Source organism: Miscanthus floridulus, chromosome 2 (genome assembly GCF_019320115.1).
Source record: "Miscanthus floridulus cultivar M001 chromosome 2, ASM1932011v1, whole genome shotgun sequence".
In the NCBI taxonomy this organism is placed as follows: Eukaryota; Viridiplantae; Streptophyta; class Magnoliopsida; order Poales; family Poaceae; genus Miscanthus; species Miscanthus floridulus.
In genome coordinates, this window is record NC_089581.1 from 51,741,592 (window position 1) to 51,813,680 (window position 72,089).

The following is a 72,089-nucleotide window of genomic DNA, read 5'->3' on the forward strand; positions in this document are numbered from 1 at the left end:
AGAAGCTCAAGGAAGAGAAAAATAATGATGCTATCAAGGAATAGAACAAGAAGCTTAAGTAGGAGAAAGAGCATCTTAAGATTGGATTGAGCAAGTTCATAAGAGGCAAGCATCTTCAAAGTGAGCTACTAATGAACATCATTATGAAGATGGATAGAAGTGGCATTGAGTACATGGCAAACAAAGAGAAGAAGGCTCAAGCTCAACAACAACAAAAGCCAAAGCCAAAGAAGTGTTTTGAGTGTGGACAAGAAGGCCACTTTGCCCATGAGTGCCAAACTCCACCACCACAACCCTTGCTGAAGCATGCTAGACCTTTTGCTTTCAATGCTCATTATATGCTTAGAAATGATTCTAGTGGAAAGATGAAAGTCATATTCTTAGGACCTCCCAACAAGAATAGGCCTAAGAAAATTTGGGTAGCAAAGTCACTTATTGAGAAGGTGAAGGGCCCTCAATAAGTTTAGGTTCCTAAAGCTTGATCTCTTATGTGTAGGTGAACTATAAGACCGGTGGAAGTCATTGGGTTATTGATAGTGGTTGCACACAACATATGACCGGCGATCCTTGTATGTTCACCTCACTAGATGAAGAAGTAAATGGACAAGAAAGAATCACATTCGGAGATAATTCAAAGGGCAAGGTTAAAGGATTGGATAAAGTGGTAATATCAAATGATCATTCTATCTCAAATGTGCTATATGTTGCTTCATTGAGCTTCAACTTGCTATCCGTTGGACAATTGTGTGATCTTGGCTTCCAATGCTAGTTTACCGAGAAGGAAGTTGTTGTATCTAAGAAGGATGATGATCAAGTGATATTCAAAGGATTTAGATACAACAACCTATATCTAGCGGACTTCACCTCCAAAGATGCTAACTTGAAGATATGTGTATTCACCAAAACAACACTTGGGTGGCTATGGCATAGAAGACTTGCTCATGTTGGGATGAGCTCACTCAAGAAGCTAATGAAGAAATATTTGGTGAGAGGGTTAAAGGATGTGAAGTTTGAGGACAAGCTTTGTAGTGCATATCAAGCCAGCAAGCAAGTTGCAAATACTTATCCAACCAAAGCTTTCATGTCAACCACAAGAGTGCTAGAACTCCTTTACATGGACTTATTTGAACCAACAACATATAAGAGTTTGGAAGGAAATCTTTATTGTCTTATGATTATTGATGACTATTCAAGATACACATGGGTATTCTTCCTTCATGACAAATCCGAAGTTGCATCTTGCTTCAAAAAGTTTGCCAAGAGAGAACAAAATGAGTTTGAAGTAAAGCTCAAGAAGATTAGAAGTGACAACGGTAAAGAATTTGACAACACAAACATAGAAGCCTATTGTGATGAAGTTGGGATCAAACATGAGGTCTCCGCAGCATATACTCCTCAACAAAATGGTGTAGTTGAGAGAAAGAACTGGACATTGATCACTCTTGCAAGAACAATGCTAGATGAGTACAACACCCCTAAAGCTCTATGGGCAGAAGCTATCAACACCGCATGCTATGCATCCAACTGTCTATTCCTTCAAAAGTTCCTTGGCAAGACACCTTATGAGTTGCTCAATGGGAAGAAGCTGAACGTCTCCTTCTTTAGGGTGTTTGGTTGCAAATGCTACATCTACAAGAAGCGGCAACACCTAGGAAAGTTTCAAAGACGTTGTGATATTAGTTTTCTTGTTGGTTACTCATCAAAGTCAAAAGCATATAGAGTATTTAATCATGCCATCGGCTTGGTTGAAGAAACATATGATGTGTAATTTGATGAATCTAACGGCTCCCAAGGAGCACATGAGAATCTTGATGATGTAAGTGATGAACCATTGAGGGAGGCTATGAAGAATATTCTGGTTAGAGACATCAAGCCTCAAGATGATGTACAAGTAATCAATCCGCCTTCTTCATCAAATGTGCCATAAGATGGTGAAAAAGATGGGAGAGTAGAAAATGAAGATACCCATGTCTCCCATGATCAAATGGTGGTACAAGCATAAGATGTTGATGCTCCACAACCTCCTCCTCAAGTGGTCAATAGAAGAAATACACCTCTACTATAAGATCATCCACAAGATCTCATCATAGGGAGTCCATCAAGGAGTGTAATGACTCGCTCACAAAAACTTGCTTCATTTATTGCACATTACTCTTTTGTCTCTTGCTTTGAGCCTACTAAGGTAGAAGAAGCTTTTAAGATCCGGATTAGATAAATGTCATGCATAAAGAGTTGAACAACTTCACCCGTAATAAAGTTTGGACTCTTGAAGAGCGACTAAAAGGTGCAAGAGTCATTGGAACAAAGTGGGTGTTCCGCAACAAGCAAGATGATCAAGGCATAGTTGTGAGGAACAAGGTAAGACTAGTTGCAAAAGGGTTCTCTCAAGTTGAAGGTTTGGATTTTGGAGAGACCTTTGCACCGGTTGCAAGACTAGAAGCCATTCGTATCCTCCTTGCATATGCATCACATCATGAAATAAAACTATATCAAATGGATATGAAAAATGCATTTTTAAATGGCTTTATTAATGAACTAGTCTATGTTGATTAACCTCCCAGGTTTAAAGACCCTAGATATCCTAATTATGTTTATAGGTTATCCAAGGCGTTATATGGGTTTAAGCAAGCCCCAAGAGCTTGGTATGAGCGTCTTCGGGACTTCCTAATTGAGAAGGGCTTCATCATTGGGAAGGTTGACACCACACTATTCACCAAGAAGCTTGATGGACATATCTTCATTTGTCAAGTGTATGTTGATGATATCATCTTTGGATCATCAAATGAAGATTCTTGCAAAGAGTTTGGTGAATTGATGTCGAAGGAGTTTGAGATGTCAATGATTGGAGAGCTTACATTCTTTCTTGGTTTCCAAATCAAGCAAATGAGAGAAGGGATTTTTATCTCTCAAGAGAAATATACAAATGATCTTCTCAAGAGATTCAAGATGGATGAATGTAAGCCAATCAAGACACCAATGCCAACTAATGGACATCTAAACCTAGATGAGGAAGGTAACATGGTTGATCAAACTCTCTACCACTCTATGATTGGTAGCTTGTTATATTTGACCGCATCTAGGCCCAACATCATGTTTAGTGTGTGTATGTGTGCTAGATTTCAAGCTAATCCTAAGGAAACTCATTTGATTGCTGTTAAAAGAATCCTTAGGTATCTTAAGCACACACTAAGCATTGGCCTTTGGTATTTCAAAGGAGCTATATTTGAATTAGTTGGCTATTCCAATTTGGACTATGCCAGTTGCAAAGTTGATAGAAAAAACACATCCGGAGGGTGCCATTTGCTTGGTAGATCACTTATGTCTTGGTCCTCCAAGAAACAAAATAGTGTGGCTTTGTCCACCGTTGAAGCAGAATACATTGCCGCGGGTGCTTGTTGTGCACATATTCTTTATATGAAACAAACTTTGCTAGACTATGGTGTAGTTCTAGAAAAAGTACCTCTTTTGTGCGACAATGAAAGTGCGGTAAAACTTGCAAATAATCCAGTTCAACACTCTCACACCAAGCACATAGATATCCATCATCACTTTTTTAGAGATCATGTTGCAAAGAATGATATATCATTAGAAGGTGTAAGGACTGAGGATCAATTGGCGGATATCTTCACTAAACCGCTAGATGAGGTGACTTTTTGTCAATTGCGGAATGAGCTCAATGTTCTTGATTTTAGCAACTTCTCTAGAAAATGAGCTTGTGTTGTCCCTTGCATTGTATTGTAATATACAACATGTATACTTTATGGTAATGCACTTAGGGCTTGTCTAACATGGTTAAGATAACCGTCGTAAAGCTTGTGAAGAAGCTTAACCTTGGATCAAACTTAACAAGCAACTAGATTTACTTTCAAGTATTGCATTGCATATGCATGAATGTTGCTTTATCATTTATCTTCAATTGCCCTCTTATTGCCTATTTACTTAAAAAGAACTATAGCCTAAGGCAAAATATTTTGAAAAATTTGAGGGTTTGAGAGAGGTCACTCACATCAGTCCCAATTGGTGTTTATTTGGATCTTATTGAAGTTAGAACTTGATTGGGAACAGGCAGCACGAAGGACTCTGAAGATTTGCTAGAAAAAGAGTGACCGGACGCTGCATCAGACTCTGAAGTCCAGCGTCCGATCAGTTCACAGGAGGTGAACCTTGCTGCGAAGGAGTGACTGGACTCTACTGTTCAGCGTCCAGTCAGAAAGCGTTCCTGTGTCCGGTCGATCGAAGATGAAGGACACAAGTTGGACCAGACTCTAGCTGCATCAGGTCAATGGTGATCGGACACGTCTGGTCGTGATTCTAGGGGTTTTGGATCTCTCTGGAATCGATCGAACTCTAGGTGGCAGCGTCCGGTCGTTGCCATCAGAGCATCCGATCAGTAGAAATCATGCGGGGTTCCAACTCTTATCTTGTTTCCTTTTCTATCATGGTTGAGGCCACCATATATTCGAGTCACCTGTTGACCTAAAGCCCCAACCACCATGTCAACATCACCGAGCCCATGCCCTAGCCATGCATCTCGCCGACGCCGCCCTGCTCCAGCGCTCGTATGTCGCCGCCGTACAGCCGCGCCTTCCCATGCTAGCACCGCCGTGCGTTGCCGCACGCCACCACATCCGTGCCACCGTAGCTCGCCCGTGCCATGCCCTAGCACCGCTCATAGCACATCAGAGCCGCCGTGCCACCTCCCTACGCCATCACCTCATGCCAGCTCCTCCCCTACTACATTGCTCCACCCAATAGTGCCACATTCACCGCATAGTGCCAACCCTAACCCTAGCTGACCCGATGGTTCTTCATGATCCGTTCCTTGTTCTTCGGTTCACCGGTTCATCAGGTAGCAAGCCCTCGTTTCTGATTTCGTATCTATTGCTTGCTTCTTAGGGTTTCATATCTCTAGATATGTTAGAATTATTTATAAATCCGATCTATTCTAACATGTAGCGAGTTGGTGTTTCTGAGGTCTCATTGATAGTTGTCAGTCAACTCGGGGCTAAGCTCGTGAGTACGGATCGGGGCCAAGCCTTGGAAGTAACAGTTAGCAGTTGATCTTTGTTAGTGGCAGTTGTTCTTTTTAGCTCCATCAGATGGCTCATGTTAAGAATGTCATAGGAGGTCCCAGTGATGAGGATCCAAGGCCCCGCCTCGCTAGCCTACAGATGCAAAATGCAAGGCGACGAAGAAGCTAGCGATGAAGAAGCGCAAGTACCCTAATGCAGATACAGCGAGAGCAGCCATGTTGTAGAGGCCGCAGAGCACGCAAAAGAGAGGAGGTACTCGAAGTGGTGTTGTTATTGCAGATCAGCTTTCTCCATCTACGAGAGCTGCACTTGAGCAGGTTGAGTGTCGTCATGGTGGTCTAGCTAGGACTATCATGGTTGGAGGACGGCGTGTGGCTATTGATGAGAGTCAGCCTCAGGGGAAGTCACAATAGTAGCCATAGTCAGCAGAGCAGACTTAGGAGGGAGAGCAGGCCGAGGAGATAGAGCAGGCACCTCAGCCATAGCTTCACCACTCTGATCGTACCCATGCTCCAATCACACTGAGGTCAGAGACACAGCGGAGGGGTACTCGTCCATGGCCAAGAAGGCGCAGCAGCTCAGATTTGTGGACTTTGGGCAGTGGTTCTCACTGAGGAGAGATGACCGAGCTTTAGAGGGTTTCTACACACCACTGTAGGAAGATTTTTTATAATGCATATCTTAACAGTGGGGCAGTATTCAGATCTCAGAGGGTGTGCAATATTGAGTCCATTGTAGCAGCAGCTGGGGAGCATATTCACCCTTACCTAGCTTACCTACCAGGGCTGACATATTTACTTGGACGGACAGGCTTATATGTTCCATCTTAGGTCTGTCAGTTCTATGCTACACTCTGGATTGACCCATAGCATAGATTTATTACTTTGCTTTTAGAGGTAGAGATTACAGGCTGATGAGCTCTAGGGTCAGAGAGATTCTCAGGCTTTAGGAGCAGCCAGTCTGACTTCCTGAGATTTGCTATGGATAGACAACGCCTCCTAGATGCCCTCATGGCGGTATGGTGCCCCCTATAGATCTAGTCTGCCATTGCTTCACAGAGCCTTTCGGCAAGGGGTCGAGCAGGACACCCAGTGATCTCACACCTACTACTAGAGTATTTGATGCTATTATGAGGAGGACACTTCTTCCGAGGATAGGGTATCACGAGGGCTTGACTCGCATACAACTATGGCTACTAAACTCTTTGATGCAGCAGACTGTGTTTGATATTTGGGATCTCCTTCTATCAAAGATGGAGGATACTATTGCAGAGGGGTTCAAGGATCACAGGCAGCTACCATATGTTCACTAGATTACATTCTTGATCCACAGGGCAGTTACTGTGAGGCCACCTGAGATGCTGGCAGAGTATAGTGGTGCTACTATAGAGTTTCCTATATACAACATGACTCAGATGATTCGTCATAGTGCAGTGAGGACACCCAGCCAGTCGCACCGTCGTCCAGAGGTGCCAAAGACTATAGCCCAGCAGGATAAGACCATCAGGGGTATAGCAGATACAGAGGAGGAGGAGCTTGATGCTCAGCAGGAGGGGATGGTTGAGAGCGACCCTAGTGATAGCTCAGATGATGACTACCAGGATATTCCTTAGATGCCTTCTCGACAACATGACCATGAGGCTGGTAGCTTCAGTTCAGCTCCACCTACATCGTAGACAGACCTCGCTCTACTTGCCATACTTGAGTGGATGAGGCAGGATTAGGCTCGCCAGGCTCAGGAGACCGCTGCTACATTTGCACAGTTTTAGACTCGGTAGGATGAGTTCCAGCAATAGCAGTAGGCGATCCAGCAGCAGCAGCAGGCCATGCATCAGCAGTAGCTTCTCATGCAATAGCAGCTACTTGGGTTTATGCAACATATAGTGATAGCTATTGTGGCTCCACCGCCACAGCCTTCACCCTAGCTTGGTTAGCCTGCCACCACTTCTATGACTCCAGTTGTATAGCCTAGTGGGCTTTAGAGTCAGAGACTACCAGCACCACAGTTCCCTTCACCTATAGAGTAGGTGTCCCAATGGTTTGCTTTGCCAGTGCCAGCCTCATAGTTCACTCCTCTTCATACAGGCTTTACTCTGCCTCAGAGTTTGTCAGTGCTCACCCCAGTTTCTAGGAGCCTTGGTGCTTCATTCAGTGAGTTGACATGGCAGCCTACTTTGCTAGAGCTACATGTCCCAGGTCCTTCCACAGTTGCACCTATTACCGGGACTACAGAGACGCTCCCTTCATCAGTTGCATCATCAGAGCAGGCAGCGCCAATTATAGATCCGACCCAGACCGCTTCCGCATCGCTTCCAGCTATAGAGGGCTAGACTGCTTAGAGCTTAGGATCATATGATGATGGCACATAGTTCTAGCTTGCTCCTCGCACCTCAGCGCCCGACTTGTCCGCTGCAGCCCCACCAACCGACCCTTAGGTTTTGGTGTTTAATGCCCAAGGGGGAGAGGGATCGAGTATGTTAGTCTTAGGGAGAGCGATACACTTAGGGGGAGCTTAGTTTATCTATTATATTTGGTTTTTATGTGTGATACACTATTATGCATTCGTGTGTTTACTTTTATGCAACAAACTATATTTATGCGATAGTGATATCTTGACATGTGACATGTGTGCTCTCTACTTTGAATCTTTTATATGTCATATCACTTGTGTTATGCTCATTTGCTTTGCTTCAGCATTTTACTCCGATGCAAATGAGCTTTATTACTTGTACTCATGCTTATTTCATATCTTTGGAGTATATTATGTTGGCTTGGGTCATATAAGCTTGCCTAACTCTTTTGTTCTTATTGTCAAAAGCTTATATGAACCAAGCATGTTAAAAACCTCGTCTCTTTCACATACTCGAGGTGGTATTATCATCAATCACCAAAAAAGGGGAGATTGAAAGCATCTAGGCTCCTAGTTGGGTTTCGGTGATTAATGACAATACGTGATTACTGTGACTAACGTGTGTTTTGCAGAGGCAATTAAGTTAGGTCACGGTAATGGAGATCGATTGGGCTATCATGGTGGTCATGCCCCTACAATGGAAATCATTTCGGTTTTTAAAGGATAGACGACAAGGTTAAGGATGGACTAGTTCTAAGTGTCGTTTGGTGTTGAGGAGATACTTAGAGTAGTTTAGGACTTTGTTTTTCCTTTGGCCGTACTATTAAGGGGGGTATGGATGGGTAGCTTGACCTAGGTGAGTCTAGTGGGTTAGGTGTGGTGCACACTTGCTAAATCTAGCACTAGGTAGCTCCTAAAAAGCCCTTAGATCTATTGGAGCAAACTTTATTCACGTATGATCGAGAGTTGGAAGTGAATGGAGGGTCAAATGCTGACCGAATACTGGTTCTAGAGTGACCGGACGCTGGCGCAGAGTCTGGCCAGTTCATTTCATCAAGGTGAAATCGTCTGAACGCGACCGGATGCTGAGAGGTGAGTGACCGGACGCTGGGTGCCAGTGTCCGGTCGACTCCAGTAAGGTTTCAGAGAGGAAAAATCATGACCGGACGCATCCGGTCAGTGCTGACCGGATGCTATCCAGCGTCCGGTCACAACTTAAACATTGGAGTTTGGGAAGAACTAACCGGAGCGTCCGGTCACCCCACAGACACATAACGGTTCGTTTTTCAATCAAGGTTATAAATACTTCCTCCATTCATGTGAGGGGGTACTTTTGCTCATTCCAACAGCTGAGAAACACCTTTGAGAGTGTCAAGAAGAGCAAGGTCCCAGTGAGGTGATTGAGATTTGAGAATCCCAAAGAGAGCCCTCATTAGTGAAAGCAAGAGTAGCAAAGTGTGCATCCACCCTTCTTATTAGGCTTGTCGTGGTTAAGTGAGAATTCGTGCTTGTTACTCTTGGTGATCGCCATCACCTAGACGACTTGGTGGTGATTGAGAGCTTGGTAATCATCTGGCGGAGCTTGTGGATGACCCAACTTAAGTTGTGAGCGGTTGTGGGTGATTCACCGCGACGGAGTGTCAAAGAATCAATCCGTATAGAGCACTTGATCCTTGCGCGGATCAAGGGGAAGCTACACCCTTACGGGGGTGCTCCAACGAGGACTAGTGGAGAGTGTCGACTCTCCAATACCTTGGCAAAACATCGTCGCGTTTCTTCTTCTCTGTTTACTTTGAGCATTTACTTTGACCAATTCAATTCTTGTCATTTACATTCATATAATTGCCATGCTAGAGTAGGATTGGAACATAGGTTGCTAAACTTTTATGCGGTAGATCATTAGAAACACTTTCTAGGCATAAGGGGTTAATTGGGCTAACCGTAGGACTTAATTATTGCAAAGAAATTTAGAATTAGCCCAATTCACCTCTCATCTTGGGCATCTTGATTATTTCAATAAGCCCTAATTTTTTCTTCGCTTATGCATAAGAGAGCTCTTCTACTTTTCAATCTACCTCCTCATCTGAATGTTTATTTATTTTTAGATTTCCTTATAAAATTATGGTGCATAAGTTACACCGATTATTAGTGTGGACATTCCAGAGGCCGCTGCCATTGGCCTGGCTAAATGTGATGACTCCGATTAATAATTTCATCCAGAAAAATAGATGGGCAATTAGGACCACGTGAAAGACCAAAGTACCTTTATCTAAAAGAAAGAAAGAGATAAGGGTACTTTATTTTTTTTCTTGTGGTCCTAAGCCAGTTGGAGGTTTTATGTCCCATTTTTTAAGACTCCCACAATGGCGGAGGACAAAAAAGATTTAAGGTATGGCGAAATCATTTAACATAGACAGTAAAAATTCCTCACTAAATTGGTTTATACACATATAACATATATCATGATCTTCACCTACTATATATCTAAATAAAAACATGCCTTTATAGTAAAATTACAATATGTGCCTATTATTTTGTCATTGCTATTGTCTCTGACGATCAACAGCAGGTTGGCTGCAGTCCGCAGGCCAAAGGGCCCATACGGCCATATAAAGTAGCAGGCTAGTAGCCAGCGCCAGGAGCCCGTCAACATTTCGTGTTGCTGTTCTTCCTCCTCTGGCCGCCGGCTGTGAGTTTCTTATGGTAAAACTTCAATTTCTTTGATGTGTTTCAGGTAAAGAGTGATTTAAGGGTGAGAATCGCTGGAAATTTAAGGTATGGCAAGCGCCATACCTTGCCGTAAGAGAGTTCCGCCCCTAGACTCCCATGTGTCAGAAACAGTATAGACATGTTTCATGTTCGTAAAATTGTTAGCTTATTTAATATCCATAAACTTTTACGAAACTCTCACTGGGGCGACTTAATTCGTATGAGCAAACTTATCTTTTTTTCTAGAAGTTAACACTAGAGCCATACTCTTTCTTTAGTTTGAAAACATAAGTGCAAATTTTAAAAAAAGTAAAAATAAATGTAAAACAACCATTTTCCATAAAAAACGAGGACATAAACGTCTATAGAAAAAATAGCTTCAGCTGCCCGTTACCCGTGCGTACATGACGGTTACAACCTGACAATTAAATAATCCGGACAAATAGTTCAGGTGGGGCCCGCCTGACCCAGCAGCCACCCAAAAGGCCAAAACGGAGAAGCAAGGTCGGCCTTCGAGATTTCAGATTTCTGCTCGCAACGTTGTTCAGCGGGTTTGGTTGCATTTCCCGGCGGGGAGGGGAGAACCGGAGTAGGGGCTGGCGGAGGATCGCAGCGCAGCCACGGCTAGGTCCTAGGGGTACCGCCGGTAAATCCCGCTTTCCTTATCCTTTAACCTCTGTTATTGAGCTGTTGATACTTGTGTGCGAGCCATAAATTTATGCATCTAGGATCCGTCAAATGCGTGAGTTTTCCTCTTTCCTCTAGGATATTCCTCTCTCCCCCTTTGCATCTGGCGAGTAGCAGAACGCAGTCTGCGCGCGTCGTAGTGTGGTTAGGGAGTTCCTCGTGCAGGAACTTGTCGCTGTAATCGGGGTCTCCAGGAGACCAAGGTGGCTGGAATGTCGCAAAGCATGATCTATGACTTAATGGGAGTAGGATTTGACTACTTCGCTCTCCCGGCCGTGGAGGCCCGTGGTGGCATCTTGGTGGCGTGGCGTCGCTCTGACTGGGTAGGGACTGACTCGTCTTGCTCGGAGTTCTCTGTCACTCTGAAACTGTCGTCTCGTAGTGCCCAGGATCAGTGGTGGTGGGTGGCTAACAGTGGTTTATGGCACCTCTGTTGAGGCCGGCAAGCAGGCGTTCTTGGACGAAATCCACGAACTCCATTCCTTGCTCTCTGGACCTTGCGTAATTTGTGGTGATTTTAACATGATCTACAAGGCGGAGGATAAAAACAATTCACGTCTCAACCTGCGAGTGATGTGTTGTTTCTGCCGCCTTCTCGACGACACTGCCTTAACCGAGCTTCACCTCCAGGGCAAGTTCACATGGAGCAAAGAACGTTTGCATCCGACATTGGAGTGTATTGATCGTGCTTTCGCCTCCGTCGAGTGGCTGGAATACTTCTCCACCCATCACCTATGCTGCTTGTGCGTCGGATTGCTCCGACCATGCGCCGCTCCTCTTGTCACTGTCCACCGTGCAATGACCAAATTTATAGTTAAGAACATTAATATTTAGGACACCGAACAGGTAGAATTTGAAAATATATTTCATGATAACTCAAATAATACTTTTTTGGTGTCATAAACATTAGTACTTTTTTGTATAAATTTGGTCAAACTTGAAATAGTTTGACTTACGACAAACCTAAAACATAACTTATTTTAGGATGGAGGGAGTATTATCAATGCAAATTTAGGTGGGATACTCCCACTGCTTGCGGTGACCACTAAAAAAAAGAGTAACACAAAATATAACTTGCTTTTTTATCAGTGGAATCATTTCTTCACAAGTTCTGCTCCTTAATTAATAAGGAAAAATTCATATCTGAACACTTTTCACATGCATACAGTTTCATATATGTCGCCACTAGTTTCAGAACATATGTTTACCTCTTTTGGAAGTTTAATTTTTCAACTGATAGAGAGTAAAGAGTAACAAACACAATAGGGAATGCAGTGATAACAACCGCTACTACGCCCATCCTGTCCTGATGAAATCCAAAATAGTCATTCAAGAAAACATCAACAGTTTTTGTTTCTCCAAAGGCTTTGATCTCCTTGTCTACGTTTCCATACTGGGAGGTCAACATGGAATTGAGTACCCAAGATGTAGGGACAAGGTAATACATCCACATCCACCACTTTGGAATTTGCTGAAAAGAAAAGTTGAACTGAATATGAATTCCTTCCTTCAAATAAAACGTAGAGCAGGAAACACTTGGTTCAGCAAAATCCTATTTTCCTTTACAAATAAAGTGATCATATATTTTCTAATGCATGATATTTAGGGCTAGTTTTATTCACCGTCTGAAATGGTTGACACTCAAAATAGCTTGAAACAGGGATTTTGTTCTCATCGGATAATCCGGTGTAAAGAGGAAATTGATCTGGTGGCCAAAGAAGATGTATCCAATGATTTTAGAGAAGAACAAGAAAAGAAAAATCAAGCTTCAGTGGATGATCTGACACTTGATAAATGTGTCTGTTGCAATCAAATCATAAGTGATGGTGGTTCTAGAGGTGTCCAAGCTGCATTTATAGGGTTACAAATCTAGTGCATAAAGTGGTGAGAGCTGTCTCACTGAGTCACCAGGTGCAGTGGTGAGAGCTGTCTCACTGAGTCACCAGGTCACGGGTTCGAAGCAGCCTCTCCGCAGATTTTGCGGGGGGAAGGCTTGCCTCGGTTTTTCCCTTCCCCAGACCCCACTCATGTGGGAGCCTCTGGCACTGGGTCTGCCCCTTTAAATCTAGTGCATAAAGTTTTAGACCATCGGATCAATTGTCTGGTCATTGACGCTATGCATTGCGAGCTACATGCCCATGGTGTTTCTTGCACTATTTGCATGTAGATTGTGCATTGGTCTACCATACACTAAGGTGTGGTCCATGATAGATCATACCTCGTGGACCAAGGGTCCATACTCCATAGGCCAAGCCAGGTGAACCAGAATCCAACACATGTCCAGTCTAGGCTGGTCTGGATTCGAGTCCAAGCTTTGGTCCCATCTAGATCAGACCACCTTGAACCTGTTAACTATTGACTCTTGACAAGTGGGGCCTCACCTATCAGTGACCTTGGCTCCCTATGGCGTCATTCTGATGTCAGCATGCCTATAGGCTGCCACATGTCACCCATATGATTCTACAGACTAAACTTAGTTAAATGATTTTATGGAAATATGATTTAATCTTCAGAAATTCATACCTAATTCATTTTTAACTAAAAAATGAAACTTGTACCAAAAGTCTCCTAAAAATGACCCCTACACAATGAATCTATGTTTGTGTGATTTTGGATCTTGTGATTTTCTTGATAATTGATTCTTTGTGTACTCTTTGCTGCAACTTATAGCTACTTTTACCGAGTTTCATACCAATAGCACCAGAGGAGTTCTCAGAGGAGGACGCTGCTGATTTGGAGTAAACAGAGGACCCGAGTGATGATCTTTTTGACAATAGAGGTGTCATATCCCACCCACCTATACAACCGATTTAGGCATGCTACTAGATATGCTAGCGCTTCACTGTATATTGTTTCTACTAGTATGATTGTTTTGATTGAGCCTCGCCTTGTTATCACTTATTACCCTGGTTAACCTGTTGTTAGGGATAGGCTCTAGGCTTTAATTATTGCATTTTTTGACACTACTCTAACTTATCATGAACCTATTGTGGATGTGTGGAATGGTTGATTAGTATGGAATCACTTGGGAGATGATATTAGGAGTGTCGGGTGAGTGGTGAGTGGTGACTATGACTTGGCAGATAGTTGGCAAAGTTTGAAGGACTCTATTGTGTTGGGAAGGTGTGACCTATGCACCCTTTAAGGGTACTTGTGGTGGGTATAACTTAAGGTTCCACTATAATGTGGCCGCGTGTGGACCAATTTTATACAGGATTGGAGGTGTGAGTGGTAATGGAAGATGGATTTCCATTTCGAGGAGAGGTCTTTCATTGGTCGTTAAGGACTGAGTTGGGGTAACTATGTCCACAGGACTATCTCATACACGCCACATGCCCTGTTATGGGTGGGGCTCGATTCAAGATTAGTGAGCAGATAGAACCACCACTGTTGGAGTTAGGAGATGACATTGGAGGACCAAAGTAGAGGCTTTGGTTGCCCCTAGACCTGTAGGTGCTCCATTGGGGCCAGGAAAACAGAGGATGCAGTTCAAAACCTCGAGAGTGCTAGTTGTGTCTGAGCCTTTGAGGTTATCTAAGATCGAGGATGTGGTTCTATGTAGGCTAGTTTCCAACTATTGTTCAGCCTAGGTTGTGGCCTCTGTTGACGATAGCAATCATGTGGGTACATGTGTATAACCTCTGCATTAGTTTGTAAACCATTACATAAGGACATGTCTGCAATCATGGACAGCCCTTGTGTTATTTCTATGCTAGCTAGGAGAATAGCTGTTTTTCTTCCTTTGGTCAATTAAAGTCTGGTATGAGGCCGTTGTGATGACGAAGGGGGGCATCTATCCTCATTGACTAGAGAATGCAGAGAGAATGAGTTATCGATTCGGAATTGGATGGAATTAAAGGCTATGGACTCGATGGGTTAGACTCGTGCTAGGTTTCAGTGGGTGGAATACTTGGGAACTATATATATATTTATATTTTAATTTTACCTTACCCACTACTTAGGATACAAGCTCTAGAGCCAAAATTAGGATTATACCTTGTATACCACTTTAAAACAAAGCTATAGCACAATGGGGTGGGATTTTTGCTAGTACAATCATATTGAAAGATTTGGTTTCAAGAGAGGAGTACTGAAAACCATTGACTTTTGTTTTGTACATAATCACTATATTTAATCCAACTCTTATTATTCTAATATATCCATAAATGCAATTGAATTACAATATTCTGAATGTACATTTCTAGAAATGTATGCATAAGATTAGACGTGTTCAGAATGGGGGTAGTAGGATAGGAGAATTTGCACTAATTATCCTGCCCTAACAAGATGACTAGAGGGAGTAATTTCTCTACAACAGTAGAAGACCATGCAAGTTAGAGATAGTGTTCTGTGTTCATATGTCTTAGACATTCCCCCTAAATAGAATCGTTAGCATCATAATAAACTTTATGTGAGAACATAGTTGCCAAACTTGCCCTTCTTTCAACATATTTCCCTAAACGACTAATTGAAAATATAAGATATATTATAACATTTGTAATACGAACAAGAGATCCAAACTTACAGTTGCGGGTAAAATAAATCCTGAGAATAGTGCCTGCATTGTATTGAAAAATGTTCCCAGTATGGTCGCAACTTGAACATTTGGGGTTATTGAAACAAGCAGCAATCCAACATAAATATAAGAAAGAACTGAGCAGAAGGTGGTGTAGAAGAACCGTATGAGTTTGTATGCTGTCCAATAATAGCCAATTGTTGGGTAGATGATGAATGTATAGAGTAGCACTTGGATAAATACATAAGGGATCTCTATGGCAGCCTATAGAAGGTGTAGAAATTCTAATTAGCTATTTAAATTAGAATTTTTATGTTGCAAACTTGAGATCAGAGTCTGACCTGTGCAAATGAGTATGACCAGGAAGAGTACATTCCGGCAAATTTCTCACGGTACATTATAATGCGCTCTGTTGTACTGAATGATATAATTGACATATCACTGTAAACACCAAGTTGTATGACCCCCATATACATTGAACCAAGAACATTGAATAGATCCTGCTCATTGTTTCTTGGAAGGAACAAGAAAAACATAGCGATTAGCCTATTGAATCTGCTACATATATACCTGTACTGATTTATTATGATCTAGTAAATCATTCTCAACTTCTGTATAGTGTTGTACATGAGGAAACTGTGGAGGTCACCAGTAGTAAGTGAAAAACAGAAGTGGTGAGTTAACTTACAACAGCTTTGCATGTCTCCAGTACAATACTCCCAAGATCAACGCTATCAGTATTGTGATCACCATACGGTTCAAATTGTATTGAGGGCTTCTCCAGTAAATTATGTTCTGTTTCCATAAGCAAGCTTTGAATTGTCCCCATCCATTTTGCCGAAAACAATTGGACAAACACAAGTTTTCTGAATTTGGTAGTGGAGTACTTAGTTGCTTAACAAGCTCTTGCCTCTCCCTACAAAAACAAAATAAACTTATTTATAACTTTGTAAGTTCAATGGAAATACTTTGTTGATATACTTTTTTCAGTATATGAATCTCGCTTATTTAAGGCATATATGTTTTTCCCTGTGGATCATCAAATACTGAATAGAATGACCATATGTCCATATGTACCTATGCAATAATGATTCTTGGTAGGTACTTGCGAAGTCCATATTGGATTGAGCCTCCATGGATGTTGATGTTACCTCCATCATCCAAGTAGCAGGGTTGCTATTTCTCTCTATTTTTGGGACTCCAGAAATTTTCTGTCGAGACAAAGAGGCAATAATGCACCCTATTAGTTCCTTGTTGGACCAGGAACCGAGCCTTGCTCAGTTGGTGGATCCACAGTGCATACCCCACCACCCAGTTTAATGCCTCTTGAACTTGAATTTGGAAGCGTATTTTTGTAATAATACGATTTTACCAAATTCCTCATAATATTATGATGTACTATATCTGGATTGTTGCAGTGAGGACACAAACGCAGATATGACGTCTAGTCATCCTACGGTTTCCCCCAAAACACTAGGACAGTACCACATTCTACATATACATTTGCCATGGAAAATATCAGTGCTATTTTTGTTACTACATATAAATGCTGGACAGATATATACCATTTACTCATCAATTTTTAAATGCAAAATGCAAGGCTGAAAGCAGGATATACATATGTTGTTCACGTGAGCTGTGAACCATGTTACATAACAGGTAAAAACATCTTCAAACACAATGTTACTTGAGTATATAGGACTACCAACTGTGTGAAAAGAAAATCCACTGGAAACTGGCATTGTCTGATTACTAGCTGCTGTCCTCATAACCACTTATAAAAATCATTTTCTTGGAGTCAGATATCATCAAGAATTTAAGTCCCACAAGAAAGTTTTAATATGATTTGAATTCAAAAGAAAAGGATAAAACAAAGAACATAAAAATAGATACACTACACCATCAAGATTGAAGAATACTGACCTCAAAATACTCAATCACTTTGCAAGATTGCTCTCCTATGGGTCCATTGTAGATTATATTTCCGCCATTTTTCATTAATATAAGCTGCACGAAATAATACTCGATTCAATGAAGACAAATTTCTTGTAGCTGTCATGTTACCCAAATTTTTTTTCCAGTAGTACTAGAAGGATCTATTTCCTTTTTGGTTACTTGAAAGAAGAAATTGAAAATAAGTTATTCTAAGCATTTTTCTTTACATGCATATGAAACAAAGCAAGGAGACTAACAAGTTGAAAAACTATTTTATATATACCAGTTACATTTTCTCTACGTGGGAGGAAAACAGAAATCGTGTCAGTATAAACAGAAAATTAATAGTTTTTTTGGCTGATAGGAAAAGATGCTTGTTGACCACTTTAGCTTGAGTGCTGCCTCTCTGCTCAGGCTACATACAAAAGCACTGCCTCTTAAGCATTTTCAGTGCTTTAGCGAGTTGGTTAGGCAGATAACCAGATGCCTAATAGCATATGCAGCCAATTAACTATTCCAGGACCTTATATATGTAAGAGCATCTCCAAGAGTATCCTATTTTTTCCTCCCAAAAACATGTAGTTTTGCAACTCCTAAAAAGGTATTGGGAGGAAAAAAGAAGGTCATCTCCAATAATCCACTCCTATAATATAGAAGACAATTTTACATCAGGAATCATATACTATTTCTAAATTATCGTAACCACTTTTATATATTCTTTCTCTCTCATACATTTGCATCAGGAACCCTTTCCTACTCTTTATTCTTTCTCACACCCTTCCACCTTTAGATTGACCGATCGATACGCACGGGAAAACACAAAGTTACGCGCAACGGGGGAGAATTTCCCGAGTGCATAAATTTTAGAAGCATGGATTAGGAGTTGTTGGAGAGGGTTTTTTTTCTCATCTTGTTAAAAGCTAAGGATTGGGAAGTGAAATAGGGTACTCTTGGAGATGCTCTAAACAAAAACTATTCCAGGACTCAACTGCCTATTTTCCAGCACTTTAGACACGTCCATCACATACTGTACCGAACACCTTTCACAATGGCAGGTTGAGTTTATGAAAAATTAGTATAGCAAGATAAGCACATAATGATGGTTTAAATAAATAACGATATGATTACAAGCAATAAATATACTAGGAACAAGTACAACAAAATCCCAAATAACTCCAAATCTAGCGGTATGTATATACTCCCTCCATCCCGAAAAACATTTTTTGTACTTGTATATATTGTTTCATATGTTTCTAATTCAAAATGAATTATTTACAAAAAAATAGAGTGTAAACCAGTTTTGTATTATTTTCAAAAAATACAAAAACACCTTGCTAGATGGCCAAATTTGACTAGTATTTTTAATTGGGTGGTACAAGATTTATGCTTTTGAGTTCATGTTCCAAAACAAACTCGTGCAATGGTTGGATGGCCAAAAATGGACTTCTCCCTATTTGGTATTCATAATATAAGATAACATTAGGGGACCTTCATACCGTGCTTACCATATTTGGAAACATTGGTTTGAAAAAATAGACACTTGTCTTAAAGACTCATGATTTCTTTTTCACAAACTAATTTCTTTGTACTGGATTGATGTAAATTATTGAAATTTTTGCAATATATTGCAGAAACTTAAATACCTCATCAAAAGCCTCAAAAATTTCAGTGCTAGGCTGATGAATTGTACATACTACTGTCCTTCCTGTTTCGGAAATATTTTTTACTGCACGTATAACAATTGCAGCTGATCTAGCATCTAGTCCTGTAGTTGGTTCATCCATTAGTATGACAGAAGGGTTTGAAACAAGCTCAACTGCAACTGTTAGCCTTTTTCGCTGCTCCAAGGACAATCCATCCATTCCTGGCCTCCCAACTAAAGTATCTTTTATTTCATCTAACTCAACAGTTTTTAGGACTTCATCCACAAATTCCTGTGTGTGAACAAGAAAAATATCCATTCAGTGATATGATTACCAAATTTCATTATTTATTAAAAAAAGATTAATATGTCATGTGAGGTTCCAGAGGACTTACAAATCTAGTTTTTTCATTAACCTTCGAAGGCAGACGGAGCCAAGCTGAATAAGTTACTGACTCTTCAACTGTAAGCTGTGGAGAATGTATGTCAACTTGCTCGCAATAACCCAAGATTCTGACAAATGTTTCTTGCACCTTGGGATATCCACCTATTCTTATGTCTCCTTCAATATATCCTCCGGTTTTCCTTCCTGCCAATACATCTAGTAGAGTTGTCTTTCCAGCTCCGCTGACACCCATCAATGCAGAAAGAACACCAGGACGAAATGCACCAGTTACATTATTAAGTAGTTGAAGTCTTCTTGTTGTGCAACCTTGTTTTAGCATTTCCTGCAACATGGGTACAATTCTTAGGTAGCCACACTTCAAAGAAAAGCAGGCAAGCACTACGAAAGCATTAAAAAAATTCGAAATGGGGCTTTTCAAATTACCGGTGGTGTATCAACATAGTAGTTCAGATTGCAGAACGTAAGTGCAAGTTGCATAGTTGGCATAGCCATCTTTGCTGCAAGAAGATAAATATGTAGGACATTGCATATTTGCATGGATTCTGCTTTTGAAAGATAACTATACTACCTTCATCTATCTATTATATTAGGAAGCTTATGTAGATTTTATATGTTGTTTTATGGTACCTTAAAAATATCAACATAATCATTTTACTAGGGTATACCCTACTATATCATCGCGAAGTGAGGACAGGTAGGAGGTTGTGGTTGATGGGCCGGGATTACCTTTTTGAGGCACATTTGCATGATCATCAGATTCTTTTTTGATATTGGTATCTTCTTCCTGTCCATTAGTGGAACACTTTCTAGGCATGTTGCCATGATATGCTTGAAATTGTATAGCTGAAACGATAGCAGCATGGTTTGTTTCTAAAGTAAATAATAATTTATGGCATGCTATGCATTTTTATTAGTGAACTTACGTTTTCTGTAAGCTAATGCTAGTCCAAAAGCTATGTAAAAGAAAATGGTGTATCCAAGCAGGACTCCAACAGATATCCAGTAAAAATCTCGGCTATAGTCGAGGCCATGGTTAGTCAAGATTTGGTTCCCTATCGTCTTGTTTTGCATAGTTTCCTGAAAAAATTACAAGTGCTGGTGAGAAAGTTGAATGTTTGATAAGTCAATTATTGGTCACAAAATTTCACCTTTTGCCATCTTGGTGCAAGGAATTCATTGATCGCTATGCTGATTTGTGCATAGGACAATGGAGAAACCCAAAATCCCCAGCTTAACCATCCTGGCATAGAGGCTGGAACATAACAGTAGCATATAACAAGTTTTAATGGGTGTATATGTTCTAAATGTGCTTTCTATTATGATAGTTGTCTTACGTTTGGGAAGAATGTAAGCCTCCAAACAATTGTAAGAGTGCTACGGACATGAAATGGTAGAGAAAAGACAAAATATGTGTTTGAGCATGAGAAGCAATAAATCGGTATAATGATGTTACTGATTGATGGAGAAGACAAAGTATCAGAAATTGGTAGAATAACCTGGTAGTCATTTGAAAGAAAGACTCCCCTGATTAGTCAGACTCATATAATTGGTTCTCAACAATGTATAAATTTGAGAGTTTTTTACAACATTTACCTGGAAGCTGTCCATGTGTAACCAATACCATAATAAGTGATGCATATCCATACAAGTGAGTCTGATAGGGAGAAAGGAACCTTTAGGATTGAAGCGGGTATTGCATATGCCCATGAAGGATAGAAATAATATCTTCTTTGTTTATAGAAACTTGGTAGTCTCGCAAGTTGCATGCTTATCTCTGGTATGCCATTTAGCATAATGATTAAAATGGAATAAAACAATGCTCCCATGTAGTAATTTGCATGAGTCAAATCTGTTGTCATATGAGTCCGGTAGAATACAGACATTGTAATGACTGCAACAATGGAAAGCTGAATAAAGGAGTAAATATTAGATTCAATATGAATGTATTAGTACAAAAAATAGTGATTATCATATTTTGTAAGAATTAAGTTCAATGGCTATACAACCTGCATAGTTTTGAAGGCATAAAAAGGTAAATTCCTTTTAATCAAAAGTGTTTCCCTTGCTCCACAAGCTTTGAATAGTTCCAGTGTTGATAGTGAATAGTTATTGAAAGATAAAGATTCCTTTCCCAACTTGATTTTCTGAGCTACAGAAGGATTTTCTAATTTTGTCAGTTTCTGATATTTCTTAAACATGCTTGACAACTGATGAGGAGAAACATATCTGTAAGACTCATCTGTACCGGACCAGTACTTCCTTTGGTCCTTTTTGTGCAATACCTAGTGATCCAAGTCAGAAAAAGTAGATCATTGAACTTGTGAAGTATATTTTTTTTTTTCTTTTGCAACTGTTTTAGCAGTATACAGCTAATTACCTCTTGCAGAAAGTCAGCCATCCCTTTTCTCTCTGGACATCTGAAACCTGATTCCTCAAAAAAAATGTGAGCTTCGTTTCGAGGGCCATGGTAGATAATCTTTCCTTCTGCCATTAGGATCAGGTCATCAAATAGATCAAATATCTCAGATGTTGGTTGAAGAAGTGAAATAAGCATGGTGCATTCATTGATGTTGGCCAATTGTTGAAAGCACTTAATTATTCGGAAAGTAGTAGAGCTATCCAAACCATTGGATATTTCATCCATGAAAAATGCTTTTGCTGGTCCAATAATCATCTCCGCTGTTGCATGTTGGTGAAAGAATATTTAGTGATCATTATAATATATGTTTGCTAACCATATTTTCATTTCTCTCTTTTTTTTTTTGGAAAAGGCCAACCATATTGCTCTAATATACCTGTTGTTAGTCTTCTCTTCTCACCCCCTGATATGCCTCTTCTCATTGCATCCCCAACCATGGTGTCTGCACATATGTCTAGCCCCATGATCTACCAAAAAAATTGCTTTGTGGTAAGCCTATAATTTCCTTTGTCTAGGATTGCTTTCTTTCAGGTACTGTGTATACCTTCAAAATATTGTCTGTATGTAGCCTTTTCTCTGAAGCTCCAATTGATGTTGCCTACATAAGGCACTTTACCTTTTATTTTTCATATAGATATTTAATTTACAGAGCTGAAGTATCAATTAGGGCTCGTTTTAATCATAATTAAATAGGTAAGAACAAGAAACTATTCTTTTGATCCACATTGCAGTGTTTCATTCTTTCAAGACATGACTATGCATTATTGGTAAAACAAATAAACTAATGTCAACCTGTTTATAAAATGGGATTAAAATTTTACCTTCATGTGTTGATCTATATCATTGCCAGGTATTATCCCGGTCATCTTCTCCCTTTTGTTGACTTCATCAAGTATTTCTTTGGACAAATAAAAACACAATATTGTTATTACATTGGAATGAACTAACTTTTTTTGTGATTATGACGTATTAAAATTTGTGAAAAGGGGATTACCATCTCTACTCCCCACACATTGGCACCGTGCAGAGAAGTCTAAAGTTTCCCTTACTGTCATCTGAGGTATGTGCAGATCATATTGGCTAATATAAGCAGCAGTTTTCTCAGGTACAAATTCATCAAGTCCATAACCATTGTAAGAAATACCTCCTGTGACCTGTTGAAGGTTTCCATCTTGGCATTCAGATTGATTACACGTGGAATAATTTATCTTTCTAACCTTTGTTTTGCGAGTAAATATTGATGAAGCAGTGCATTGTGAAAATGCCTGTTGAATACTATCAATGATGAAATACAAACATGTAAGATGCATACATTTCTACCATGGACTATATTGGTTGTATGCATATTTAAGCATGATGTGAATCCTTTCATTATATAATTTATAGTTGTTTTATGATCTTCATGATGAATAATGTATACAATGCTTTGTAGATGTTTGATGAGATTTTGTACATTTTTCTCATGTGTGTATGCATATTTGTATGTGCTATCAAAAAGCATTTTGTTCTTAAAGCGAAGAAAAGAAATAAGCAAATTGCATGTGCTTGTATAATATGAGCTCATACATATGAGCATGTATATATTCACGTGTGCTAGGTGTATGATGATATGCTAAATACTCATTCGGCTCCAAATTATAAGATGTGTTGGGTTTTTTTAGATACATACCTTTTGCTATGAACTTAGATATACATTATGTTTAGATACATACCTTGTACACTATGCACTTAGAAAACATATTTCATAATCAATTTAATGATTCTTATTTAGTATCATAAATGTAAGTACCTTTTTTGTTCAGGTTGATAGGATAGATAGACGTACTATGCAGTGTTTTCCTAAACGCTATTATTCAAGCTAAACAGTCCATTAAACAGGCTAAATAGCCAATTAAACATGGTAAATGGATGATTAAACGGAAACGACGTATCATAGTGTAGCGTTTACACGGTATTGTTTAAACGAGCTAAATGACTATTTAGGTGAACAGTGCAAATATGTTGCTAATGTGGTTATATAGTGCTACTTGATGAGATTAACATTGCATATGCATTAGGATCAAGTGGCGTAGTGAGAATTAAGTGAAACCTTCGCAAAAATACTAAGTCAGTGCTAAAGGTATAGGTCATCTCGGGGAGACCTATTAGAGCTAGCCATTTGAAAAGGTCTGAGAAAATGAGCTCGGTGGGGGCTATTTTTAACCCGAAGCTCTCCAGGTTAGATCACTGCCCAGCCTCTGTTTTTTTTAGCATGGCAACCTTCACTTCCGGTGGCACCAAAGAGCTGACCACTGAAGTTTAGGCACAGTACACAGGTACACGCCAGAAAAAGTTTGAAATTCGGCACCAAAGCTCTCTGGTGACACCACAAGAGCTCCATACCGGAGCGCCCCAATGCAAATGGAGACATGTTTCTGTGCGTGGGGGAGGGGGGCTCTGCCACTCGTCAGATACTTTGGTACTGTGCTGCCGGATAAGTTTGTGACGAGCTGCATCACTGCTAAGGTGTCCCAAACTTGACCGACTTTGCTACTTCTCTCAAAACATAAGAGACAGGAGTTTGGCATCGCTGACCTCATTGGCTCTTTGGATGTTGAAGAGAAGGCGAGAGCTAAGGACGTACGTGGCAAAAAAATTGTTGAGGGAAATTCTAGTGCCCATGTGGTACAGAAAAATCCTCAAAATTCCCTACAAAAAGAAATTCAAGCAAGAGCTCAAACAAAAGAACACGATATCTTTTAATAATAAGAAGGAGAACAAGGAAAAGGAAAATGTGGCAAGCCCAGGCATTATGCTAAGGAGTGCGAGGAGAGCAAGTGGAAGCCCAAAGAAATATGCAAACATGGTTGAAGCTGATAGAGGAACATCGAGGTATGGTCGTAATTTATTGCATACAATTCTTTCAGTTTGTCATTCACCTGATTGGAGGGTTGACCCAGGAGCTAATCAGCCTGTTCGTTTGGCTGTGGCTTGTCGTAAACGATCGTAAATTTTCAGCCGGAACAGTATTTTTCTCTCACACAAACCAGCCAGCAGTACTTCTTCACGAACCAGCAACGATACGAACCAGCCAACCGAACATGCTGAATATTCATTTGTGTGCTGATATTTCTTTGTTTTCTTCTTATCACGCCAGGAGATGTTCCTCCTTGTTGATGGGGACTGGAGCACGTGCGACTGTTCGTGGTGTTGGTACGGTCGATCTGAATCTTATTTCGGGAAAGACCATGCAAGTGAAGAACGTGTAGCATGTCCCCTCAATAAGATGTCCTCTCAATAAGAAAGAATTTAACTAGTGGTTCGTTGATGTGTCGAGAAGGCCATAAACTTATGTTTGAATCTAATAAGAGCATACTTTCTAAGTATGGAACATTTGTGGGTAAAGTCTATGAGAGCGGAGGCTTATTCTACTTGTCCTTAATTGATGCATGTGTTAAGCCTCTGAACAATGTGAGCTGTGATATTGAATTGAATGTTTGACATTCACATTTTTGTCATATAAATTTTGGTTGTATGACTTTCTTAGCTGGTATGAATTTAACTCTAAGATTTGATTTGGTCAAAGGTTCTAAATGCCATGTATGTGTGCAATCGATGAAGTCATGTTTCTTGGTCCTTTGTTGATGTTCCTATTTTGTCTTTTCATATCCTGACTGTTATCTTCATGTTTTTGAAAATTGATCAGTTTTTGGTTTTCGATGAATCTCATTTTTGTTTCTGTTTCCAGCCTAAAAGCCCTAGTTTGATTTTGGATAATTGATGAAACCTAAGTGTACTAACCTTTGGCTCTAAGTGAATATGAGATAGGTTAGTACACACCAAGTGGTGGAGCAAGATAAAGTCCATGATGGTGGTGAGGGACATGTGATGATGATCCTCCAAACTTGGAAAAGAAAAAAGAGAAAAACAAATGGACTTCAAGCAAAGGTATATTTGATAGGGCTATTTTGTTTTGCCACTCAAGACACTAAGGTGGTGTTTGGATCCGGTGACTAAAATTTAGGAGGTGTGTCGGGAGGATGTTGCATGGGGTGTTCGGATACTAATAAAAAAACAAATTACATAATCCGCCAGTACTCCACGAGATGATTTTTTAAGCCTAATTAATCCATCATTAGCAAATGTTATTGTAGCACCATGTTGTCAAATCATGGACTAATTAGGCTTAAAAGATTCATCTCGCATAAATTAGTCGCAAATTATGTAATTAGTTTCGTAATTAGTCTATATTTAATACTCCATGCATGTGTCCAAACATTCAATGGACAGCGACTATAATTTAGGAGGGGCAACCAAATACCACCTAAGTGGGTGTGAGTGGGTTTAGGATAGATAGTCATACTATGAAGAGGGGAGAAATTCTTTGTAAAATACGTTATCAAAGTGCCACTAGATGTTCTAACTCATTACATATGCATTTAAATTCTAGTGAGTGCTAACACCCTTGAAAATGCTTTGAAAAAATGCTAACACACATGCACAATGATGATACACTTTGTGGTTAGCACTTGGGAGCAATGGTGAAGAAGTTGGAGATGAGAAATGGTCACTCTGGAGTGACCGGACGTGTCCTATGTTTGACTCGTGGCTCGGTCAGAGGCTCCGGGATGATCGGACTCAAGCTTGAGGCAGTGACCAGACGTGCTGGGAACACTGTTCCTGGGTCCGGTCAGTGTGACGGGGCAACACGTAGACAGTGCAGTGAGGACCGAACTCGGTGGTGTCTCCAGTCATGGTTGACCTAACGTGTCTGGTCACAAAATTGACGCTCTGGAACCTCTCTATTCCGCATCGGACTCCAGGAGGGCGCGAGTCCGGTCGTCTTGCATCGCGTCCGATTGTGGTTGGCTGAGTGCGCGCGATCAGACGCAGGACTAGCGCGTTCGATATTAACTTAGCCATTGGCGCGTGGCTTAGTAGCCGTTGGGATCGTGCGGCCGAGGTTGAACGCGGTGGACGCGTGGTGCGCATCCAGCGACCTGATGCTTGTACCGGCGGGTCCAGTTGATCCAGCAGTGAGTTTGATCGCCTCGCAGTTTGTCCAGTGAAGGGGTATAATGGCTCTATTTGTTTGGGGCTCTATAAATAGAGTTTGTCCAGCTTGGGCTCACTCTCTTGGCCATTTCTATTGAGAATACAACCTTGTGAGCCTAGTCATTCCTCTCTCACTCATCTTGCTTTATTGATTCATCATTTGGTGAGATTTGAGAGCATCTAAGTGCATTGCATTGAGTGATTGCATCTAGAGGCACTTAGTGATTGTGTTTCGTTACGGATTTCTCTTGTTACTCTTGGTGTTTGCCGACACCTAGATGGCTTGGAGCAGCGAGGATCATTGAGCAGAGGGTGGTGTTTGTCTCTAGCTCCGATCAGTGGATTGTGAGGGGTTCTTGTGCCTTCCCCGTGGGAGATCACGAAAGGCAACTCTAGTGGATTGCGCGTGGCTTGTGGATCCTCATCTTGTGTTGGTTGTGCGGCACCCGGTTGCGGGTTAGGCGTATGATGCCTATTAGCGCGTGAGCCTCCAGGTGAGTGAATCGTCACAACGGGGATTAGCTTGCCGGCAAGCAAGTGAACCTCAGAGAAAAAAATCTTTATGTTATCTTGTCTCCGTGGATTTCATTGGTATTGATTGATTGATCATCTATTGTCTCTTGCCACGATGGTATAATCACCCTACCACTCTCTCTTGTATTTACTTTCATAGTTATCTTGTGTAGAGCTTGTGGTAGCCTTGCTAGTTGAGTAGCTTAGTTTAATAAGTTGTAATTAGCTTTCTTGCTAGCTCTCTAGTGTAGCTTAGTAGAGACATAGCCTTTGTATGCCATAGTGATCATAGCAACTAGAATTGTAGATAGGTGGCTTGTCTTTTGATTAGAGCTAGAGCAAAACGCATTATCACCTTTTAGTTGTCTAACCGGTTGCTCTAGTGGTTTGTAGAATTTCAAAATAAGCTATTCACCTCTCTCTAGCTATTTAGGACCTTTCACAGCCTTTCTAATTTTGATTTAGTTTTTGTAATAAAATGTAAAAGTGGAAATAGGATAGGGTTCATCCTAACAGATCCTGTTCATTTTCATCCCTAAGTGTGATGGCCTTGGTAGATGAATTTGTGTAGATGGAGAATTTTGAAAGGATAGACAAAATTTGTGAGATGATGCAAGTGTTTTCATTCATTTAGTTATGAGTTTTCTGATCTGATGGCTCTGAATTGTGTAAATAAATTGTATTATAAATTGATAGATCAAATGCATTGTAAGCAAACTGAGGGAGCTCAGTTAGTTGGGTTACTCGTAGAAGATCCTGCTCATATTAATTTAATAACATTGTTTTTTTAGTAGTAGACGACGTGCTCGTCCATATCGTAAATTGTGTACACTGTATGAATTGTAGTACGCATTGTACTATTTTCTCTGGCTACCGTAATGGTTTGTAGTTAGCCGGTAGGGATACGCTAGCTGTTAATGGTGTCGGCATACACTTTGCACCAATATCACTTTTTGTACTCCTCAGCAAAAATATCACTTTTTGTACCTTCAGAGATTTATCGAGTTGGCCAGCAAGAGCTCGCAACAATGTGCTTTTTCCACATCCAGGAGGTCCTAATAGAAGAGTCAATCTGCAAGGATATTGAGATAACTTTAGACTACAAGCACTACTGGAAACGCGAATTTCCTTACCGGTGCGGTTACCGTCGGAGTAAACAAAAACACCGTTAGGAAAATTAAAAACCAATTTTCCTAACGGTGCACCGTGGGGGATAGAGTGACATGGAAATAAACAAATGTCTGATGGTGCCCTGTTAGGGAAATTGATTTTGATTTTCCTATCGGTGCTGAACCAATAGGACAATTAAAAATCGTCAAGGATAGGGATACATTAAAATCATGTTGTCATACAAGTTTGTAAATTTTCCTAACCAAGTCTAGAAATTATTACATTTATTATATGATAGTTTAACAAATAATTGCAATAATAACTAAATTTGATCAGAAAATTCTGCAAATTACCATAACAACATATTTTGGGTCCGTAAACATTCTATAAAAATTCAAGCAATTTTAATAAAGTGGGATTATACATCCTTCACAAATAGAAACATCTCTCACTTAGTCATATAACTATGTGCGAGACGTATGTATCCATTTATGAACAATGCGTAGTACAATATTGTTAAATTCATTCAAAATTTTCATGCAATGATTATACACCAAAATCATATTGTCATGCAAGTTTGTAGATTTTCCTAACCAAGTCTAGATATTATTTAATTTATTATATTATAATTTAATAAATAATTACAATAATAACTAAATTTGACCAGAAAATTTGTTTGGCAAGCATATATGCCCAAAATATGATTCCATGTAAATTTTGAGATTTTTCAGACCTTTTTAGGTATTATTAGAATTATTTTATGATTCCAAAATATTCGTGTTTCAAGTAATTTTTCTGTGTGTTATTAGTAAACTGAGAAGATAATGTTAATTACCCTAACAGTTTATGCAATAACCGTAAAAAATCAAAACTGTTAGCGAATTAGGAATTTTCTTGTTGGTTATGTGCACTCACAGGTTAATTAGGAATTTTCTTGTCGGTTATTTAATTTACCTATGTGTTTTCTAGGAACCATCAAGATAATAATAATTTCCCTGTGTGTTTTCTAGAAATCGTCAAGATAATTACCCTGAAGGTTAATGCAATAACCGTCAAAAAAAAAATTGAAACCGTGAGGAAATTTCACTTTTCCAGTAGCGAAGCTATATATACTATGATGAGCATTCCAGATATTTTTATCCTTTAATTTCCAGAAAGAAAAAAGGTGTAACTATTCTTGGTGTTGACATACCTGCAAGGTTTGATGATTCCGCTCACATCTTCTAGGATGTTTATCTTTACTTTATCAGACTTCGACCCAAATAACATGTTGAAACCCTATGGACCAAGAAAGTCTAGTAAGCACGTTTTAATGTCTCTTAAATTTGAGAAGCATGCATGTTGTCTGGGAATATGAAATACTTATTCAGAACAAATTAGTTGCAGTTTCGGTAAGAGCATCTTTAAGAGCACTCAATATTTTCTTTCCCAAAACATGATATTTTTCAACTCCCAAAATAGTATTGGGAGCAATAAATAAGGGCATCTCCAAAAATTTCTAATAATTGACTCTCAAAATATCAAAATTTTGGTCCCACACACAATTTTGTTCGCGGCTGTTTTTCTCTCTCGCGAGATCGGAACAGAAGTCACATCTACGTTGGAGATGCTCTAACCTCAAAAATAGGCTAGGTGTTTCATTTACATAACCAAAGGTTTTGGAAATTAATGAGAAAAAACTAATACAGGGATAGCTTTTGTGATTCTATAGTATTATAATTTCTGCCACATGATTCCTAGCTACCATCGTCTAAAAATGTATTTTCCACAAAGATATAAAGCAGAAGGTTAATGTGTTGGTCAATATTCTTTGATACTAGATCTAATTGGTAAACCAAATGTTTTGCCTTACTGAGTAAGCACCCTTGACGCTGTTCCACAGAGATGGCAGGTGAGTAGCACCACTGGAGTATCTGCTTTCTGCTTCCACGCAAAGTTTCTCATACCTCACCTCTATTGCCGGTGGCTTCACCCCAACCCTACCAAAACGAATCACAATGCAAAAACAGTCATGTAGTGTAGAGCACCACATAGGATAGGAGTACTAGCTGTAGCTAATATAAATAAGTAAACCAGTAATACTGTAGATGGTTATGCTACCGACAGGACACACGAGTAGAAAACTTGCCTTTCAATTCTTTCCTTCTGTCTCTGCAGGAACCAGAGGTTGTCATCAACAAGCAACATGTTGTCCCGTGCTTCTTCGGCAGCTCCATTTGTGTACTCTTCTGCTACCACTTCCAACTCTGTATCGTTGGAGCCTTCTTTGTTTGCAGCCCAAGATGAATTTTCATGCTGGGACGATAGACATGATGTGTGTCTTCCAGGGAATTCCATTTCAACATTGGTCGTCTCTCTCTCTCTCTCCGATTCGAGCCCAAGGATCCTAATCCAAGCATATATATATATACATGGTATCTTCTTCCGAGCGGACCTTGAACTAGCTTTGCATCACATACTTATAATCTGACCACCTGGATTGGGTCCCGACTCTGGGGAGATGCTCATATTTTTGTCAAATTATTTATTCAATTCAATAGTACTACACAATATGGCCGCTGACAGAATTCGCTCAATTAACAGTGGCTTTCATATCAATATCGTTGACTTCGCTTTGTGTATGAGTGCCTACTTTTATTAACTTTCTAAAAGATATATTACAATTGGAAAAAATCTACTTAACCCCCTTAACTATTGGTAGTTGTTTACTTCACCGCCTCACCTATAAAACCAGATATTCTATCTCTCAAAGGCTCAAACTATTAAAATCCGTCTAAATAACCCTCTGAGGCAGTTTTAAAGATGGTTTTGCTAACGTGGCATATTAAAAAGACTATATAACCCCCTAACATATTACGGTAGACTGCATGACCTATCAACTATAAAATATGATATTATAGCCCATAAAGCATCAAGTAATGTTCAAATGACTCACCAAATAGTCCTTAGGGGTTGTTTGACACTGTATCCTGCCACATTGGCCTAAACACACATGCTTTGCATGTAGGCCATTTGTTGTCTCCACCTCCCTACTCTTTCTAGACTGGCCCATCGCCCAACGAGCAGCATGTGAGAGAGGCAGCCGATGGGCCTGTGTGCAAGCATGTGTGCTTATGCCAATGTGGTGGGATACAATGTCCAAACGACCGTACATGACCATCATTTGAACATTATTAGATGCTTTAAGGGTTACAATATAATATTTTATAGTTGAGGGAGTCATGCAGTCAACCCTTGATATGCTAGGGAGTTATATAGACTTTTTAATACGTCACGTCAGTAAAACCGTCTCAGGGGGTTATTTAAACGGTTTTCAATAGTTTGAGGGGTAGAATATCTGATTTTATAGGTGAGAGGGTGAGGTAAACAACCACCAATAGTTGAGAAGGTTAGGTAGACTTTTTTCCTTTTATTTAAAAAAAATAGTATCGATACCACTAGATCCGAACAATAATTGATGATCATTTTCATTGGTTGTAAAGACCCTACTCTGTTCGCTTGATCGTTTCTGTGGCTTATAAGCCGGCTGATGCTGCTTTGTTGTAAGAGAAAAATACTATATCATGACTGATAAGCATGGCTGATACGATCAAGCGAACAGGGTGTGTTCCTTCACTTTGGTTTCTGCCTAGATAGAAACAAAGTACTAACAAATACTCCACCCATTCCAAAATTACAAATCGCTTTGACTTTTTTAGTACATCAATTTTGCTATGCATCTAGATATAATAATATGTCTAAATATATAGCAAAATGGATGAACCAAAAAAGTCAAAGTGATTTATAATTTGGAACGGAGGAAGTACATAGCAGAAGATGCATGGTATCTGTTGATGCAAAAGTGGATCTGCAAACACAAAGGGCTAATACCCGAATCGGTATCCAAGGCGTGCCAGTCGATTTGACCTGTTAATCGACAAGGATGAAGATACGAGCACTTTGGTCCTGACAACAGCGATACGCCCGGAAGTCACGGCCAAGAGGTACTCACGCGGAACTCGAGGATCGCCGAAGGTCGCACTGAAGCGATGCAGCTCGCCGAATCAATGAGAACTCGTAAAGAGAAAATAATGCAAATTGACGAAGTCGCCGAAAAGTAAGTAGATGCAAATAGGAGTAAAAATTGGTTTTGATATTGATTGATATATATATTTACATTGCCCCTCACTCCATATTTATACCCTGATCTAAAGAGATACAACCAAACACAACTAGGACACCAAGTCCATATCTAGGGAAACACGTGACTCTTACATGAATCATACTCTAACAAATATAGAAAAGGAAATCAACTCCTATCTATTTCCCTGTCCGCCTTAATTACGATGGAAATCTCACTGTCCTTCTTCCCATCGGCATACCCCCTGTTTCATCGGCAATAGTCTTCAAGTCTTCCCTCATCAGCATACTCCTTGTTTCATCGGCCGTAGTCCTCAAATCTCCCTTCATCGGCATACTCCCTGTTTCATCGGCAGTAATCTTCAAGCCTCCCTTCATCGGCATCACCAGCTATCGGCAACCATCTTTACAAGCTGGCTTTCATCGGCTATCAAAGTATACAGTAACTTTCCCCTTGCCGATTAGTCCACTCCGAACATTTTAACACGTGCAAAAAAACGGTGTCAACACATGCCCCCCAATTTCGGAGTATAAAACCATTAATGCTCTGAAATTTACTCCAGATTACCGTAACTTATTCTCCAAGCCAAAACCTGATCTGTTATCAAATCCAATCAAATCTAATCCTGATTCACGCACTTCAGTAAATATCGCACAATCGCCAACCACTCTTGCCTTGATTATGGTTAAGATACCGAAACAATAACCCATCGGCAAGATCTTAACATGATAATGCTGTCATTTTTAGAATTAAAATATCCTGTACCGATATCTCTTCCAAGTCATGATTACTTGCCATCAACCCATCTGTACAATCCCCTGATCATCGTGCAAACAGTTACCATATCCATCTGAACCACTTCGACCTACATGCGCGCGACATAGAGATAAGTCCAAAATACCTCTACTCCAAGCGGCTTATAAATAGATTCCTCTGGAACACTTGTCTTCTACCCTCAGACTCCAATCTTTGACATTTTCTCTTTCCGGCGGCGACTCCGACGAACCACTGCACGACCTCAACCAACAAGAACCCTTCTCCAGCGTTACCTCAAGTCTCCGGCTTGTGCCTTCATCTTCTTCAAGATAATGGCAGTCAACTTCGACGTCCCCGCGGTTCGCTCCTCTTCCATTACCTTTACTTTGATTCCCCTAGTTTTTTGCAAATCCATACAGTTGGTGATTTTTCCTTTCTTTTATTCTCTGGATCCTTCAAACTTAGGAACTGCGCAACAAATTAGTTATTCCAACCGACCAGCCGCATGTCCAATGCCTAGGACCAATGGGCAACCCAGATCCAACCGATCTGATTAATGCAGAGGTTAACAGAATCCCCTTTAGAGCCTAAAATTTCTCTCTGAATTTATAGAAAGACACATTCCGATCTTGGCCCAAAACCACCAAAGGGTGGAAAGATTGGTACTTGAGGGTTAATAGATCGATGCAAGTATACTGGGCAGAACGGAAATTAGACCAATGCATTAGGTTATCTATTGCCGATATGCAGAAGAATGAATCGATGATGATTGCAGCTGCTTACTTCTGGTCAGACACAACAAACACTTTCATGTTTGGACATGGCCCAGCTACTCCTACACTTGCCGATGTCCACATGCTCACTGGCTTGGATATTTCAACTGCCGATGAAGGCTCCATTTATGGTAGAAAATCTGAATATAGGGTGAATACCCGCAACATCGGCGGTTGGATGGGATACATTCAAGAATACCAGAAGACTGGGACACTTAACCAGAGGGAACATGCCACATTCTTGAATATGTGGTTAGAAAAATTTATTTTCTGTGGTCGATCAGTAGGACCAACCAACGCCTTCCTCCCCGCAGCTGAACTTTTGGCTAATGGCGTAAGGTTTCCTCTTGGCCGATACCTTCTGAGCTCCACTTATCATCTTCTTCATCAAGTGTCTCAGAAACTTCTGCTTGGCGAACCCATCGGCAACCTAGGAGGCCCGTGGTGGTTTATCAACATGTGGCTGAATGCCCATATGCACAAACGCTTGCAATGGGACTTTTTTGCCGAACAATTCCCACGAGAAATTGCTGAAGACCATGTGCTTGGGGATGATGAATCGGCAACTCGCTCACCCCTTAATTTTGGTGAAGCCATAATTGTCCTTCCCGGAACAGAGGCCAATGAAGACCAGATCGGCAGATTCTTCCAAAACTTCTACAATGGTCTTTCTCGTGATCATAGGGCCTGGGTACCTTATATTGACAAGGACAACAGGTTTTCCCTTCTTTTCAACTTTGCTGATGAAACCCTAAATCAGGATAAGGAACTCATGATGGCCATCATTACTCCCAGGGCAATTCCAGTGAATACATTTGGTAGCGGGAAAAACACCAACATTTCATATGAATTTTACAACCCATCGGCAGTATCCCATCAATTGGCTTTTGGGCAACTGCCAATCAAACTTTGCTTTGCCGATGTAATCAAACCCAGGGAAACAATCACCTGTGGAACAGATTGGAACAAGGTGGTACAACTCTCCCCCGATGCCGATATCACAGATGTTGATATATCCACCTAGACGCCAGTATCCTTCATCACCGAGTCATACAAGCAATGGTGGCGAGAGTGGAAGGAACAACTGTTTGCAACTTCTGCTCACACATATCGGCACATGATCGACCCTGAATATGCCATCCCTGACGACGCAGTAAGTTTCTTTTAACTCCTTTTTGCTTTTTCCCTACATATATCAGTAACTGACTCTCTCATGACAGGTTAACAACCCAGCATCATCGGTGAGCAAAAATGGGAAACCCTTCGATCTTCAGCCTATTTCCCCGATATCACCAATCGGCTACAACGCCCCCACCTTAACTGCTTTGACCCACCAGAAGATCCGTACCAAGACCATCACCTCTAAGTCCAGATTGGCTACAGCTAGGGCCACTCCATCGGCTGCTGCTACAACCTTGGTCAAGGCATTCAAGGTAACAACCTTGTTTATTTCTACTTATACCGATTACAAACTGTATTAACATTAATCACCAGGGGGTAAGAGCTGCCACTGGATCGTCATCGGCAATTCCTCCGATATCAAGCACCACTTCTTTTGACAAACCTTCAGAGGTATTCTCTTGACTTCTCATTTTATCCATTAAATATCATACCTTACACTTGTTTTGCAGCAACAATTGGGTACATCGGCAAGCGTACCAGACGTCCAAGCTTCACAACCAACAAGTGCCGATGCCCCCCCAGCCAATCGTTGCCGATGCCCAAGCAAAGCGCAAAGCTTTAACAGATGCCGAGGCACAGCCAAAACGACAAAGGTCCATGCCGATCCCTATATCTGCCCCAATGTCATCGGTCATCATACCTCAAGAGCCAACCACTGATGAAGTCATAGAGGACATCCCATCGGCAAGCTCAGCCGATCCCTCACACGACACACTCCAGGTTGTTTCTTCCAGTCAAGCACAGGAAATTGCCTTGAAACAGGTAAACCGATTAACCTAGCTAATTTACAATATTCATACTTATCCTTAACCGACCTCCTTTTCTTTTTCTCAGGAACAAGACTCCCCAAACAGCCTATTCTCCTTCGCTATTGACATCTCTGACGATGATGGAGAGGAAACAAGTTCTTCCCTTGTACTGGGAACAATATCGGCAGAAACTAAGTCCAGGTTGGAAGCTCTCCTGAACTTGCTACAGCAGGATACCGCCCAACTTGTAGATGATTCGGACCCCGCAAAGGCAATTTTCAAAACAATCCGTGGCCAGGTCCCTGCCGATGTTGAAGAAATACTCTTCCCAGCAGCCCATTTAGAGAGTCGCCAACTACAATATCAACGGGCTACCCAACGTATTGCCGATAGAGCAGCTCAGGCTCAACTCAAGGAAGAGATGCTACAACTGAAACAAATTGCCGATGAGAAGCACAAGGGCATCGGCAACTTGCAGACTTCAGGTGCTGAACTCAAGCAGAAAATCTTGGATTTATCAGCAAGGAAGATGGCTCTATTGGCTGAATTGAAAGAAATCGAGGCAGCTTTAACTCATGCTCAACAAGAAGAAAGCCAGCTACCCAATGCCATCAAAACCCTTCAACAAGAAAGAGATATCCAGGCTCGCAAAGCTTTGGCCATGAAGAAAAAACTCAAGCCCATGGAGGGTACCGCCGATGACGATATCAAAGAAATAGAGGAAGCCGAGCAGATTCGCCTGCGTGCGATATTAGCTATCCAATCCTTGTTGAACTTGTAATCTTGTTTATTGTATTGGCACTTTATGAGACATTGACATCCTTGCATAATTCTAGCCGATAGGACTGTTATCGGCACTTATACTTTTATGCATCCATCCAGATACTAGGGTAATATTTCTTTAAATATTTTCCATTTAATGCTCTAGGAAACACAACCCCTTCGAGGGTTTCTAGAATATATGCGTTACCAGGAACAAACTGATTTATCCGATATGGACCTTCCCAATTAGGAGACCATTTTCTAAACTTTGAACTTTTAGTCCCAATCGGTAAAACCAGTTTCCAGACCAGATCTCCATCGGCAAACTCCTTTATCTTCACCTTCTTGTCATACCATCTAGCTACTCTTTTCTTATTTTCTTCGATGCTAACTAAAGCCCTTAACCGATGACCCGCCACATCTTCCAACTCATCCTTCATAAGAGTATTATAATCATCGGCTGTCAGTTGATCTTGAGAATGTATTCGCCTAGAGCCAACTTTAATTTCCCAAGGCAATACTGCATCGTGTCCATATACTAACTGATAAGGCGTTACTTTGGTTGCACCATGATATGACATCCGATATGACCACAAGGCTTCATTTAATACTGTATGCCACTTCCTAGGATTTTCTTCAATTTTGCGCTTAATGAGTTTGATGATCCCTTTGTTAGAAGCCCCAGCTTGACCATTAGCTTGAGCATAATATGAAGAAGAATTTAAAACTTTAATTCCCATACCTACAGCAAACTCATCAAATTCTCCTGATGTAAACATAGTGCCCTGATCGGTAGTGATAGTCTGAGGAATACCAAATCGGTAAACAATATGCTCTTTCACAAAATCAATCATATTAACCGATGTCACCTTTTTCAAAGGAATTGCCTCAACCCATTTTGTGAAATAATCGGTAGCAACCAGAATAAATTTATGTCCCTTACTCGATGGTGGATAAATCTGACCAATGAGATCAATAGCCCATCCCCAGAACGGCCATGGTTTGATTATAGGGTTCATAGCCGATGCAGGCGCTCTTTGAATATTACCAAACTTTTGACATCCCTGACATCCTTTAAAATATTTAAAACAATCTTCAAGAATAGTCGGCCAATAGTATCCATTCCTTCTGATCATCCACTTCATCTTGAAAGCCGATTGATGCGCACCACACACTCCTTCATGAATTTCACCCATCAAAGTTTTCGATTCATCACTACCAACACATCTGAGTAAAACTCCATCTATAGTTCGATAATATAATTCATCATCGAGGAGCACATACTTGGTAGCTTGGAACCTTATACGTCTTTCAACCTTTTATATGGATCCTTTAAATAATCGACAATCTCCTTTCTCCAGTCATCGGTATTAACTGCCGATGTTAGCACTTCCTGAATAAGTTGATACCCTGAAGCATGCTGAGCTAGTCGATTAGCTTCCTCATTATGCAATCGAGGGATATGTTCAAGACGAAAATCTCTAAATCCTTTCAACAACTGCAAACATCTTTCATAATACGAAATCAAAGCTTCACTTCGGCATTCATAAATTCCAGCCAATTGATTTATAACTAGCATAGAATCACCAAAGATTTCAACAGCATCGGCACGTATCTCCCTCATTAATTCTAACCCTTTGATCAAAGCTTGATATTCAGCCTGATTGTTTGTCGATGTAGCAACAATCGGCAATGAAAACTCATATTTCCTTCCTTGAGGTGAAATCAACACAATGCCGATACCTGCTCCTTCACCGTATGTGGAACCATCGAAGAAAAGTGTCCAAGGGGCAATCTTCAGAGAGTCCACTGTATTACAATGCTGAGTAACGAAATCAGCCATAACTTGCCCCTTAACTGCCTTGGTTGATTCGTAACGTAGTTCAAATTCTGATAATGCTAAAATCCACTTGCCGATTCTACCACTTAATATTGGCATTGACAGCATGTACTTGACTACGTCGTCTTGTCTCAGCATCCACTAACCTTCTGCTCAGATAATAAATAACATGTTCTTTCCCTTTGAATTCTTGAATAAGAGCTGAACCAATAACAGTATCATCAGCTGACAAATACAACCTGAAAGGCTTCTCGTGTTGAGGTGGAACTAGCACTGGAGGATTTGTTAAATATTTCTTAATTTCACCGAGGGCTAACTGTTGCTCAGCTCCCCATACAAATTCCTGATCAGCTTTCAATTTAAGTAATGGACTGAAAGCCTTGATCTTCCCCGACAGATTAGATATGAATCTTCTAATGAAATTAATCTTACCGATCAAAGATTGCAATTCAGTCTTATTGGCAGGAGCAACCACCTTGTTAATTGCATCAATAGACTTCCTACTGATTTCGATGCCCCGCTGATGCACCATAAAACCCAAGAATTGACCCGCCGATACGCCAAATGCACATTTATTAGGATTCATCTTCAATCCATGCTTCCTTGTACACTCCAGTATCTTTCACAGATTGGCTAGATGTTTTGTGATATCTCCAGACTTAATCACCACATCATCAATGTAGATCTCCACTAATGTGCCGATGTATTCATGAAAAATAAAGTTCATAGCTCTCTGATAAGTAGCACCGGCATTTTTCAAGCCAAACGTCATGACTATCCCACTCAAACAACCCTACATGACCTGGACATCTGAAAGCAGTCCTGGGAATATCTTCTTCAGCCATGAATATTTGATTGTAGCCTGCATTACCATCCATAAAGCTGATAATCTGATGTCCGGCTGCAGCATCAATTAATAAATCAGCAATCGGCATTAGATAGCCATCCATCGGTGTGGCTTTGTTGAGATTCCTGAAATCAATACAAACACGAAGCTTTCCATTTTTCTTATAAACAGGAACCACATTAGAGATCCACTCTGCATATCGACACTGCCGAATAAACTTTGCCTCAATTAATTTAGTTATTTCGGCCTTAATATCAGGAAGTATATTAGGGTTGCATCGGCGCGCTGGCTGCTGATGTGGCCGAAATCCAGATTTGATAGGTAACCTGATGTTCAACTACCGATCGGTCTAATCCAGGCATCTCAGTATAATCCCAAGCAAAACAATCTTTATACTCCTTTAACACATCAATTATTTGCTGCTTACACTTGGAATCTAACTTAGCACTAATAAAGTAGGTCTTGGCCTATCGCCATTACCGATATCTACTTCTACTAAATCATCTGCCGATGTGAACCCTTGACCTAATTTTCCATCATCGGCAAACCTATCCATTAAAATTCTTCTTCAGAACCGACTGCTTGGATCGGTGGAATTTCATAATCAGCAACTCTAAGGAACTCTTTTTCCCAAACTTCTCCTGATATGCATTTAGTTCGCTCATAAGTATCTGATTCTGCCGATGCGATGATATAAGAAGAATCATCCAGGGACAACCTCAATCTTATCCCCAATCCACTATACGAGGCATTGATGCATTGTAGAAGGAACACAACAATTAGCATGAATCCAATCCCTCCCTAGAAGCAGATTATATGCACCCTTGCCTGTTAATAACAAAGAACGTCGTCGGTAAGGTTTTGCTGCCGATGGTCAATTCAACGCATACTGCCCCTTTAGCCGGCGACACATTGCCTTCAAAATCTTTCAGCATCATATCGGTTTTGGTCAAGTCTTGATCTCCCTTACCAAGTTTCCGATACATCACATAAGGCATAATATTAATCGCAGCCCCTCCATCAATAAGTACCTTAGACACTAGGCTGCCCATCAACTCTGCCCTTCACAAACAAAGCCTTAAGATGCTGTCTCTCGTCATCGGTAGGTTTCTCAAAAACAGCCATCATTGGATCTAGTGTCAACTGAGCTACTTGATCAGAGAGAACAACTTCTTCCTCATTATCAGATAGTGCCAAAAATTCCATCGGCAACATGAATACCATATTAACATCTGCCGATGGACCCTTATTTTTGTGTTTTACCTGCCACTGCTGATGACCGGACTTCTCATTGGAGGAATTTTCCTCTTGGTATAAATCCTCCTGACACTCACGTTGCATCCTCCTTCTCTGCATTTTTGTTAGACCCTCCGGGCACCATCGAGGAAACTTGGTTTTCCAAACCGGCTGATAACAGGTCCTAGTCGATTCCACATGGCGTATATTAGGGTCCCTGTAGAATATTTCCTTCATAGGAACTCTTGCATTTGCCATTTCCTCAAGCTCCTCTTGATTCCTCGGAAAACATCCAGCGCGTTTACCAAGCCTTTCATGTACACTAAGTCTGCCCCCCTAGCCGATCATGTACTGATGCTCTGCTTCTAATCGGCTCATTAATAAATAAACCCCGATTGCCAGGTTGAAATCTTCTTTCTGACCGATTGACCCCATAATAACCATTGCACTCAGGGCAATTTTCAACAGTTGGCAATTTAATACCTTCCTCCCAGCAATGGATAAAAAACGGGCACCTCCAATGATCTTTATGCCGATGCCACTCTTCCCGACGTCTTTCTTCTTGCTGTTGTCGATATCGATCACTATGCTGACATCAACCCTCCTGCTGCCTTCGATGAGTAATCACAATGCTAGGTCGAGGAGGTTTTTTAGAACTACTGCTTTCTCCCAGCAACCCCTTACTTCTTGCATCATCGGTAGTTATCCGATGTTGGGGATCCACTGATGTGTTTTTCTCAGCAGCCTCGGACGTCAATACCTTGGTCTTCCCTTTGGCCTCCAACATATTTGCTAGGAAAGGGGTGTTGATCAATTTTCATCGGCCTTTGGGCATTAGAAGTACCAAACTTAATTCTCCCAGATTCAATAGCCGATTGTAACTGTTGCCTGAACACCTTGCACTCATTTGTACTGTGTGAAGTTGCATTGTGCCATTTGCAGTACAAGATCTTCTTCAACTCTTCTGCCGATGGGATCACATGATTAGGTGACAGCTTAATTTGGCCCTCTTGAAGCAGAAGATCAAATATTTTGTCAGCCTTGGTGATATTAAAGGTAAACTTTTCTGGCTCTTTTTGACCAAAGGGACAAGATATCGGCTTTTTATTCTTAACCCACTCAGCTAAGCCGATAACTGGTTCTTCATCAGAATCAGAATCTCCTACTTCTTCAACAAATGATACCTTTTTACTCCAATTCTTTTTAGGTTAAAAAACCCTAGTATCTTGATCGGAGATCCTTTGCACAAGATGACTGAGGCTTTCAAATTCCTGAGAAGCATATCTGTCTTTAAGATGTGGCAACAACCCTTGGAAAGCCAGATCGGCAAGCTGCCGATCATCCAGCACCAGACTGTAGCACTTATTTTTTACATCTCGTAGTCTTTGCACAAAGCTCTCTACCAATTCATCATTGCGCTGCCTCAATTTTACTAAATCGGTAAGCTTCTTTTCATGGATTCCAGCAAAGAAATACTTATGAAATTGTTTTTCTAGATCAGCCCAGGTAATAATAGAATTTGGTGGTAATGAAATGAACCACGTAAATGCCGATCCAGATAAAGATGATGAAAATAATCGAACTCTTAATTCATCTCTGCTAGCTGCCTCTCCACATTGAATAATGAAGCGATTGACGTGTTCCATTGTTGATGTATCATCCTGCCCGGAGAATTTAGTGAAATCTGGTACCTTGTACCGATTTGGGAGAGGAATTAAATCATATGCAGGAGGATATGGAGTCCGATAAGAATAAGGATTGACCTTGGGCTTTATCCCAAACTGATCCTTCATAATTTTTGCTATCCTATCGGCCCAAAAAGCATAAGCTTTCTGCTGACGAACTGGCTGAATTTCTACAGGAGGTACCTGCTGATATCCTTCCACATATCTTTGTGGCCCACGATCTCCAGCAATCGGCATATTTGTCGTTACTTGTGGTCCATTAACCTGTTGGAAAGGATTCATCGGCTGAGCTGCCGATGCTTGATTCTGGACACCAGCTTGCATATAACCTTGTTGAATCCCTGCAATCTGTTGATTTTGCTGAACTGTATGTTGAACAGATAACTGTCCTGACCAACCATTATTAGAACCCACCGGTACAAAACTTACCGATGGCTGGTAATTTGCTGACATTGTTGGATAATTATAACCAGTTTGAGGCATAAACTGAACCCCGGTTTGACTCATAACAGGGCCTTTCTGCTGCATCAGCAGTAAGCTTGCCGATGGATTTGAACTGGGCGTTTGAACCAAAGGCATCTGGAAAGCCCCTGGAGTTGGTTGCACAGTAGTTGTTGTGGCATATTGAGGTACTTGGGCCATCGGCGAAACAGCCGATGGTATAGGAGTTTTACCTACTGCTTCAAACACTTGAGGTAATCCAGGATTGAAAGCAGATGACTCCAGAGGCATACCATATCCCCACCAATTAGTAGGAATCTGGCTATTCTGAGACACAGGGCCTGATATAGCTGATGCCGATAGATCTGTACTAAGCTGAATTCGTCCTCCTAGTAGTACCAGATTTGATCGTATCGGTGTAGATTGAATATTAGGTAAGCCTGCTGATACTGGAGAAGAAGTAACTTCTGTACCCACAACGGCCGAGGGAGCCGATGGAGTATTGACAGATGCCGGCTCTGGTTGGTGATAGGCAGGCCCAACATAATGCGGTGACGCTTGTCCTTCTTTGAGAGTTCAAACCACAGCATTATGAACAGTATTGGACAACACATTGGAATGATTAATCAAAGCATGATTTACTGCAGAATTAACCATCTCTTGAAGTTTACCAGGATTGGAGTCAAAGGTAACCTGCCGAGGCAACAGCAAATCTTGCTTCTGGATAACTTGTCCACTCTTGTTCAGGCTAAACGATTTCAGACAAAGCTGCCTGTATTCTTCTACGGCCTTTTCCATAGCCTGCCTCTGTTCTTCCTTAAGATCTTCTTCTGATACCGCGATAATGTTCCCCGCATCGATCTCGGAATTGAACATATTGATCGGATTGATTGGTCCCACCGGGCGTGCCAAAAGATATGTTGATGCAAAAGTGGATCTTCAAACACAAAGAGCTAATACCCGAATCGGTATCCAAGGCGTGCCAGTCGATTTGACCTGTTAATCGACAAGGATGAAGATACGAGCACTTTGGTCCTGACAACAGCGATACGCCCGGAAGTCACGGCCAAGAGGTACTCACGCGGAACTCGAGGATCGCCGAAGGTCGCACTGAAGCGATGCAGCTCGCCGAATCAATGAGAACTCGTAAAGAGAAAATAATGCAAATTGACGAAGTCGCCGAAAAGTAAGTAGATGCAAATAGGAGTAAAAATTGGTTTTGATATTGATTGATATATATATTTACATTGCTCCTCACTCCATATTTATACCCTGATCTAAAGAGACACAACCAAACACAACTAGGACATCAAGCCCATATCTAGGGAAACACGTGACTCTTACATGAATCATACTCTAACAAATATAGAAAAGGAAATCAACTCCTATCTATTTCCCTGTCCGCCTTAATTACGATGGAAATCTCACTGTCCTTCTTCCCATCGGCATACCCCCTGTTTCATCGGCAATAGTCTTCAAGTCTTCCCTCATCAGCATACTCCTTGTTTCATCGGCAGTAGTCCTCAAATCTCCCTTCATCGGCATACTCCCTGTTTCATCGGCAGTAATCTTCAAGCCTCCCTTCATCGGCATCACCAGCTATCGGCAACCATCATTACAAGCTGGCTTTCATCGGCTATCAAAGTATACAGTAACTTTCCCCTTGCCGATTAGTCCACTCCGAACATTTTAACACGTGCAAAAAAACGGTGTCAACAGTATCAGTACTTTGGTCACTCCAGCAGCACCGTTGTTCACCCAGCACCAAATTGAAAATAAAATACTTTAACCATGTGCAGTACAAAAAAAAATGCTACGTCTTAATTTGTACTTTCTATTTTTTTATCATACATGTAGATGCTTACGTGTATACACGTCCACTTGTTTCATATAGACATGTTATGTTATTTATATATGAGTATCTCACGAAAGACTAATATGTAAGATCTTGAAATCGATCAAGTCTCTACATACATGCACCCACACTCTACCGAATGAGTACTTTCAAAAACTTCAACCGACAGATCTTGAAATTGATAAAGTCACCATAGATGTCTCTTGTCAAATAAGACATTGCTTACCACTAAAAAAATAGATTTGTTAAATCTTAGAATTATTCAAAAAAATAACAAGCACCTGTATGAAGTCGCTAACTTAGAATCTAGGGACACAGATACCACCACAAGAAATCTAGTGAGCTGAGTTATATTCAGTTCACTCATATTCCCGCTATTCCAAATTATGAGAGGTTTTAGTTTTTCTAGATATACTGTTTTTAATATGTATCTAAAAATATTGTATATCTAAATGTTTAGAAAAAATACGTATCTAAAAAATCAAAATTAAACGTCTTGTAATTTTGGAGTGGAGGGAGCATTTTCTAACTCTGGGTGACATGAACTAACTTATTTATTACTTTCCCAAAATTTGGTACATATAGGGAGATGCGGTTCGATGGTAGAACATGAGAGGAGAATAGTAAATAAGGCCCCCTTTGGTGGAGCTATCACCGGCTCCAGTTTCTCATACGCACGCATTATTCACATAAGCTCTTTTTCTTTCTTCTCTTTCCTTAAATAGTATGTGCGTTAAAGAAGCCGGAGCCGGTGGAGCTCTACCAAAGGGGCCTGAATATATAGTCTAAAGCTGTGATGATAGCTTGATTTATGTCATGTTTATTAAGCTAGACTAGAAGATGTGAGAAGAAAAAATTCACCCACTGCAACGTACAGCTATTTGCTAGTCTTATTATATACGTAACATTTAAATCACGTGCGAACTGATGCAGAACTGTCAGGTCAAATGTACAAATCAATGAAAAACTTGTATACGGTGTGATGCTTGACTTGACGCCTTGACGGGGGTATACGTACGTGAGTGTGACTGTTCGCTCCGGTACCACACCGTCCACACGGCCTTTTGCATGTTTTGGTAACGTACATGGTTTGAAGATGGGGATTAGGAAATAAACCACGTGGTATTTAATTCCTCGATTACTTCTGTGTGCTCCTACTTGCATTTTTTATCTGTATGTAAAAGGCTGCACATTGGGGCACCTTTTTTTTTTTGGGCCTCCTATGTGGCTACCATGCATTCCTCTTTTACGTCGTTCCCAAAATAGAGCCAGTATATTGGCAACGCATCCTCGCTTATTTGAGTCGGCACTAGTATAGCTTTCTCAGTGAATGTGGTTTTACATGCCGCTTCACTTACTTTTAATGTTTATACAATAATATATGTTGCGATGTAAAATATTACTATACATATTCACCAAGGTGAGAAAGAATATTTGGCTGCTGTTGGCTTTAGAAATCCAGCTGCTTGCAATCTTCCTGTATCCTATTACAACTAGAGACTCCTTTCAAAGATTCAATGTTTATTCCCGTGAGACGCGTTAAAAAGATTGATAAATTATTTAGAAATTCTTACAAGAAAACAAAACATCAGAATGTCAATGTTGTAGACTCAATCTTAATTTGTGCCATTGCAAATAAGGTGGTGTTAGGGCTGTCCTAATATCAATTTTAGGATTACTAGTAAATATGTTCCTAAGTTGCAACCGGGTATACTTATATGGTTATATGGGTGACTTGTTTGGAGATTCATTCAACAATTGTGTCATATGTTCCAATTTAGCTTTATAATAGGGCTCCATATTGTGCGCGTGGACGGCGGGATCCAGGGACTAAAGTTTAGGAGTTGTCACATTGGATGTCACGTCGGGTGTTTAGATACTAATCATAAAACTAATTATAGAAACCGTGACTAATTCGCGAGACAAATATATTAAGCCTAATTAATCCATCATTAGCACATGTTTACTGTAGCACCATGTTATCAAATCATGGACTAATTAGGTTTAATAGATTCATCTCGCAAATTAGTCTCAATCTATACAATTAGTTTTGTAATTAGTCTATGTTTAATACTCTAAATTAGTGTCCAAACATCCGATGTGATAGGACTAAACTTAAGGAGGGGAAACCAAACCATATTGTGTGTGTGAACGTTTGATAGTTTTTTTTCTCCTATTTCTTTCTTTAATTTTAGATTAGCAAACATGCTTGTATATTGCGACAGGAGAAAAAAAACTATCAAACGTTCATGGGGATGATGACACGAATGGTACATATATTCTTATTCTTATCCTTTCTATAAAATTTAAATTCTACTCCTTTCATTCCAAATTATAAGATAATTGGTCTTTTCTAGATATATAACTTTTGCTATGCACTTAAATATACATTATGTCTAGATACATGGTAAAAACAATGTATCTAAAAAAAAGCCAAAACAGAACAGAGGTAGTATAATTTATTTATGATGACCATGACATTAATAATATAAGTCAAGGAAAACAAATAGAGGGCTATAGCGGCGCTATAGCGGGCGGAGAGACTCAATGCTAAGCTATTTATATTTGTGCCGCTATACCAACTTTAACCGCTATTGTGTGCTATAGCCCCGCTAATTGCATAGCTTGAGCGTTCAAATAGCGGCGCTATTTTAGATTTTCCAACACTAATAGATTTTGACAATTTAATTAGTTATTTCCTACTTATCATTTGCTTCTAATTTGGTATTTTGGATAATTAAACACTAGACTTTCATGAACCATGTTATAATGTCATATTGGTAATGTTACCTAGATTTGTGGAACCTTAGAAATATATTTGTGTTCATCGAATTTCATATTTGCCATGTTTTTTTCATCAATTATTGGTATTTTTCATGTTTTCTTTATAAAAACACTATCTGTCATAGCGCCACTCTAGCCTCATAGCTTTCGAAAAAAGTTGCCGCTATTTTAATAGCCCGCTATTTAAAACTATGATATAAGTTAATGATGGAAATAATATAACAATATCTTAATAAGCTTTTCATCGAATTAAAATACAACCTTGACATATTTTTTATCACCAATTGCAAAGCACATAAATAATTAGACATAAATATATCGTAACTTTAATTTTTATATTATCCATGTGTTGCTATAGTTAAATATTGAGTTCTAGAGGCCTACAAAAATCTGTAGTTGTAATCTCTGATTAAAGTCAGCAAGGAGTAGTTGCCGACGTGCCAAGGTTTGGTCTGCCCGTTGAGTATGATAGAATATTTCTCTCAATCTTCCATATGACAGTCCTCATCTGGATTACAGAGATATATTTATTTAGACTAAATTAGATAATAGAGTGCTCAAGATTTTAGTTCATGGTTTGATTAGTTAGACCATCAACTGATCTATTTTTTTTAAAAAAGAAAGTTTTGTTCTTAATCAAAACTACATCAACAACTTAGCGGTGGAACTCTTTATTTCTTAAGGAAGGATTAATGGCTATAATGATATATTTATTATTTATTTCTGACTTTTATAAAAAAAACATCAAAGCGGAGGAACAAGCAAGAAAAACCACACGCAACACTCACAGATGGGAAGAAAAAAACGGAATACCAGACCGGAAACACGCTGATGGAAAACAGAATAATAATAAAGATGTGTAGACGGGAAAGATCTAAAAAGCGGCCACGCCGTCCAGGACTCGTATTTGGTTGCACGGATTGTCCAAGATCCGTACGGTATTTTGTCAAGATTGTCCCTCTCTTCCTAACAAGATCTCCTTGCTATATCACCCAACTTTGAAAATATTTTTCTCATATCTCATTATTTTTCTGTTTCTCGTTAAAGAATATGCATCATTCGACCAAAGTACTTCAGTACTGGTAGTCTACTACCGCAACGGAGTTTTTTTTTTCCACGCGAGAGATCTCATTCCCATTATGACATAACGGAAATACAGAATTCAGAGTTTACAGACTAAGACAGAACAAAGAAGACAGTTTGCAGACCACCTTAACTACCAGAGAGGCCCAAAGCCATACCACTGCAGAGACTACTAAGTGGCAAACTAGCCAGCTAACCAGAGAAACTAAGCAACACCAGGCTTAGACAGGTTCACAGCGACAAAAGCTTAACCCAACAGTTATCAGACAACGTAGACCTCAAAAGATGAAGGACCAGCCAGAGACTAACTATAGATCCTAACTAGTTTCCAGGTTCCATCTCCTAGTTTGATCCTCCGCTTTATGATGACTCTTCATCAGAGTCTTCCACCTGACCATCTTGAAGTAATAACTTGTTCACTTGCCTCGCTGTCTGAGCTGCTAAGACCTCCTTGGCCACCTTCAACATCAAGTTGGCGCCCTCAATCAGTTGCTCACGATCCATTTCAGCATATAGCCCTGCCCAATAAATCATAAGCGCATTCGCATGACATATTATTTCAAGAGGATTTTTGATAAATTTTCCTTCAAAACATGCTTTATTCCTACACTTCCATATTGCCCAACATACAACAGCAACTCCCCAGGGGTGATATTTTTTACCAAAGGGACGCCAAGTTTCACACCAGCGCCAGCACTGTTGCAAATTTGTTGGAATATTAGATGCCCTAAAACATTTTGCAATAATCAACCAAATAACTCTCGCAACCGGACATTGGAAAAACAGATGAGAAATAGTTTCCTTACTATCACAGAAAACACAAGAAGGATCACCTTGCCACTTTCTTTTGCATAGATTGTCTTTTGTAAGAACAGCATCAAAGGACATAAGCCATAAAAAGATTTTAATTTTTGCAGGAATTTTACCTTTCCAAATCCTCTTATGATAGATACCACACTCAGTTCTAGTCAGACCATCATATACCGACTTTACTGTGAATCTGCCACTCTTCTCAAGATTCCATACAACATCATCAGGTGTGTTATTCAAATGAAAACTTGAAGCATCTTGCCATACTTTTTCCCAAATTACTCTAAGTTCCTGAAACAGCCATCTTCTGAATACAATAGGCACACCATTCGAAGCTTGAGCTACCGTAATGTTCTTATTCTCATATAAATCAAACAGAACAGGCACAATCACAGCTAAAGGTTTTCAAGGGAGAGGGGTTTCAATTAAGAATGGCGAATTGACTAGATTTTGGTTAGATCCCTAGGTGAAAATCCTTTAGCTAGATAAGGGGCGGATGTAGCCAAGTGGATCAAGGCAGTGGATTAAATGTCCTTAACTTTCAAAAGGTCATATCAAATATGGGAGTTATTCAATTTATTCCCCACCTCATGAATTGTTTTATTCAGCATATATTTGTGCTTTACAATTTGTTGCCACAAACCATCTTCATTTTCTAACTTCCACCACCACTTGCACAACAGACTAACATTCATTTTCTCCAAATCTTTGATCCCCAAACCTCCCTTCTTTTTACTTTTACAAATTATCTCCCATTTTACCAAATGGTATTTCCTCTTAGTTCCACCCCCTTGTCAAAAAAAGGTTCTCCAAATTTTATCCAATTTCTTAACAGTGGTCTTAGGAAGCAAGTAAACTAACATATGATAAATAGGAGAATTATTCAGACTTGAAGAAATTAGAGTTGTTGTACCAACAATAGATAAGGTTCGACCTTTCCATACATCAAGTCTCTTACTACTTTTCTCAATTATAGGAAGCCAATCACCCACTTTCAATTTACTTGGGCTACCGCAACGGAGTTGCTTCGCAGTTCAGACACAAGCATTTCTCTTGACAAATTCTCTATCCGACACAGGCTGTAGGTAGAGTTGTTAGGGTTTTCCTCAAGTAGGTGTTCTTTGGATGGTACTAGATCTTATTGTTTGTATGGTAAGAGTGTTTATAGTGTTCTTTCCCCTTTCTGCTGTCTTCAATGCAATTCCAGGCCGCGAAGGAAGAATACGACCCGATGATTAGCCTTTGATCTTTTATTGTTTAAAAAGATTGTTTTGTGTGAAGTTGTCCATCTTTTATATCATCTATTATTTTTCTTAACCAATATTAGATATATGGCACTATCTTGAGGGTCTTTTCTATAAAAAATCGTATTTGTATCACTACTAGAAATATCCACTTCTATGACGAAAATTTTAATGACGATTCCGAAACCATCATGGAAGATTGCTTTTTATGATGAATTTTTTGTTTCATCATAATTCAGTAGTGATAATCCTTCAACCCTTCCTATCTATGACGAAATCAGGTATCGTCATAAAAAACGTCATAGAAGAGCACATGGTTTCGTCATAGATCACTCGCGCGACTCATCTGTGACGATCTCCTTTAATACTGTGATGAACATGGCTTCGTCATTGAACTAATTACACATCTGTGACGAACAATATTCGATCTGTAACAAACGGTGCTTCATCATAGATCTTTATATGGTACTTTCTCCATTCGACGTGTACCTGTGGGACATGCAGTTACTCATCCGTAACGCTTGTAATTCATTATAAAAGTCTTCGCTCGATCCTTTCTCCATACGACGTGTACCTATGGGACCCTTCTTCATCCGACGTGTACCTGTGGGACCTGTAGTTACTCACCCGTGATGCCTGTAATTCATCATAAAAGTCTTCACTCGGTCATTTCTCCATCCGACGTGTACCTATGGGACCCTTCAGCATCTGACCTGTGGGACTGTTCTCCATCTCCATCCGACCTGTGGGACCCGACGGCCCATCTCCATCTGACCTATGGGACTCGACGGCTTGCGTGTCACTTGACGCTTGCAGTTCATCATAAAAGTCTCCGCTCGGTCCTTCTACATTCGTACTGTGGGACCCGACAGCTTACGTGTCACGTGTACCTGTGGGACCTTTCTCCATCTCCATCTGACCTATGGGACCTGACGGTTTGCGTGTCACTTGTACCATGTGTGCTGTCGGGGTTTAATTTCTTAAAAAGGTCTGATACCTAGGAGTCTAACACGGGATCTAGACCAAGGATTGGAGCGTCTTAACCATTGCGCTTGACGCCTGGCTATGCTGACATCTCTTTAGAGTCGCTATAGTATCTGTGTGGATGCCCTATAGGTTAACCTAAATTGGATATATCCCCTACAAGTGGAAATAAATCTATGCCCGCTGGACTTGAGGCGGTGATGGCGACAGCGGGGGAGGCAGAGGCGGAGGATCCCCGGTCTGCTGTGGTGGCTCAGGCATCCTTTTGGTGGCGTGGCGGGGCTCTCCTGGTGGAGCGTGGTGGCATTGGCGTCCGCGTGATCAGGTGTGTGCCTTCTTCTACCACGGCATCCTTTTGGTAGAGGCAGCTTGTAGCCGAGCCATCTCAATTCATAGAACAAAGGTATGAGTACCTTCTTCTATGATTATAAAACTCCATTTTCTATACACAATAAAATAAAGAACACATAAAGAAAGGCTATTATGTATGAATTTTAATTGAAATCAATGCTTTTGTCACACAAAAATAGAAAATCAGACTATCCCATAGTATGATATGAACAAATATAAAGATTAGTGCTCTCGAACATTGTATGCTTTGTTCTAATGCTAGTTTTGCCATTGTCCACCCAATGTTCAAAACTCTAATGGATTTTGCATACTTTTGCTACAACAAATGGACAGATCTTGGATTCCTAATGGGAGACCATTCTCATCGATGTTCATCGCAGGAGTTGAAGAGTTCATAGATATGGTTAAACAAAAATACCCGGAGCAAAATATCCCTTGCCTATGTACACATTGTCTTACTAGGTGGTTAAAACTTAGCAGGAGGTGAAGGATGACTTACTTATACACAGAATGTCACCCACATACACCACATGGATTCATCATATGGAAGAGGGAGGAGGTACTGACATTATAGAGCCATCAGATGCGCATGGATCTCATCATGATGATTGAATTGCGGAGGAGGAGGAGGACCACGATGATAACATATTACCAGATTTTGATGATTTAGTTCAAAACTTGTTGACATCTGAAGAGCAGGCTAGAAGAGTCCCAAAGTTTGAAAGAGTGTTGGATGAGTTGAAGCAATCAATTTCTTTTGGATCTACCTTCTCAAGATTCTCTTTCCTTGTCAGGTTGTTCTATATCAAGTCCCACTATCGAGTTAGCAATAGCTATTTTGATGCACTATTGGCATTGCTGCCAGATGCATTTCCTAGTAGCAACATACCAAAATCATGTGAGGAGGCACGCAAATATATTCAAGAATTGGGATAAGGTTATGAAAGTATCCATGTGTGCAAGAACAACTGTGTGTTGTTTTGGGGGTGATCATGAGGAATTGTAAGCGTGCCCAAAATGCAAAGAGTCTAGATGGAAGGATACAGATGGTAGTAGGCAGGTTCCCCATAAGGTTTTGAGGCATTTTCCTCTAATACCGAGGTTACAGAGGATCTTTGCTGCTCGAGGAACAAAAGCGGACGCCGAATTGCATGAGACTAAGCAAGAGAAGAATACCGATGAAATGAGCCATCCAGTAGACAGGGAGGCATGGTAGGACTTTGATAGAAAGCATCCAACTTTTGTAGATGATCCAAGCAACTTGAGGCTTGCTATCGCCATAGATGGTTTCAATCCATTTGGCAACTTTAGCTTGACATATAGTATGTGGCCTATTCTTGTAATGCCTCTGAACCTACCACCATGGGAATGTGTGAACCCATCGAATTGCTTTATGTCTCTACTGATCCTGGGCCCAACCTCTCTAGGAAAGGATTTTATGTATTCTTGGAGCCTCTTATAGAAGAACTAAAAGAACTATAGAAGGGTGTCGACACTTTTCATGTACTACATCGTGATAATAAGAAAGGCTTCACTCTACGCGCTGTCATGCTTTGGTGCATACATGATTTTCTAGCATTGAGCACCTTGTCAGGCTAAACTACAAAAGGTTATTATGCATGTACTTATTGCAACAAAAATCCATTGTCATGGAGCCTAAGAAAGAAGCTAGGCTACCTTGAACACCATTGTTACCTTCCTAGGGATCACCCTTGGAGGAAGAGATTGGATTTTGATGGAGAAACTGAGGACCGAGATGTGCCAAAAAAGTTCACCTTATAGAAGGTCCTTGAGGAACTCAAGATGGTGAAAGATGTTTGCCTAGGTAAGCACGGTGGAAAAAGGAAACAAAAGGGAGAAGAGCCAGTGATTTATAATTGAAAATCTGCTTGGTGGGGGCTGCCATATTGGATGGACCTATTACTGCCACACAATCTTGATGTCATGCACATTGAGAAGAACATATGTGAAAATATTCTTTGGATATTGCTAAAAGTGGAGGGTAAGACAAAGGACACAATGAACGCTAGGCTAGATTTGCATGATATGAACATAAGGCCTCAATATCATGGCATGCAACAAGGCACCTCGCTTAAATTTCTGGAAGCTCACTATGTCATGACGGAAAAACACAGAGCAGAATTTTGCAAGTTCCTTAAAGGTGTCAAGTTTTTGGATGGTTATGCAGCCAACCTAGCAAAATCCATAAGTCCAGATGGAACCAAGGTAGTTGGCAAGCTAAAAACGCGTACTTGCCATGTCCTTCTCCAGAGGATCATACCTATAGGCTTAAAAGGTTTTGTTCCCAAAGATGTATATGAAGCTATTTTAGAACTTGGGAACTTCTTCAGGCAACTGTGCAGTAGAACTCTGAGGAAAGAAGTCAGGAAAAGCTAAAACAAGACATCCCACTCATCTTATGCAAGCTTGAGAAGATTTTTTCACCGGCCTTTTTTGATGTTATGGTGCACTTGGCTGTCCATCTACCTAACAAGGCACTTCTTAGAGGGCCCATATAGTACGGATGGATGTACCTAATAGAATGACAACTGGGTACGTTGAAGAATTTATTAAGGAATAGGGCCAACCCAGAAGGATCAATTGCGGAGTCTTACTTAGAAAGTGAGACATTGGCATTTTGGGAGAGGTTCATGAATGATGTTAAAACAAGATATAACCGGGGCGACAATATGTCATGTGATGGGCCAGCACCTGGTGAGACCTCTATTTTCATGCATGGTGTCAAGCCCATTGTCCAGCTTAGGGTAAAGGACATCAAGGATAAAGCTAAAATCAATAAGCTAGCTTGGTATGTGCTTAAAACTATGACGAGGTTGGACCATATGTGCAGTAAGTATAATTTTTATATGCTGATTTGCTATTTCCTATATTATGTACAAAATGTTACCAATAATAATGCTTATATGTGCTACAGAATATACAGACAAATTTTAGAGGAACAAGGGGCAAGTGATGATGTACATGATTAGCATATTTTAGTTCAGTTAGGCCGATCATTAGCAGAATTATACGACAACTTAGTGGTGACGGTGGTTTCATGTTTGTGAGCAGATCAAGAAGCTACGTAGAGAGAAACCAATAGAGGTTAGTGAAGGTTTATATGCACTGTCATGTGGTCCTGACACCTGAGTCTAGGTCTATGCAGCTTGTAGTATTAATGGAGTTAGGTATAGCACTGTTGACCATGAGAAATCCCTGCATACATAGAACAGGGATGTCATGACCACCGCCACACATGATGGCCAATCAGTGGAATTTTATGGTGTCCTTAGAGAAGTTATTCAATTGATGTATAACTCCAACGTACAAAGCCATAGGACCGTGGTTCTTCTACGCTGTGACTGGGACAATCTAGATGGCACTATGAAGTCTGTAGGCATTGACGATGATGGACATTTCAGATCCATCAACATAAAATCATTCTGGTATAAGGATGACCCTTTCATTCTCATGACACAGGCAAGGAAGATTTTTTATCAATGGGACACCTCCTTAGGCAAAGATTAGCGGGTCATGTAGAAGTTCTAACATAGGGATATGTATGACATGACTGAAATAGAGCCTATAGTGCACCAAGATGATCACTGTTCTGACAACAAGCATGAAATCCTACTAGGTGATGGTGATCAGGTTATGCACGAAGCTAGTCATGATGGAGAAGGCACTGTCATTGAAGCGAATTTAGAAGACCTTCTAAGAGATAAGAGGGAAGCAGTTGACATACTTGAAGGTAGCGAGGATGAATATGATACTGGAAACCAGTATTGCAGTGACGATAGTTACTGTGGTGGTAGAGATCACATGTTTGGAGGTAACGATGACTTGTAGGAGATTTCATGTATAATCTTTGGGAAAACATGTATTCTAAAGCTCCACTTTGCTTTGGATTTTTGGCTTTGTATTCTGAACATGTTCGGTATGCTTAGTTGTTATAAACTTGTGCTTCAGCGGACACATAGGCTTTGTCTACCGGGGTCAGTACTGCACTATGCAGACTATCTGTTGTGTACATGACTATTCCATTCAACTGCAACTAGTACTTGTTATAGGTTCATATACACTGCATAAGCCATTGACACAAAGCATTCCTTTCACACAGCATGCTTCAACCACTACAGTGAGATCATTAATCAGTTCTACCAGCATGCCAAGTACGTATACTGATACGTGTATGGTTTACCAAACTGAGGCACAAACCAAACCTTGTGCAGTTGCCAATAGTGAATTGAATGCAGGAGGAAAGCCTCTGTAGTTATTTCACTCCAAAAATGTAGACACAATAGGCGAGGGGTAGACTAAAGGGTGAAGAGGAGTTGCTTTCATAAGCAATTTCTCTAAGTTGGTTTTGTAGAGGCATGCAAGCAGCTAGCTAGAGATGGCTACACTTTTTATTATCCGACGAGAGATGAAATGGACAACGGTGAACTTTCTGGCCTATGTAGTAAAAAATGCAATAGTTATGCCTCCTTTGTTGTGTAGTAGATCAAGGTGACACTTGTTCAGATGAACTCCTCGCAGCATGGTTCTTGCAAATTCAACAAATTTTATCGAAGACATGAGTTGGGTTCACCATAGATCAAAGCCACTCAAGACTACTGCCACTACTGATATGTTTTTTGTTCACTAAACTAGGCACAAAGGTATCCTTGCACGGTTGGCAAGAGTGAGAAGTGTCTAGCTCATACCATCAAGTGCACATGAAGATAGTGGTAAACATTACTTTGTGAACCAAAATGTTTGCACAAATGCGTAGTGCCTCGAGTGCCATCACACTACCTCAAGAATCACAATTGTATTACATCAGAGAAGGCATGTGTGACCGGAGATGTAGGAGTAATGGTGTACCCAACCGATGAGATGGCATGATGATACCAAATATATGGTCATTGGACTTTCTGTCTAAGCGAGACTTGTTCAGATAAACTCCTCATGACATGGTTGTTGCAAGTTCAACAAATTTTATTAGATACATGCAAACAAGATGAGTTGGGTTCACCCTAGATACGTGCGTAGTAGAATTTCAACACCTATGGCTACTCTATTCTGCATTTAGGCCAGGCTCGCTCCTCTCAAAGAAACCTTACGCGGTTGCCGAGAGCGAAGTGATGAGTTGGGTTCAACACAGGTCAAAGCCACTCATGACTACTACTACCACTACTGATACGTGTTTGGTTCACCAAACCAAGGCACAAAGCAACCCTTGCATAGTTGGATTGAGATATGTCCAGCCTGTTTAGGTTTACAATGCTCAGACCATCATGTGTGCACAAAGATAATGGTAAATGATACTTTGTGAACCAAATATTTGCATAAATGCGCACATTGCATGCATAATGAGAGGATATCAGTGCTACTAGATAGAAAGATAACGGCAAACCAGACTTCATATATATGTGGATTATAGCAACGATACGAGTTCAGCCTACATAACCATGCCTTCATCTGCCATAATAATTAGAGGAGAACAGTGCCATCCCACTACTCAAAGTCATCCAACTACTACCCAGACATACTATTTCTAACTATAGATGATTAACATGACTTCATACTAATTCTAACTACACCTGGCAGCAAACTAGTCCTAACTACATATGTTAACATGACTTGATACTACAAATGAGGAGTGTCATCCCACACCTCTACGCAAGTCATGCAACAAGGGCACCAACAGGTGCGAACAAAATCCAATGCTTGCAAGGTAAACCAGCCTTTGTTGAAGCCAGCAAACCTCTCCACCATGGTGAACCAGCATGGCCGGACGATCCCTTTAGGCCATCTAGCTCTAGTTCCTTGTTAGGGTGTGATGGCAGGCAACGTTCTTGTTGTTGGTGTAGGTGCCATCTAGGGGGTGTGTGCCTTGCCAGCACATGCGCCTTGGCGTCGGTCTCGATCCAACCACGAGGCTTACAGTTGGGGCAGATGGGGCACACCAGGCCACCATACGGGCTAACACGCAAGAATAGATTTAGGCCTAGGAGAATAGGCGTTGCATAGCCGTGTAGATGATCATCCTCTGAGTTTGTTGTGACATAGCTCAAAGAATTGTTGGACTCAAACTCAGCCTCGGCCGAGGTGTCAACCACAACCTTAGCCTCGACCAAGATGTTGGCCTCATTATCAGCCTCGGTGGATGGCAAGGGGGACCGCAACGGTGCAGGTGACCCACCCACACGAGGAGCGGATCTGGTGATGGTGAGCGGACCCGGTGACGGTGAGTGGGACCGCACTAGGGCCAGCGGTGGTGAGCGAACCAGCAGTGCTGGTGGTGTTAGAGTCATCACCGAGGGCAATGGGGAAAGCAGCAGCCAAGGAGATACCATGAGTCTTGGCGATGGAAACACCGATCTACGAGGACTTGACATTGTCGCCGCCTCCACCGACACCAACATGGGGTGTGCCATCAACCCTGCCTTCACCGAACCACTAGAGGAAGTGGGGACTGTAGCCGGGCCACTGATGGCCTTCATGGCAACCGATGGGTTGGCGAAGGTGGGTAGTGAGGAGAGGGCTTTTGCACAATGCAAGGTGGAATGGTAAACAATATGAATTGGGGCGAGGCCAGGCTTTATGGATACATAGGGACGCTATGGCTTCTAAGGCAAGATTCTCCGTAAAGATTTATTTATACATAGGGACGCTAAGGCTTCTAAGGCAAGATACTCCATGAAGATTTATCTTTCCTGAAGGTGTGTGCCATCACACTCCCTCAGGAATTGCAACCGTATTACACCAGTGGTTGCAAAAATAGAGCATGTCTCCTCCATTTATGCTGATGAGACAGTGTGAGTCTTGGCACGACAACATCAATTGTGTGGCCGATGGAATTTCTGGCGTGTGTAGTAAAATTTCATAGTTTGTGATCGACTACACCCACTCATCATTTTGATCCAATATTATTATTACTAGTAGTAGAGGCATGGTCATGTGATCGTGTTCTACTTGGCTTTTAATTTAATAATTCCTAAAAGAATGTAACGTTTTTCAGAATCTATGACATGTGGTTGGGAGTACATTTGCATAAATGTGTACAACACGTATACTATCCGACGCGTTCAAATATAAGGCGGCGGGACTTTCTTGCATGTGCAGTAGAATTCTCAACACCTATGGCTCATCTGTTCTACATTAGACCAGGCTTGCTCCTCTCAAAGAAACATTGCATGATTGCCGAGAGTGAAGTGAATGCAGGATGAAAGCTAGACAGGAATGAAAATTTAAGAGATTTTGACCACCATGACATGGTTGAGACTTGAAAGCCTGGTGCGGTTGTGATTGGTCTTTTCACTCCTATCCAAGTAGTCACAATAGTCGAGGGGCAGACAAAAGAGTGAAGAGGAGGTGCTTTCATAAGCAATTTCACTTGGTTGGTTTTGAAGAGACATGTAGTGGCTAGCTAGAGATGGGTACACTTACTATCCGATGAAAGATCCAATAGACACCGGGGGACTTTCTGGCGTGTGCAGTAAAAATGCAACATCTATGCCTCCTCTGTTGTGCATTAGATCGAGCCGAGACTTGTTTAGATGAACTCCTCGCTACATGGCTGTTACAAGTTCAACAATTTTTATCAGACACATGCAAATAAGACGAGTTGGGTTCATGACGAATCAAAGCTACTCATTTTGAGCATGATTAGAGCGACTCATGACTACTACCACTACTGATACGTGTTTGGTTTACCAAACCAAGGCACAAAGCAACCATTACGCGGTTGCCAAGTGTGAGATGTGTCTGTCCTAGTTAGATTTACAATGCTCGAACTATCATGTGTGCAATGAGATAATGGTAAATGTTCCTTTGTGAATGAAAATGTTTGCATAAATGCGTATGTCACACCCGATTTTAAGGATAAAATGGGATGCATAATCTTATGTGTGCCCAGAGATCAGTCACACACATAAGTTGACAAATTATAAATAGTATTATCACATGTGTTTATTACATCATGAATAATAAGACAGTCTTCACACAAATGTAGCGGAAGAATAAAGGAAAACCTCTCGTGGAAGCTTGATATCATAGGGATGTCAACTGGTTGACCACAAGTCTAGTAATCCTCAGGAAAGATGTCATTACCATAGCCATCTGTTACCCATCCAGGATTTTTATCCAAATAATGAAAATAAACAAGCACAAGTACGTGTTGTACTCAACAAGTGTAACATGGGGTTCATGAGGCTCAAAAGGCTTGACATAGGTTTAATAGCATTCAGCTTTTAATTGTCACAATTTTAGCATAAGAGTAGCAACAAGTTGTTTTAATCCCATAATAAACACATGATCAATGTAAACATGAATAATGAATAGCATAAATGGATAATTCTTAGTGATAGTCTATTCCATAAGGGTTCCAAGGCCGCTCATGACCGTGAGCACAGTTGATATACTAGTTTTACAATCTGCAAAGATTGTACACTTTCACTGTGAGTCGTGATACCCATATGCCCAAGTTAATTACTCCCAAAACACTTCCAAGGTGAGCAGGCAGGGTTCACTATGAAGCATTTCAAAGGTTCATCTAACAAGTTAGGGCCATTAGATTCACTCGGCAAATAGATATAGGAACCTTCCTGTCGAATGGCACAATTCCATCATAGCTATACACATAAGAGTAGAGGTTGTCCTATACCAGATTCGGCAAGCCATTCTTATGCCAATAAAGGTAACCTCTAACAAACTAGAAAATGTTCTCATACTAAGCTAAAGCCAGAGCTATGTAGCCCTCAAAGCTGTACTATAAGTCCCGAATGATCACTTCCAGATAAGTCCTTAGGAAGAGAAATCTGAAGCATTTAGAAAGTAGCTAAACACTCCAGCCCCCTGTTTCCAAGTTGCTAAAAAGTCATGGTTTAATGTTTATTGCATATACCATTAGTCAAGTTACAAGATCAAAGTTTTATTGAGTACTAGCAAAGCTACCCAATGCATATCCCATAGAAGACAAGGTATAAGTACAATTCTAGGGAATCCCTATCAAGGTGACACATGCAACATGAATTAAATGAATTAAAGTTGATAGGAAACAAGGATAATCCCATGCTATACTTGCCTTGAACAAAATGCTCATGCTGATATAGCTCATCAAAGTAGTACTCTTGATCACCCACGAATTTCTCACCGTCTATACTCGATAATCACAACAACATACAACCATCCATAAGCAATCATGCATAGCAAACAAAAGCTATAGATTAGAACTATACACCAACAGCATAAAATATAGATGAAAACTTTGTAAAATGATTCTACGTCTTGCTACGAACACACAGATGTGAAGATCACAAAAATCGGGGCTAAAACGAAGAAGTTATGAATTAAATAAGATTTCCTTTAATAAAATAATAGATTAAATCTAACCTTGAACTTTAAAAGTTGAAAACATACTTAACATTAGTATGAACATGTAGATTACACAATTACAAATCTAACGCAACTTGAACAGATCAAATCGGATTTAAAACGAAGATTTTATGGCTAAAACAAGATTTGTGGCAAAACTGTAAATAGATGGAACTTGATTTTAGAATTTAAATTAATAAAATCAGATTTTAAACCGAAACAGGGACTGCGGGCATGAAAATGAAGAAATACATGGGTTCTTTTAAAAGTTTGCCAACCGAAGAGGTATCTTTGAATCTGGGCCGTCAGATCTTAAACGGATGGTGGAGATTAGATCAGGAGGGGAAAAGAAATGCCGGCGAGGTCGGCGGTGAGCCCTGACCGTGGTGCCTTGGCCAGAGATGGGCGATGCTCATGGAATATGGTCTATGGACCATGAAATAGCAAACCAAGGCACTAGGACAAAGAGGAGATCAAGGCAAACTCGGCTAGGTAACTTACCAAGGCATGGAGCGGATGGAAGCAGCGCACGGCTTCAACGGATTGAGCTCAGCGGCGGCAGCTAGGGCTAGCGTGGCTCGGCATCTCGGCGAGGTAGCTTCGAAGCTTGGGATGGGGAGGCATGGCCATGGGCACCTGGTATTTATGGCCAGGAGCAGTTTGGGGCACAAGGCAAGGATGAGGCATGGCAGCCGCGGACTTCCGGTGGTAGCGGAGCAGTGTCCATGCCAGACACGAGCTGAAAGAAGGAGATGACATGGCTGATAGCTGGGACCGGCTCATCAGCGAGACACAGTAGGAGAGAGGAGAGCGTGGGCGATGCTGCTAGGCTGGCCTGCTGGGCTGCTACAGAGAAAGAGGGTAGGCCACATGGGGAAAGCAGGTCGCACAGGAAACGAGGCCAAGTTGGGCTGTTCGGGATGAAAGCAGAGAAAGGGGGAAGAAAAATAATAAAACTCCTTTTCCATTTTCTTACACCTCATTTCAAATCCAATTCAAACTCAAATTCAATTCTTTTGCAAATTTTGATCAAACCCAAGCATCACAAAATAAATATGCAACAGCATATGATGAGGACATCACTCCTTCATATGTACCCACTGATCCTCCAACCGTCATGCAAGGTCCAATGACCTGGGCTCGAATGCGTCAACTCAATTTAGAGGTGAGCTCGTCCTTAAGCGATCCTTTTTATACTTTTGAGAATAGACTACTACCTAATGATGTTATCTTGCTTAGGAACATTGGAGAGGGTCATGAAGGACATAGAGGACGTGGTGGAGGCAAAGATGGCCAGCAAGGACGTCCAACAGGAACCGGAGGCCCGGTCCAACATGATTTCGAGTCTGCCTCGGCCTCCAGGACCAGTCTGCCTTAAACTAGTCACCTAGGACGCATCCAGACTCTGTTTTCGATGATCCACATATGGATGGAAAGCTAATTTGATAAGGAAGCCAATCAAAGTGGTTTCACATCAAAATCTATTTGGAATCAACGGGAATTGTGGTCACAAGTTAGCATCTAGAATCTGCCAGGGTGCTACGACACCGTCTTTTGGTCCGTTGGACCATGTATCGTGTTTTGGCCCATTAGGGGCGCGTCCAGGGGTCTTGCATGACCCTAGAGTCTTCATAAACAGCCACCGCCCCTCCATTAGGGTTTGGGTTTTGCTTAGATTAATCTATCAAGAACAATTTTGCCGTTCATCGGTTTGTGAGACCCCAACTTCGTGAGATTAATCAATGATTTGCAATTTGGTTGCTTTCTTTCTTGTTTTTACTTGTGTTCTTCGTTGTGCAGGTAGGGATTAGCCTTCTTGGCGAGGTCAACTAGATCCGTGTCTCGGTTGATAACTAGAGGAGTTGTGGTGCTAAGATTGTAGGGTTCGATCTTTTGATCTAAAGCTGGATTGGTGTGTTATTCTCCGCCACAATGATAGTTACCTCTATTCGACGGAAGATCAGGATCCCCATTCCCATTAAGTGGTAATCAAAGCTAAGGTATACCATTAGGTTCACATTTATTCCCTAGTTTTGAGTGTTTCGCATTTGTCCCATAGTCCAGTGCCATACTTTTATTTCCTGTCCTAGAACCTTCCGCGCCATAGCCTTTGCATATTTTAGTTTCAGAGTCTGTCATGTTGAGTTTGTGTCCTGGTCAAGGTCTTGTTGCTGGTTAGGTCATGTTAGAGTCTAGTTTGTGTGTTTTCCCCATTGTTTCCATCAAATCTTTGCTGCTGTAACCAATTTTGCGCACATTATTTTCGTTTTGTCCTCTAATTCGGAGCCAATTCTTAAAACTGCTCTAGTTTTCGCATACGAACTCCGATTTCAATGTTCCATATATCAAAATCGATCAAAAATTTTTTTTGGCTCCGTCCATCCCCCACCTTTTTGGGGTTGGAAAATTTTAAATTAGTCAAAAAGTGGTCACAAGATCCTCTTTTCGTGGTTACAAGGTCTTTGTCGATTTTGAGCAAGTTTTCTGAAAATTCCACAGGCCACGTCTTTCACTTGTTTAAGCCCATATTTTTGTGGTTACTTCTTTTGTGCTGCTAAGTGAAGAAAAAATATCAAAAAAATAAAATAAAAAAGTTGAAATTTCCCAAAAAAACAATGATAGCCCAAAAAAATAGAAAAAAGAGGGGCAAAAGAGGAACAATATCTAGAGGAGCACATAGAGAAGACCAAAGTGAGCTGTGTTAGCATGTGCTGTCTAGTTCCTTGTTTGTGTTGCTGTTTCCATCCACCATACTTATTTTTCACACACCTGTCTCCTTGCTATCCACCATACTTGCTTGTTTGTTACACACCTAGTACTTGGAGCATTTTAGACCAGCAACGAGAACAAGTACTTTGGACTATAATTCAGCATGACTTTCTGTTACTGACTTGTGTGCTAGATATACATATTACTCTTTGTTTGCCTTCCAAGCTCCACAAATTCTTTAGATCAGTACGGAAAAGGGCTTTGCAATCTCGGTACCACTGCTTCATAGGTATCACGAACCAACAGCCAGTTATACCGCCCACTGCTTGTGTTTTTAAGAACTTTGTAAGAGCTTGGTAAGACGCTTCCACTTGCTGTGAAAAGTGACACCACTGCAACCACATAGGTAGGGATAAATTTCACCGTTTATTCCTATTTTTGTGTTTACAATGGCAGGAGGTGATCAGACTGGAGATAACAATCATAAGGGTTTCAACGAGTGTGTCAGCCAAGAGCAACTACAAGCTGTTGTAGAGGATGCCCAAAAAAGGATGAATGAGGCCGTCAGGAATGCCGTCACTGATGCACTCATTGAACTCAACATTGGCAACAGCATGAAGAGATTGGACAAACAAATTTCCACGCTAACCGACAAGGTTACTGAGTTGGAAACATTGGTGGCGGTCAACAACAATGATGTCTCCAACAACAACACTGATGGTCTCTTACCAGAAGACACGGTGCATGATGCCATTGGGAACATAGATCGAGCAGCCTTCCGACAAGCAAGATTACGATGATGTCTTTGCCGTAACACGACAGATATGGGTGGTGTCCACCACCATCAAGGTAATAATCACCGTGTACCCGATGATCCTTATGCTAAGATTAAGTTCACAATACCATCTTTTTTGGGTCATTATGATGCTGAGGGATATCTTGATTGGGAGATGACAGTAGAACAAAAGTTTAGTGCCCACCTTGTGTCTGAGCATCATAGAGTTCGACAAGCTACTAATGAGTTTAAGGATTTTGCCATTATTTGGTGGAATGGGCTAGCTGCACAGGATGCTTTACCTGGTACATGGAAAGAACTTAAGGTAGCTATGCGTGATCGCTTTGTTCCTCCTTCTTATCATAGAGATTTGCATAAGAAATTAATGCGATTAGAACAAGGAGATAAATCTATACAAGATTACTATGGTGAGCTCCAAAAGGGATTGATGCGCTGTAGTGTTGTGGAGGGGAACGAAGATGCCATTTGTTGTTTTTATTTGGGTTTGAGGCATGAGATTCAGGACATTATTGATTATAAAGTATTTAACACTATCAACCAGTTGTTTTAGTTTGCTATGCTTGCAAAAAAGGAATTGCAGGGGCGTGAACAGCAGAGCAAGAGCAAGGTCAGCACCACATACACGCCATGCTCGGCACCATCTTCGAGGCTGACCAAGCCAACCACTTTTTGGGCGCCTCCACCAGCGAGCAAGCGACCAACAGCCTCTGGAGTTTCCACTACACCTAAGGCACCTCCCACACGACCTTCAGATTCAGGTAAAAATTCTTTGCATGTGCCTACCAAGAGTGCCTCATCCATTGCATCGATGGGATGCACTTTGGGCATTCAGTGCCACCATTGCCCTGGCATTGGCCATGTGTAGAAGGACTGTCCAAGTCAGCGGGCATATATTGCTATAGAAGATGGTTACATCAGCACCTCTAACATTGAGGATAAAGAAGACCAAGATGCAGATGAGGAGGATGGCGAAGTCCTTGGTGACAAGGCCACGGTGGCCTATAGGAGCATCATTATACAACGGGTGCTTAGCTCACAAGTCCAGTAACCTGAGAAGCTAGAACGCCATAACTTGTTCCAAATTTTCTTCGTCATCAGCAACCGTCGAGCATGTGTCATTATTGATGGAGGAAGCTGCAATAATTTAGTGAGTTCTGATTTGGTCAAGAAGCTTGTCTTGACCACACGCCCACACCCATGTCCATACCATATTCAGTGGCTAAATGATTCTGGTAAAGCAAAGGTAACATAAACTTGCAGAGTTTTATTTTCCATTGGTTCTTATGTTGATTCTGTTGATTGTGATGTGGTACCTATGCAAGCTTGTTCACTTTTATTGGGTCATCCTTGGGAACATAATAATGATGCTACACACCATGGTAGAAGTAATAAATATACTTTTGTTCATAAAGGAAAGAAAATTACTTTGGTACCTTTGACCCCTGCTCAAATTGTACAAGCTGATAGAGAACGCACTGCTAGTTTGAATGAACTTCAATATGAAAATCAGCAAGTTGCTAATTCTATTTTCCCACCTAAAAAGGATAAGTCTACATCTATTTCTAAGGCTGAGGAAATTAAATTGAAGGGTGGTGTTATGCTTGCAACAAAATGTGACTTTGCTAAAATTTATGATGATGATATTTGCTATGCTTTGGTATGTAAATGAGCTATGTTTTCGCTTGATGATATTGTTAGCTCGGTGCCTCCTACTGTCACTAACCTTTTGTAGGAGTATGAGGACATTTTTCTAGCTGAGATACCCCCGGGGCTGCCACCTATGAGAGGAATAGAGCATCAAATTGATTTGATTCCGGGAGCAACCTTGCCCAACCGTGTTGCCTATCGAACCAATCCCGAGGAGACTAAGAAAATTCAGTGACAAGTCCAAGACCTTTTGGACCGTGGGTATGTACGTGAAAGCCTTAGTCCTTGTGCCATTCCTATATTTTTGGTTCCTAAGAAAGATGGAACTTGGCATATGTGTGTTGATTGTAGATCCATCAGTAATAATACTATTCGGTATCGTCATCCTATTCCTAGGCTAGACGACATGCTTGATGAGTTGTGTGGTTCTATAATTTTCACTAAGATTGACTTGCGAAGTGGCTACCACCAGATTAGAATGAAACTTGGAGATGAATGGAAAACTGCGTTTAAAACTAAATTCGGGTTGTATGAGTGGTTAGTTATGCCTTTTGGTTTGACAAATGCACCTAGCACTTTCATGCACTTAATGAATGAGGTTTTAAGAGCTTTTATTGGTCATTTTGTGGTAGTTTACTTTGATGATATATTGATTTACAACAAGTCTTTTGATGAACATATGGATCACTTACGTGCTGTTTTTAATACTTTACGTGATGCACGTTTATTTGGTAACCTTGAGAAGTGCATCTTTTGCACGGATTGAGTTTCTTTTCTTGGCTATGTTGTAACTCCACAGGGAATTGAGGTGGACGAGATGAAAATTGAAGCCATAAAGAGCTGGCCAATTCCCTAAACCATCACACAGGTGAGGAGTTTTCTTGGTCTTGCAAGATTCTACCGCGGCTTCGTCAAAGATTTCAGCATCATTGTTGCCCCATTGCATGAGTTGATGAAGAAAGGGGTGGTGTTTCATTGGGGAAAGGCACATGAGGACTCCTTTGACACTTTGAAGGACTAGCTTACACACTCACCATTGCTGCAACTTCCAAACTTTGGTAAGACTTTTGAGCTAGAATGTGATACTAGTGGAGTTGGCATTGGAGGTGTTTTGATGCAAGATGGTAAACCCATTGCTTACTTTAGTGAAAAAGTGCATGGCCCTGTTCTTAATTATTCCACATATGATAAGGAATTGTATGCACTTGTTCGTTCTTTAGAGACATGGCGTCATTATTTGTGGCCTAAAGAATTTGTTATTCATTCTGATCATGAATCGCTTAAGTATCTTCGCTCTCAAAATAATCTAAATCATAGGCATGCTAAATGGGTTGAATTTATTGAATCTTTTCCTTATATTATCAAACACAAGAAAGGGAAGGATAATGTGATTGCTAATGCTTTGTCTAGAAGATATACATTGCTGTCCCAGCTTGATTGTCAGATTTTTGGTCTTCAATCAATAAAAGAACAATATGCGCTTGATCCTAATTTTAAGGATGTGTTGCTTAATTATAGAGAGGGACATACATGGAATAAGTTTATGATCAATGATGTGTTTTTGTTTAGAGCTAACCACCTATGCATTCCAGTTGGTTCCGTTCGTCTTTTGTTGTTGCAGGAGGCACATGGAGGCAGATTGCTAGAACATTTTGGTGCCAAGAAGACAGAGGAGGTGCTATCCACACACTTCTTTTGACCAAGGATGAGGCGAGATGTAGAGTGGTACATGGCTCGGTGTGCCACATGTCAAAAAGCTAAGTCGCGGTTGAACCCACATGGTTTGTATATGCCTCTTCCTGTTCCTTCTACTCCTTGGTCTGATATATCTATGGATTTTGTGTTGGGTTTGCCAAGGACTAAGAGGGGGAGGGATAGCATTTTTGTGGTGGTTGATCATTTTTCTAAGATGGCACATTTTATTCCTTGTCATAAGAGCGACGATGCTATTCATATTGCTGACCTTTTCTTTCAAGAAATCGTTCGCTTGCATGGTATGCCTTCTACTGTTGTTTCAGATCATGACGCAAAATTCTTGAGTCATTTTTGGCGCACGTTGTGGAATAAATTGGGGACCAAGCTGCGGTTTTATACAACATGTCATCCCCAAACTGATGGGCAAACTGAGGTTGTGAATCGAACATTGTCCACCATGTTGAGAGCAATTTTGAAGTGCAATTTGAAGATGTGGGAAGAGTGTTTGCCGCATGTGGAGTTTGCATATAACAGGGCGGAACATTCCACCACCAAGGTAAGTCCTTTTCAAGTAGTGTATGGTTTTAACCCCCGTGCTCCTATTGATCTTTTGCCTTTACCTACCACTGAGAGAATACATAGTGATGCTAGAGAGCATGCTGATTTTATTTGTAAGTTGCACGAAACAACTAAAGCAAATATTGAAAGAATGAATGAAAAGTATAGAATTGCTGGTAGTAAAGGTAGAAAAGAGATGAAACTTGAACCGGGTGATTTGGTTTTGTTACATTTGAGAAAAGATAGATTTCCTGAGCTGTGTAAGTCTAAATTAATGCCAAGAGCAGCTGGTCCTTATAAGATAATTGAGAAAATAAATGATAATGCCTACAAACTTGAGTTGCCACCCAAGTTCGGGGTTAGTCCCACCTTTAACATTGCAGATTTGAAACCTTATTTGGGAGAGCAAGATGAGCTTGAGTCGAGGACGACTCCATTTCAAGAGAGGGAGGATGATGAGGACATCACTCCTTCGGATGTACTCACTGATCCTCCAACCGTCATGCAAGGTCCAATGACCTAGGCTCGAATGCGTCAATCCAATTTAGAGGTGAGCTCGTTCTTAAGCGATCCTTTTTATACTTTTGAGAATAGACTACTACCTAATGATGTTATCTTACTTAGGAACATTGGAGAGGGTCATGAAGGACTTAGAGGACGTGGTGGAGGTGAAGATGACCAGCAAGGACGTCCAACAGGAACTGGAGGCCCGGTCCAACATGATTTCGAGTCTGCCTCGGCCTCCAGGACTAGTCTGCCTTAAACTGGTCACCCAGGACGCATCCAGACTCCGTTTTAGATGATCCACATACAAATGGAAATCTAATTTGATAAGGAATCCAATCCAAGTGGTTTCACGTCAAAAGTTGTTCGGAATCAATGAGAATCGTGGTCATAAGTTAGCGTCTAGAATCTGCCAGGGTGCTGCGACACCGTCTTTTGGTCCGTTGGACCATGTATCGTGTTTGGGCCCATTAGGGGCGCGTCCAGGGGTCTTGTACGACCCTAAAGTCTTCATAAATAGCTGCCGCCCCTCCATTAGGGTTTGGGTTTTGCTTAGATTAATCTGTCAAGAACAGTTTCACCGTTCATCGGTTTGTGAGACCCCAACTTTGTGAGATTAATCAATCATCTGCAATTTGGTTGCTTTCTTTCTTGTTCTTGCTTGTGTTCTTCATTGTGTAGGCAGGGATTAGCCTTCTTGGAGAGGTCAACCGGATCCGTGTCTCAGTTGATAACTAGAGGAGTTGTGGTGCTAAGATTGCAGGGTTCGATCTTTCGATCTGAAGCTAGATCGGTGTGTCATTCTCTGCCACAACGATAGTTATCTCTATCTGACGGAAGATCGGGATTCCCATTCCCATTAGCATGTATGCACATACATGTATGTAGACCTATATTTGATTTTAATTTTAACAAAGTGGTTATTTTTATAAATTTAAATGCTCACAAAATGCATAATTAAATCATTTTCTCCTATTTTAAAACCATGTAAAATTTAGGGTGTTACAATTCTACCCCCCTTAAAATGAATCTCATCCCCAAGATTCAGATGATGCTTACCCAAAAAGCTATGGGTATGTTTTTTTCAGATCCTCTTGTCTTTCCCAAATAGCCTTATTTTCTATATACCGATTCCATTGAACCATACACATCTTTATAACTCGGCTCCTTGTAACTCTTTCTGCCATCTCCAAAATCTTTACCAGAAATTCCTCATATGTAAGATCTTCCTTAACTGTAAGCTCTTCTAACAGTATCTGCTCCTCAGGTATACGCAAACACTTCTTCAGTTGAGACACATGAAACACATCATGTACACCTGACAAGCTCTCAGGCAATTCCAACTGATAAGCTACCTCTCCACATTTCTCTAAAACCTTGAAAGGTCCGATATACCTTGGTGCTAACTTTCCTTTCATGTTAAACCTTCTCACACTTCTCATAGGTGACACCTTCAGGTAAACATAGTCCCCTATTTTGAAAACCAATTCTCTTATCCTAGTGTTGGCATAACTCTTCTGTCGAGACTGTGCCACTCTCAAGTTATCCCTAATCATCCTTACTTGCTCTTCTGCGTCTCTTAAAACATCTGGTCCAAACACTTGAGTGTCTCCCGTTTGATTCCAAAACAACAGGGTTCTACACTTTCGTCCGTACAAAGCTTTGAAAGGTGTCATATTGAGACTCTTCTGATAACTGTTGTTATACGAGAACTCTGCATAAGGCAAACTCTTGTCCCAACTTGTACTGTACTGCAATGCACAAGCTCTCAACATGTCTTCTAATATCTGATTAATCCTCTCAGTTTGTCCATCTGTTTGAGGATGATATGCTGTACTGAAATTCAACTTTGTTCCCAATGAACTATGTACTTGCTGCCAAAAATAAGATGTAAATTGAGTACCCCGATCAGACACAATTTTCTTGGGAACTCCATGTAGACACACTATCTTCTCCATATATAATTGGGCCAACCTCGGTCCATTATAAGTAGTCTTGACTGGTATAAAGTGAGCAACTTTAGTTAACCTGATCCACTATCACCCATATTGAATCATAACATCCCTGAGTGCGTGGTAACCCAACAATAAAATCTATACCAACTTCTTCCCACTTCCACTCAGGTATCTTCATTGGTTGTAATAATCCTGTAGGTCTTTGATGTTTAGCTTTGACTCTTTGGCAGGTATCACATATAGCAACATATTCAGCCACATCCCTCTTAAGTCCATACCACCAATACTTCTCTTTCAGATCCAAATACATCTTGGTACTCCTAGGGTGAATAGAGTAAGCAGGACTCATGTGCCTCATGAAGAATTGCATCTCAGTATAGCCTTAACCTCTGGTACACATAGTCTTTTTCCAAACCACAGAGTTCCATTATCATCCATACAGAAACCTGGTGCCTTGCCAATCACTATGTTATCCGCTATCTCTTTCAACTTCGCATCCTATAACTGGCCCTTACGTATCTCTAGCTCCAATGTAGGCTCTATCACCAACTCTACTGCATTAGTGATGAAACCCAAGTTTAGTTGCTTAAGTTCAGCACACAACTCACTTGACATAGATGCCATTTGCACCTCATTGGCATAACTCTTTCCGCTAAGAGCATCGACAACAATGTTTGCCTTTCTAGGATGATAGTGTACTTCTAGATCATAATCCTTAATCAACTCCAACCATCGACGTTGTCTCATATTTAGATCCGTCTGATTGAAAATGTACTTCAGATTCTTGTGATCAGTATAGATGTCACTCTTATGTCCGATAAGATAGTGCCTCCATATTTTTAGAGCATGAACCACTGCTGCTAATTCCAAATCATGAGTAGGATAGTTTAGCTCATGCTTTCTCAACTATCAGGATGCATAGGCCACTACTCTTCCTTCTTGCATAAGAACACATCCGAGACCTTGACAAGATGCATCACAATAGATAGAAAAGTTCTTGCTCAAATCTG

At 40.7% G+C, this 72,089-nt stretch overlaps 1 long non-coding RNA gene and 1 pseudogene across 1 annotated transcript; one reads left to right on the forward strand and one right to left on the reverse strand.

The window, feature by feature from the left end:
- Positions 1-11,914: 11,914 nt before the first annotated feature.
- Positions 11,915-30,759, reverse strand: LOC136523901 (ABC transporter G family member 50-like; annotated as a pseudogene).
- Positions 23,012-25,243, forward strand: LOC136523910 (uncharacterized). The gene is made up of 3 exons (XR_010776169.1): positions 23,012-24,201; positions 24,296-24,567; positions 24,833-25,243. It is a non-coding gene; the product is annotated as an uncharacterized lncRNA (long non-coding RNA).
- Positions 30,760-72,089: the final 41,330 nt, after the last annotated feature.